At 32.8% G+C, this 69,034-nt stretch overlaps 3 protein-coding genes across 3 annotated transcripts; 1 reads left to right on the top strand and 2 right to left on the bottom strand.

The window, feature by feature from the left end:
• Nucleotides 1–19,440: 19,440 nt before the first annotated feature.
• LOC111375429 lies at nt 19,441–19,989 on the bottom strand. The gene has a single exon (XM_022998248.1). It carries the CDS (start codon nt 19,987–19,989, stop codon nt 19,441–19,443), a length of 549 nt encoding a protein of 182 aa, XP_022854016.1.
• Nucleotides 19,990–37,808: 17,819 nt separating this feature from the next.
• On the top strand, nt 37,809–41,602 carry LOC111375418. The gene is made up of 10 exons (XM_022998237.1): nt 37,809–38,097; nt 38,524–38,606; nt 38,694–38,826; nt 38,937–39,071; nt 39,354–39,896; nt 40,148–40,437; nt 40,611–40,659; nt 40,710–40,876; nt 40,918–40,979; nt 41,065–41,602. Exons 1-10 carry the CDS (start codon nt 37,809–37,811, stop codon nt 41,600–41,602), a joined length of 2,289 nt encoding a protein of 762 aa, XP_022854005.1.
• Nucleotides 41,603–66,043: 24,441 nt separating this feature from the next.
• On the bottom strand, nt 66,044–66,635 carry LOC111375403 (protein ORGAN SIZE RELATED 1-like). Its single transcript, XM_022998224.1, has one exon. The coding sequence runs from the start codon at nt 66,633–66,635 to the stop codon at nt 66,291–66,293; it is 345 nt and encodes a 114-aa protein (XP_022853992.1). The 3' UTR covers nt 66,044–66,290.
• Nucleotides 66,636–69,034: the final 2,399 nt, after the last annotated feature.

Here is a 69,034-nt window from a genome sequence, read left to right as displayed (position 1 = left end):
GGGGAGGGGGGGGGGGGGGGGGGGGGGGAGAGAGAGAGAGAGAGAGAGAGAGAGAGCCTTAAGTTAAGTTTCGCTCCTTATTGTCTAAATAGCTAATCTCAACTTTTTTTTATTACTAGATTGTAGAGAATGTACTTAATTTCAACATTTTTTTCATGTCTTCACATGATCAATATTGCCATAGAACATGCATATAGTAGTCACATCTGAAATGTTGTTGGCTTAAGTTTCATGAAACAAGCTTGGAGGAAAACCAACATGAGATCCAAGCAGACAGACATCGTCTTTTAAATATCTTTAGGTGACATGCCAATGAGTCGATCAAATTGTTCATCAATTTCTTTTCAATCGTTCCTCAAAAGATAGTTGTCTTACTTGACGAGTTGTCAGTTGAGCATTTTGTTTATCAAGTTCTTTTCAATATAATCTCAAAATATGGTTGTCTTACTTGACATCAACACAAATCAAACAGCAATATATTATAGTTTTATCTCAGTGGTTACGTTGAGACATTGATCTTAGAGCAAAAGATTGTCCAGATTAAACTTGCTTTCAGGACATCAAATATTCTTGTGCATGGTCAATTAAAATGTGATAATACTGTAATGTGAAAATTAAGACAAGATGTGTATACATCAATTTCAATGTGAATTTACTCAAGGTTATTTCTGTTTTGAGCCAGGTGAACCTGGCCATTTTGGAATTGTTGTCATGGCCACCCCACCTCAGGCCACCCACACAAGCACTATACGTGTGGCCCATTAATCAAAGGCCCATCTCTAAAATATGGGCCTTTTCTTCATGGGCCTAAATGTCCTACTCCAATCAGTGAAAAATGAGAGAGAAGAATCCCAATCCAACCATACAATGAAGAAGATGTCATTTTTCATTTGGCTACTATTTCTTGTAAGACGTCGATGTCAATCCTCAAGTCTTACGAGTCTAGGCACGACAAAACTTAAGTATACAATTTCTATTTTTTATATAATTTGATCATTATATAATAATAAATAAATAAATAAATAAAATAATGCATACCGTGAAACTTTAAAGGAATACCATATATATTTTTAAAATCATAAATATCCCAAACTAGTAATGATTTGCTCATGAACAGAGATAAACTATGTTTGTGCCTTTATGAGTTGCGTTAGAGTTTGAATTTGGGTTAGGAGTGAATATAGTCTGATTCGATCTAATTCTGAAAGTAACTTGACAAAATCGAGTGCCAATGAAAATTTTAAAAATAGAACCATTGTTTCTATATCTAATTATGGAACCAAATTGAAATTGAACCAACCGGTTGAGATTCGGTCCAGTTTAGTTAGGGTTGGATATGGTTCGATTCGGTTTGATTGTAACGAGAACCGAACTAGACCCGAAATTTTCGGATATTAAGTAAGTGGAACCGTCAAATCCAAATTTATTTATGAAACAACTCGGGTTTGATTCCATTCGGTTCAATTCGATTTGATTTGGCTCCATTCGGTTCCCGAGTTCTTTACTACAATTATATTTTTTCATATTTACAAAGTTACATTAATTCAACTAATGACACATTCAATTTTAGTTCTTAAAAATAATGTAATCCAATCTTATATGTCTTTTACATCTCTCTTTGCTGAGCTTTTAAATTTGATTATTAAATCACAGAGGAAGTTAACAAGCTCACAAATATTCTAGGCAATCCCGACCTCGTTTTCACTCCCGAAGTCAATATGCCAACACAACAAGAAGCCTTGTGCACAAGAGAGGCGTTATCTAGTTTCAATTCAAAATTTTCAGAACGGTAAAAACTTCACTATGGTAGAACAACATATTTTGGTAAAACTTAGATTAATTTGATCAAGTTGGGCTTGAATTGAAAATTAGAAATAGGAAAATCATATTTTTGGGTTTGAGTTAAATTAAACAGTTAGCAAATTTTATTTAGAAAAAAATAAAATAATTTGGCTTGTGTAAAGTAAATAAATTGTAAAAAAATAGGGAGATTTTGTACTTATTTGGTTCTTCGATTCTTAATCTAGAACCGAGAATTGAACCAAATCCATCGATTCTCGATTCGAATACACATTCGAGTATTTAACTTATGAAAAATCGCTGGCTTCGATTCAGTTTGGGTTCGGTCCGGGGTGGTTCGGTTAGGGAATGTTGTCCAACCTTAAGTCTAGTTCTTTATATTAAAAAAATATAAAAATGAAGTATGAAACTATTTATCATATTGAAAATAGATTATTAAACCAATTGTCATTATTATAATCTAATAATAAAAAATTCAATTAACACAAGGAAACATACAAAAATTTAACTCCAAGGCTTAAGATGAACTGATAAAGGCAGAAAAAAATGATAAACTATTAAATGTCATCATAAACAGTAAAATTTGGGTAGAAAATTAATTCTTTAAAAAACACATAACAATATATATTGAAAAGTACCAGTAATATTTATAACTTAATTATCTTCAATAATCTTCAAGGAGAAGATCGTGAATCTTAATGGTTGGCCAGTTTGGATGCAATAAGAAATTTGAGTTTTACGCAAGATTGAACTAGAAATATATTTTTTTTCCTTTTAAAGTTATGAATTTGTGAATTATTTGGATTCAGATTTTAATTATCCATTAGTCTTCGCTATAAAGAAAATAAGAAGGCTTTTCAAATATTTGGTGCGTCTAGGTGCAATGCACCATCACAGAAATTTGGGAAAACCAAATTCAACTATCGTTTTCAAGGCAATATCGAGAATCAAATTAAAATCGATCGATTCTCGATGTACGGTCCCACCATCGATCCATTTAGTAGAGGTATCAAAGTCAGACCAACCAGTTCCCACAAAAATGCCCACTCCTAATTTGGGCTAGGGTGGATTTCTTGTTTGACGATTTCCTGTTAAGTTTTAACAATTGAGCAAGTTGTTGGCTAGACTTCAAGATAAGAAAATATCAATTGACATATAAAAGGCACTCGCTTAGACTTGCCTACATCTACCTTTTAGAACACGGTAATTTCCTAAGCCCACCAATACAATGCTAGACTCTCTTTGTTATTATATATTTGTTTAGAGTGATATTAATAGATCAACGAGCTTGTTTTTCTTATAAAAATATTTTTCTCTATATATACAAGTTAATTGATATATACACTACTATTTTAAAAGACTGTAGTGATGGTAGCTAGGAAAATTCTTAGAAACACTTTGTTTGTCAAGCATTGATATTTCACGACAAATAATTAATAGCGAACGAAAAAAGAATGTCTATGACTCAGTGGAGTGGATCTATTTATTTCCTTCCCACAGGTTTTATTTTTAATCTACCTCATTCAAAATCAAAAGGCCTCTCATAAAAATTTCTTGGCTGTGAGACACATTACCATTTATAAGAACAAATAGAAAAACGGGGTCAAAATGTCCATGACATTGACCCTTTTTTTTTTTTTTTTTTTTTTGGTTTTTTTTAAATATGCTGATTACCATTTATAAAAAAAAAAAGAAAAAAGGGGTCAAAATGTCCATGACATTGACCCTTTTTTTTTTTTTTTTTGTTTGACGTTGATCTTCCTCGACAAGCCTAAAAGGAATACTTTTTGTTTTCTGAAAATTGATTCTTCATGTTTTACTCTTTTTCTTTTTAATAATCAAGTGGAAGATTGAGGATGAACTTTTTTCATATTTAGCATATTTGGCTAGATTTTAGAATAAGTAAAAGTTACAGTCATTTATAAGTAATTTTTTGTTTCTAAATATATTTGAATAACTTTACCTTGAACACATGACCTTCCTAAAATAATTAATACATTAAATCAAGTAACTATTCGTTCTGAATTTATATATATAAAAGAAAGAAAAAATTGATTACTTTTTTCAATATTAAGTGTAAGCAAATTTACATGTAAGTAAACTTTCAATATACACTGTCAATTCACTCTCTCAAATAATAAGAACATAAGCCTTTCCTTTAATATTGGAAGCTCCAATCTAGGGTTCCCTTGCACCGAACAACATGAAAAAAAAATATTTATTAGTAAATTGCAATGATATAAACAAGATGAATTTCTGAAATTAGTCGTAAAAAATTCATGGGATTTGGTTTATATAAAATTCTGATTTATTATGGATTTCCACGACATTATAGGTTTTATGTAAACTATCTATATGGGGGGGGGGAAGAAATATGTGTGGGGGGGGGGGGGGGGGGGAGGTTTGGAGTGGCGACGAAATTACAATAAGGACATGACATTATGATGTAGAACAGATGATCGAGTGGATTGAAGAACAGTTAGATTGAAAAGGATAAAAGGGTAAATTGCAAGTTTGGCGTTCAAACTCAGATTTGGGCACATATAAAACTTCTTGATTTTATCTTTCATTCTCTAGTGGATTCCAAATTTTTGTTTTTAAAGTTTTCACTTGAATTCCTTATTTCGTGTTGCGTCACATTGAGCCCTTGTCTAGTATCAATTTTATCTTTGAATTTTATCGGATTTTGATAGAAACCACTATGCATGTTAAATTTTTTTTATTCCATTATTTCTGTGTAGTTCCCAGAGGCAATGTAAACGAGGTGGTTGAATTCATTAAATTCATGTAAATTGTCATTACTTCCCTTTGAATTAGTTAAAAAAAGAGGTTGAATCAATTGTTACCTTTAATACTAAATTATAAAATCGGATTGAGAGTAAAATCCAAAAAGTGATTTGACTAGACCACATGATAATGCAAAAGGGAAACCACATGATAGTGCAAAAAATAGCATTCCCAGACGGGCTAATTTGAAGGAATAATACCCATGTGCCAGAAAGTGTGTAACAGAGAGAGTGACAAAATATGTGTTGACGTGATTTAATTTGATTAAAAAGTTCATTATGTTTTAAATAATTCAATGATTAGTTGTCATATGGCATTATGTTAAAGATTATGCTAACATTATATTTGTGTAACATGATTAAATTTGAAAATGTATGGTTAATTGGAGAACTAATTATTTTGTTTTTATTCAATCTAGATTCAATAAAAATAAAAAATTAACTAAAGAACTAAATAGTATACACGTGGAAGACTTACAGCATAATTAAGTTGATTTTCATCAATATGGGGGGGAAAATATCCATAAATATTCTAAAATGTCAAGAATATTAAATATAATAGAATCTTAAATGACGATTCTAAATTATCCTTACAAGAAGATTTTCTATTTCATCTTATAAACGATGGCAACCAGCAAATTGGGTCAAGTTGTGGCCAGTTCAACTATCTAATCGCGTTTCTTCCTAGTTATAACGAAGCTTTTAAGTTATAACTGACAATGGCGCCATATTTTACCTTAGGATGAAATATCCCCAGTTTAGACCTCTGTCGGCCTACTTTGAAACAAAGAAAAACTATGAAAGCGAGGACAAATCAAAACAATATTTGACATGACACACAATAATAATATGGCAAGGACACATAAATTTAAAGTGAGAGTTTGCTTTTTCTTTAGCTCCGAATCAATCAAACTAGTTTCTTTTATTGACTAAAGATCACGTATGTCCCGAATACTAGAAATATTCCACCCATGTTGTGCTTAGATTCTTAGGTATCAGATCAAGTATAACATGTTCTCATAAAGTTCACAAAGAAAAAATGAATGACAGCAATCAGATATACACAAATTGTACCTGAAAGTGCATGTAATAAAAGATCATTCCTGCTGACTGAAAAGTAGATGCATTGAGTAAAACCATGCCATTCTCCTCTAGGTCTTTTAAAACCTCTGATACTAAAATCCTTCTAACTTCAGCTGAGGATATCTGTATTAAGATTTCTCCATTACCGACTGGCCTTACAGAAACATTAGATGTAGATGAGCTTTGGCTTGAACCATCTCTCAAGCTTTCTGTTAGTGTTATTGGGTTGCTGTTTTATCTGTGATGGTCCATCCCAACTTACCTGACCCGGTTCAAGCCCAACAGTAAGAAGGATCTGGAATTGGTTGTTAAATGATAAAAGCGTGTTTTATGAATTGAAATAGCAACTTACCCCTGATCTGCGACACGTGGTGCAATATGGACCGTTGGATTTGATTTGCATGGATCAATTATTATTGTTACTAGGGTTTGAGATATTGGGAACACACACTTTTCATTTTTTTTCTCTGGGCAGCAGTTTCCTTTATCCTTCGTGTTCTCTCTGTAATTTGTAGATTCTCTCTTGTGATCTGTTTGTAGATCTTTGGGTGAGAGTTAATTTTTGAACTCTTGTGTGAGTTCGTTTATGTACTGAGAGATTTATGGTGCTGTGATTGGAACTTTGTGTTCCGGTGTGTTTTTGACACTTTTGCTGTATTTGGCCGTTTGATTTAGTGGATTCGAGCTTATTCCCCTGTGGATGCTCAACGGGGACTAGGCGATCTAACCAATCGCTGAACCTCGGGGCTTCGGCCGAAAAATCGCTTTGTGTTCTTACTGCTTTAAGTTCAGATTTACATTTTTGATCTTAGTCCTTTGCGATTTTTTTGTTGTTTCGAAAACGATCCTTGTTTCTACAATGGTATCAGAGCTCTGTTGGAAATTTTTTGTTTGGTTTTCAAACTTTTAGTTACGGGTTTGAAAACCCTAATCGCCGGCCAAAGATAAAACAGCAGATCTTCAAGATCTGCCAACATTTCCTGTTGAGGAATGTTCGACTCAGTGTTCGATCGAAGTTTGGCACTATTTAGTGCACTTCTACACCTTCGAGTTTTGGTGTTGATCCTTTCTGAAAGATTTTTTTTCTTCTGCCTGTTTCTGTTTTAAAATTGTTTTAACAAAAAAAAAAAAAAAAAAAAAAAAAAATATATATATATATATATATATATATATATTTTCTTGTGGTTATTGCTGGTTCAAAAACCGTATAAATCCCTTGGTGCCCCTTCTGAAATCTGCAGTTCTTTGTGTTCCGTAGTCAGGGGTTGTGATCTTGTTGAAAGAAGTACATGTTCTTGATTCTTGGTTACTGCAGTGTATTATAATCCTTGAGTATTGCATAACCTGATTGTTGATACATATAATTTTAAAAAGGGGTGTTGTTTCTGGAAATAAATTTTTTTTTCAAAACCTTGGGTTTCATTGAACCTCCCCTAACTCTACCTCTGTCTAGGGTTTCCTGAGAGAAGCCTAGAAACTTTGGGGACTAGAGCTTCGGTTCAAAAAACCTGTAAATTTTTGAAAAACTGTTTGGTTTTTCTCACTGTGTGTGTGAAAAATAGATCCCTAATTCTATTTCCTTAATCAAATAGTTGTACATTCTGTGTGAATTGTACTAATACTCAAGTTGATTTTCTCAGGTGTTAAATTCCTGAGTTTAATTGCAATCAAGGTACATACATCGCATCTACTATACTTTATAGCTTACTGTGTGTAAGTTTGTACTTCTATATTCCATTGCATGTTTAGTGAATTGTATACTAATTGTGCATTAAATTGTGTGTTATATCTCCTGTACATGTCACACTTATGCACTAACTGAAAATCAGAAATTGGAATATGACAGTGACCTTTTGTGATATACTGTTGACTGAATAAATACCTTGATACACCTCTGTTATCATAAGTTGTAGATATCTTACACTAGTATACATCATGAACTCTAAGGTAGATGTCCAAGTTTGGGATGGCAAAGGAGACTTTAGTCTCTGGCGTCAGAAAATAAAAGCACTTATGTTACAGTTGAAATGTGCTAAAGCTACTGATGAATCTTGGCCAGAAACCATGGCTGAGGCCAGGAAAACTGAACAAGATGAATTAGCTTGGAGCACTTTGTTCCTACACTTATCTGACAATGTGATTAGGAAAGTAAGAGAGACTAAGACAGCTGTAGAATTGTGGACTGCCTTAGAAAAACACTACCTTACTAAAATTGTCCCAAACAAATGTTTTCTTTGGAGACAGTTCTTTAGCTTTAAGTTTGATCCTAACCTTGATATAGGAGACAATATGGATAGGCTTAATAGGATCACACAAAACTTGGCTAATTGTGATGAGAAGATCTCTGATGAACAGAAGGTAGTTGGTCTACTAAATGCTCTAGGAGACAAATATAAAGATATCAGAAATGCTCTAGAGTATGGTAGGAGTGATCTTACTGTTGAAATAATTCACAGTTCACTACTGAATAAAGAACTGGAATTAAAATCTGAACATAAGGATATATACCATGTTGAGGGTGTTTCATCAAATCAAAAACTAAATGCTAAAGGTGTAAGCAACTTCAGTCATTCCAATTTTAATAAGAACAAAAATTTTAACAAAAAACAATGGAATAACACCAAAGGAAAAGGGAAGAAACAAGTTAAAGGAAAAGCGAACAGCAATAACAGAAAATGTTTTTATTGTGGTAAAACAGGCCATTTCATTAAAGACTGTTTTGAAAGGGCTAATGACCAAAAGAATGGGTCTAATACAGAAAATGCTACCTTAGCTGCTGCTAATTATAAAGAAGCAGGAGCTAATATAGGAGTAGCCTATGTGTCTCTATCTGCAAATACTGATCAGGACTGGGTCCTGGATTCAGGATGATCCTTCCACATGACACCAAATATAAGCTGTATTTCAGACTTTAGTAGTCTGGATGGGGGATTTGTAAAACTTGGAAATGATAAGTCATGCCAAGTAAAAGGAATTGGGAATGTGCTGTTGAAATTTAAAAATGGTCATCTTATGTTACTAAAACATACTAGATATGTTCTAGCTCTTAGAAGAAATCTCATATCCCTAGGAGTTATTGATGATGAAAATTACCAAATTGGTATTAAAAATGGGTATACAAGTATAACAAGAAATCAAGAATTCATTGTCAGTTCACCTAAACTTAATGGGATATATATAATAGGTGCTGAAATAATTTCACCAAAAAATTCTGTGAATTCAGTCACAAATTCCGATAAATCAGAACTGTGGCATAAAAGACTTGGCCACTTAAGTGAAAAAGGTTTAAAAACTCTATCATATCAAGGGGCATTTGGGAATGACAGTGTTCAAAAATTAACTTTCTGTGAACACTGCATTATGGGGAAACAAGTCAGACTGCCTTTTAAGGCAGGGCTACACAAAACCCAAGATGTCCTTGAATACATACACTCTGATTTATGGGGACCAGCACCAATTTCTACTGTATCTGGTTACAGATACTATCTTCTTACAACTGATGATTACTCAAGAAAAACATGGATTTTCTTACTAAAATCTAAGTCTGATACTTTTACAATTTTCAAAGAATGGAATGTATTGATTGAAAATCAGACTGGTAAGAAGATAAAAGTCTTAAGAACTGACAATGGCCTTGAATTCTGCAATACTGAATTTGATCAATATTGTAGTAAACAAGGGATAATGAGACATAAAACCGTGAGCTACACTCCACAACAAAATGGGGTTGCTGAGAGGCTAAATAGAACAATACTCGAGAGGACTAGGTGCATGCTAATTAGTTCTGGCCTCCCAAAAATTTTCTGGGGTGAGGCCGTGAAAACTACCTGTTATCTAATCAATAGGTGTCCTTCCAACTCACTAAATAACAGAATTCCTGAACAAATCTGGTCTGGTACAATGCCAGATTATTCCCACCTAAGAACCTTTGGATGTGCTGCTTATGCACATCATATTGAATCAAAATTGGACCCTAGATCATTAAAGGGTGTGTTCTTAGGATATGGGGAAGGTGTAAAAGGTTATAGATTGTGGTTAAGAGATGTGAGGGGTTATAAGGTGATAACAAGCAGATCTGTTATCTTTAATGAAAATGAATTCCCTTGTCTTAGTGACAAATTTGTTGAGAATTAGAACCTGCCTCTTATGAAGAGGCTGTTTCTTCCAAGGAATCCTCTAAGTGGATTGCCGCAATGGAAGATGAAATGAACTCACTCCTTAAGAATGAAACCTGGATTCTAGTAGAAAAACCCAGAGATTGAAAATTAATTGACTGCAAATGGATTTATAAGATTAAAGAGGGTGAGACTAAGGCAAATGATAAAAGATACAAAGCTAGATTAGTAGCCAAAGGTTTTAATCAAAGGGAAGGGATAGATTACAAAGAAATATTTTCACCAGTTGTTAAATATACATCCATTAGAGTCCTACTTGCTATAGTGACACAATTTGACTTGGAATTAGAATAACTTGATGTGAAAACTGCCTTCTTGTGTGGTTCTTTAGATGAAACCATACATATGACTCAACCAAGAGGGTTTGAAGTGTCTGGTAAGGGAAACTTAGTGTGTCTCTTGAAAAAAATCCTTGTATGGCCTGAAACAGGCCCCTAGGCAATGGTATAAAAGATTTGACTACTTTATACAAGGCCTGAACTTCAAGAAGTCTGATTATGATCCCTGTTTCTATTATAAGAAAGAAAATGAGTCTGATTTTTTCTATCTGTTGTTGTATGTTGATGATATGCTCATTGCTGGTCATAATTCTGATGCAATTAACTCTATTAAAGAAAATCTGAAATCTGAATTTGAGATGAAAGATTTAGGATCAGCTAGAAAGATATTGGGCATGGAAATAAAAAGAGATAGGAAAAATGGAAAGTTGTTTCTATCACAAAAATCTTATATTGATAAGGTTGTTAAAAGATTTTCCCTTCATGAATCTAAGCCTGTCACTTTGCCTTTATCTGCTGGAATGAAACTGTCTGTTGATCAATCACCTAAAACTGAAGAGGAACATAAAAGAATGATGAACGTTCCATACTCTAATGCTGTTGGATCTGTGATGTATGTTATGGTTTGCTCTAGACCTGATATTGCTTATGCTGTGAGTGTATTAAGTAGGTTTATGAGTAACCCAGGTGAAATACATTGGCAATGCATGAAAAATCTGATTAAGTATTTAAAAGGAACATGTAACTTAGGTTTAATGTTCAAAACAAATAAAAATGGACTTATACTTAAGGGGTACGTAGATTCAGATTTTGCTGGAAACCCAGACAATAGGAAGTCTACAACTGCATACTTTTATGTCATAAATGACACATGCATTAGCTGGAAATCCCAGTTTCAAAAATTAGTTGCATTGTCCTCAACCGAGGCTGAGTACATAGCTGCAACTGGTGCAATATGGACCGTTGGATCTGATTTGCGTAGATCAATTATTATTGTTACTAGGGTTTGAGATATTGGGAACACACACTTCTCATTTTTTTTCTCTGGGCTGCAGTTTCCTTTATCCTTCGTGTTCTCTCTGTAATTTGTAGATTCTCTCTTGTGATCTGTTTGTAGATCCTTGAGTGAGAGTTAATTTTTGAACTCTTGTGTGAGTTCGTTTATGTACTGAGAGATTTATGGTGCTGTGATTGGAACTTTGTGTTCCGGTGTGTTCTTGACACTTTTGCTGTATTTGGCCGTTTGATTTAGTGGATTCGAGCTTATTCCCTTGTGGATGCTCAATGGGGACTAGGCGATTTAACCAATCGCTGAACCTCAGGGCTTCGGCCGAAAAATCGCTTTGTGTTCTTACTGCTTTAAGTTCAGATTTACGTTTTTGATCTTAGTCCTTTGCGATTTTTTTGTTGTTTCGAAAACGATCCTTGTTTCGACACTTTCATGGTAAATGAAGTCTTCTTTCCTGGATTTGATTGATAAAAGTTCTTCTTTTTTTTTTTTTTTTTTTTTGAATCAGCCTGTCCACTTCCTTTTGTAGCTCTGGTATGTACTTTAGGAGACGAGAAACAGTGGCTGGGATGCTTAATTTTTTCTGTGGTTTATGTCTAAAAAGCCAAGTTTTTCATCAAATTTGATCTAGACTTCTTATGGACATTCTTTGAACTCTTGAAATGAACTGATGAATATGTAAAATTTCAAGGATAAAAGATCCTAAGCAGTAAAATTCTCTCAGAAGAAATTTAAATACATAAAATTTGTCACTTCTTTAATGGGTTCAAATGCGAGTTGGCAAAATACAAAGTTCAAATCTGATGACTGCCGAATTACAAAACAATCCATACGTCCTCACTTCTTTAATGAATAAACTGAATTTAGTTTGTGATGTTATACGTAATAGTTTAATACTTAAAATTTGTCTCCTTTCAACTAATATAAGTTTTTAGATGAAGTGGTTATGGTATCTTTTCAAAATTCTTGAATTTAATTTTCGATTCTACTCATTTATGAAAATTATTCATGTACTTTTGTTAAGAAAAAATAATCGTGAATCGGGATTCCACCTTATGCGCCACATTGAACACAAAATTTAAATAAATAAATTTGTGGTCTCTCGCACAATTTCAACTTTTTATATAAATGGATCTCAACATATGCAACTTAAGTAAGGTCTGTTCAATTACTTACTCAATATGATGACGTACCGTTTGATCTGTAGCTGGAAGCAAAGAACGAAGAGAAGAATATAAGCTGTTCATCTTTTGACGACGATTACGCTCACTGGCATTATGATCAAGTTTTTTTGCCTTTATGAAATTCAAATTTGTACCATTTTCACCAAAACTTGTGGACTCTAAACCTTTTGTTTCTGTGTACATATTGTTGTGTTCATGGCTGGAAATGGGATCTTCTGTAAAACATCCCATGTTTGAAAATATAGGAGGTGATAGTGCTAACATTTTTTGGTTTTTTGAGGTTGTAAGGACAGTGATAAGGAAGTGCTTATATATTGAAAAATACTTAAATTTATAATCAATCTAAAAATAAGGTAATATATATTATAATTCTTGGGAAGTTTAGTGTTGTTTTATCAAAATGAAAGAAAATGACATCATTTTTTATATATAGAATATGTGTCTAGATATTGGGCAATGTATATTATAATTTTTAAAAAGTTTGATGTATATTTTTCATCCAAGGGAAGAAAATGACATCTTATTTCATACAGAGAATATATTATTTTATGGATGAATGGGTGAAGCTTGAAGAAACAAAAGAAAAAAACAAGACAGAATTATTTAAAATGTTTGCAAATTGATACTATTGATTTCCGAAGAAATTGTTATAAAGAAGTGAAAATATTGAATCCTGCTGAAATGAGTTTATAAGAGTAAAATTGTAGAATCCTACATAATTAAGATATGAGTGTCTTTATGGACAATGTTGAATTTTTAAGATAGAACCTCAAGATTGAATATTCTAGTTTAGAGCTAAAAGGCGCAAACGTGTAATTCGATTAATTTAAGGGTAAAATGAATAATAAGTTTCTAAGATTAGTCTTCTCAAAATCATCATGTTGTAAGTGAAATTTAAGGAGAAAATTCTATGTGCATGAGTTAAATATAAAAATAATGAACAACATATAAGGGCTTGGGTTACAAATCACGTTAACATGTTACGAAGAAATTCCAAAATGGTGATTCACTTGATAATATCAATTTTAAAACTCGACTACCCTTTTGTATTCTATAGAGATAAAATTATGCGTTTAAACTTTTTAAAAACATTGACTACTATTTAAAAACATACAATTTTCCAAAATGGCCGTTGACTACTATTTAAAAAAAATTCAAAAAATTTGTAAAAACCTTAAAAACATTGAAAACCCAAAATTTCCCATTACATTTCACTCTCAAACCATCGTCTGGAGAAAGAAGGGGAAAAAACAAGGAAACCGACGAGTTTTTCTTGGAAGGAGACTGACCGGCCACCATTAGAAGCGAAAAAAGTAAGTTTTGTTTATTTTTTCCCCCATTAATCTTTGAACCTGAATGTTAAAGGTTTATTTTGTTGGAAATAATGGTAGAAATATTTGTAGAATATGTAAAATTAGTAAAAAGTAAGTTTTTTAGGGTTTGGTTGCCGGAGATCGCCAAAAATGACGATCTCCGGGCAGAAGAGAGACGGGCTGTGCCGTTTGTTAACAGATGGCCAAGCTGGGCAGTCTGTAGTATTAATTTTTTATTTTAATTTTTTTCCATGAGAATTAAAATAGTTGAAATGTTGCTAAATAATTATTTAAATAATTATTTAATTATTATTTAAATGATAAAAGAAACGTGTAAATAATGAATAAATGTTAATAATCAAAATACGCAATTAAAATTTAATTACAAATTGATTGAAAGAAATTTCTAACATTTGAAATAAATAATTAAATATTTACGTTTACTTATTCAATAAATAATTTAAATAATCGATCTATATAAGTAATTAAATCAAATAATTTAAATGAACAATTGAAATGAAAAACCATTGGAGTAAATAATTAATTGAAACTCACAAAAATAAATAATGAACATTTAAATAGTAATTAAATGATTATTTAAATGATAAATAAATAAATGTTATTAATCAAAATACGCAATTAAAATTTAATTGATACAAATTTCTAACATTTGAATTAAATAATTAAATATTTACGTTTGCTTGTTCAATAAATAATTTAAATAATCTTTCCATATAAGTAATTAAATCAAATAATTTAAATGAACAATTGAAACAAATAATGAAAAACAATTGGAATATATAATTAATTGAAATGTACAAAAATAAATAATGAACATTTAAATAATAATTACATGATTATTTAAATGATAAATGAATAAATGTTAATATTGAAAATATTAATTAAAGTTTGATTGAAATAAATTTCTAATATTTGAAATGAATAATTAAATATTTACCTTTGCTTGTTCAATAAATAATTTAAATAATTGATTCATATAAGTAATTAAATCAAATAATTTAAATGAACAGTTGAAACAAATAAATGAAAAACAATTGGGAATAAATAATTAATTGGAACACACAAAAATAAATAATGAACATTTAAATAATAATGAAATGATTATTTAAATGATAAATGAATAAATGTTAATAATCAAAATATTAATTAATATTTAATTGAAATAAATTTCTAACATTTGAAATAAATAATGAAATATTTGTGTTTGCTCTTGTTCAACAAATAATGTAAATAATCGATCAATATAAATAATTAAATCAAATAATTTAAATGAACAATTGAAACAATTAAATGAAAAATAATTTGATAAAAATAATCAAAGTAAGTAATTAAAATGTAGATAAACAATTGAAATAAATATCTAACATTTAAAATAAATAATTAAATATTCGCTTAATAATTAAAATAATTATTGAATAAACAACTAAAGAAAAATATAACAAATAATTACTTATTTACGTTTAAATGTTCAATAAATAATTTAAAGAAAATAATTAAATATACAATTATAATAAATAATTAAAATTAAGCATTCAATAAACAATTAAAATAAATGTTAATAAACAAATAAACAATCGAAATAAATAATTTAGATAAACAATTGAAATAAATAATGAACATTTAAATAAAAATAAACAATTTAAATAAGTAAGAAATATAAATTTTCAAAATAATTTATTTAAATATGTAATTAAATATAAATAATCAAATTTAATTAAATAAAGAATTGAAATAAATTTCTAACATGGATTAAAATAAACTATGAAATAAATAATTTTATAAAAATTAGTTTTTCCCTTTTTTATAAGTTGTTGTGTAATTTTTAATTCATTTTCTTTATTATCTGCTATTTCGTGCGTATATTACTTACAGTTCGGTTAGTTGAATTTTGTGACATTATGTTTCAAATGTTCTAACATTTGAAATTTTATAGGATGGATTACTATTTGAACGCAGCCTTAAGACGGGTTCCTAGCAAAGTTTCGTCGAACTGTAACTTTGCTAATTTCACAGCATTGTTAGATTCACTGGATGAGGAGCACGCAAAAATATTACGTCGATCCTGTCTATGGCCCCTGTATTCACTACGATCGAAACAGTTCTTTGGACAGTTGATCGATTCATTATTGTGTCGGCTGCTTAAGCCAGTTGATGGAGATGCCCTCCACTTTGATCTTAGGGGCAAGGTTGCTACATTTTCTATATTCGAGTTTGCCCTCATCACTGGATTGAGATGTACGGGCGAAGAGGTAGCGAGGGCCAATATTTCGACAGACAAGAGGCTGCTAAATGATTATTTTAATGGGCACACGACAGTGACACTGACATAGTTAGGAGATGCATTCAGGGGATTCAACCAGATGTTCGACAAGTTGAAGTTGGAGATGGTGTTTATACTAGAGACATACTGAGATGTCATCATAAGAAGACGTCGATTGACATCTTTCATTTGCAAGTTGTTGATGACATCGATACGTTCAACAACTATTCGTGGGGGGAGAGATGTTTTTCGATACTTTACACGTCTTCAGGAGGGGGCATTCAATGTCTAAGGGAGATAGGTCCTAGCGTAAGTACGATGTATATGGCCTGCCATTAGCTTTGCAGGTAAATGTTTAACATAACAGGTAAATGTTTAACATAATTAGTTATCCATTTTTTTATTAAATTGTACATTTAATAATCGTAATTGTTGCAGATATGGGTTTACGAGACTGTTCCCATCCTGGATGGTCGGTATGCGAAGAGAGGGGATACATGCATCCCTCGGATGCACCGCTGGCGAGCACAAGACAAACCCCTTGCAAAACAGCTATCAGTTATCCCAGACGATCCTGAGGTACGTATTATATATTTGCGCTTTCTGTTGTATGTCATTTTCGAAACTGGATACGTGGTCAGTAATTCGATGAAATGTCAATATGTCAGCTTGAAGTCCTCATTGAGCTGACACCATCGATCGAAGAGGAGGATCAGACTTATATTCGTGAGTTGTTGACAGATCGTGCTGCTCGAGAGAGACCTGAGTCCATCGTCGATCGGGACACGGTATGTTAATTGAATATAATATGTTGATTGTCGTTATAATTTTTTAATTAAATTATTGATTTGTAATGTTTCTTTTTTTAGGAGCGTCGTCGACTATCACCTCTGCCGAGGGTGTACCATTCCTCGAGGATGTCGCCTCCGCCTAGGGTGTCACATTCCTCGAGGATGTCGCCTTCGTCGAGAGTGTCCCCTCCCTACATGCGATCACCTCCGCCGAGAGTGTCACCTCCCTGCATGAGATCACCGTCTCCTGCGTCCGGACATCTCCCACGTGGATCAACTGCACGTAGTCGGAGTGCTTCCATCGATGATATGTTCCAACTTATGATGGAGATCAGAGGCGACGTAGCTGGCTTACGAGGCAAAGTAGCTGACTTACGACGTGATGTCGAGATGGTACAGGTCGATTTAGGAGACCTTTATGCTGAGGTCGTAGCGATACAGGGCGACATAGTAGGCTTGCGTGGGACTGGCGAGTATCGGGATAGAGGGGTGGCGGAGGGACAGGCAGCTATCAGGACGGAGGGGGTGACAGAGAGACAGGTGGCTATCGGGACAAAGGGGCAGGCGGCTATCAGGATGGAGGGGGTGACGGAGAGGCCGGTGGTTATCAGGGTCGAGGAGGTCAGACGGGGTATGTTGACTCGTTGTGGGCATCGGATGATGCATTAGATTCATATCTCGATGGCCTGATAGATATGGAGATGGAGATGAGATGGAGGATCAGGCCCCGATAGAGACGGAGGAAGAGGTCGGGAGGGTACCAGTCGGGAGGGTACAGGAGGAGGAGGAGGTACTCGAGACGGTGGTCGGGAGGGTGTCGGAGGTAGAAGTCGTCAGGGTGTCGGAGGAGGAGGGGGTCGGGAGGGTGTCGGAGGAGGAGGTCGTCAGGGTGTTGGAGGTGGAGAGGGTACCCAAGGTGTTGGAGGAGGAGGTCGTGAGGGTACCAGAGAAGGAGGGGGTATCTGAGGCAGAGAGGGTACCATATCAGACGCTAGACTCGTCGGACGTAGTTTTTGTGTCGGAGGGGACGAAAGAAATGGTCCCGATGGTAGGCGAGGGAGTGTCAGATATTGGGAGGGTTTCACGTACTGTTGATGTGCCGAAGCTAGCGGTCGGCAAGAGGCCGAGGGAACCATCATAATACATCGTTTCTCCGTTTACCGCGGAGGTGAAAAAGAGATGGTTCGTCGACGGCACGCACTCGAATTTATTCAAGAAGGTGGACCACACCAAGTGGAAAGCGTTCGAGGCGGAGTGAAGAGCACTTATGCCCGGGTAAGTATTGTATTATTCGTTAAGGATTAGTACATTACGCAGATACTGACACATCTATAGTTTTACTTAACAATTTCTTTTCTTAATTTTTAGAGTCAATCGCAGGATTGCTCATAAGATGATCTCGGACGCTTACAGGTGGTTTCACGACATCACAACTTCGAGGGCTTGGCTCGCCGATGATGTAAGTGAAGTAATAATCTTGTTATTTATTACGTATACATATTTTTTAGTTTTACATTTATGAAATTAAATATCTCCTTTTTTAATTGGTGCTTCCTAGTGCAATATATTGATTTCGCCATGGATTTGCTACGAGATCGAGCTGAATGACATCCAAGATCATTCAACATTCCTGACGGACTCATATTGAACACTGAGTTCATACGTGTCATTGATATTAAGTACCAGACGTTGTAAGCTATGGGTAGCGAATACATGGTGCCTACATACATGGTGGAGTGGGTCGTAGGGATGTGGCCGAGTGTCGGGGGAAAGTCATGGGAGGGTTGTACGCATTTGTACATTTCGATGTGTGTCAATCATCACTACATTACAGTGGAGATTGTATTCGCCGACTTGACTATGTATGTGTATGATCCCGATCATTCATGCCTGACACAAGGTCAACTCGAGCAAATTCCGGATTCGATGTCTGTGATCGTCCTCATGCTGGCTAGACGAGCGAACATTACTGTGCAGGATAGACTAGCCACCGTGCAGGACACGATGACGGCGAGACAACAAATATCGTAAGTGTTCATTATTTTATTTTTGTAATTTACAGCTTACGTTCTAATTAGAAAGTGATGTGCTAATACAATATTTTGTAATTGTAGGGATGATTGCGGCATATTCGCTATCAAGTACATAGAATTTTTTAGTGTAGTACAGAAGGTTAATGCAATCAACCAGGTGTGGATACAAAATTGAAGAAATAAATTAGCTTATGATTTATTTGAATTTAATGGTGATTCGTAGATATTGAGCCGTGTTTCTTTAAAATAATTGTACATATTGTAACGTTTAAATATTGTATATTTCATTCATTCATTTATTTATTTGTAATTACGAAATAATTGTAAAACATATTTTATTTTTTAATATTTAATATTTAATTTTTAGTTTATGTGTTTATTTAAATATTTCATGACTTATTTATAATGTTTGGGTATATTATGGAGAACGCACTGAGTTTTAAAAAAAGGATTAACTTCAAATATTACGAAACTAATTAATGAAATATTAAAATAAAAAACTAAATCTAATAATTAACATAAATAATTAACATTAAGAATATGCGTGAATAATTAATATCAATATTATAAATAATGTTACATATACTTCAATTATACATCTGTTACGTTGTTATGCAGAGGGATCTGACTTGTACAAAATCTTTTAGTATGTCCTGTTGCACCGCACCTGCCGCACTTACGAGGTCGGGAAAATTCTCTGATCGATGTTATTCTAGACTACGTGTACATCCAGGAGTACGTAGGCCGACTGCTGGTGACAACAAGTTATTCAATGAGAGAATGTGATCGGAAACTTCCCACTTGGCTTCATTTGGTACAGGAAATATGGTTTCGGCAAATGCTACTCTCCAAGAACCAATCGTGTAATAAGCACTGCATAAGGTGTGTGGTGGAATTCCTCTATATATAGCCACCGCCAATGTATGTGTACAGGGAAAACTCTCCAACTTAAACTGTCTACACGTGCACGTGTTATCATTCAAGTCGACGATGTATCCGAAATCGCGTGCACATCTCGTGGAGAAGCGAAACTTATTTAGTGGATCTACATATACCTTCCTTGACACCTCTAGAGTCTTGAAGAGTTTATCTTCCTGAGGCGGGTTTAGCACACTTGTGCAACTTTGTGATTCCTCACAACGATCATGAAACCACTGTTGCAGCTTGTCACGAATGTTATCAAGCATTGCGAGAATTAGTAACTCTCGATCCTTCTTAAATAAGGCATTGAGTGACTCTACATTGTTCGACGTCATCATGTTGTATCGATATCCTGGAAAATGTGATCGTGCCCAATGTTCGATCCCCATCTGTGTCAGATACTCCCATGCATCATAGGATTTACTTTCAATTTCAACCATAAACTTTTCAAATTCTTAAAAACTGTAAGTCTCTGCAGCTCTCCTAAACAACGTAATGATGCCTTTGCCTCGATACTTGGTCTTCAGATTTCCTTGTATATGGTACATACAATAACCATGATGTGCCTCGAGGAATACTTCGGCGATACCCTTAATTATTGACTGCCCTTGGTCGGTTACGAATGCAAGGTTCTCGACATCCCCAATTACTTCCATCAACTTCGTAAAAAACCAACGCATTTTCAAATCATTTTCTCCATCAACTATGCCGAATGCAAGAGGGTAAATTTGGATGTTAGCATCTTAACATATTGCAATAATCAACTTGCCCCCGTATCTTGCCTTGAGGGTTGTACCGTCGACTAGGATTAAGGATCGCATTGCGTTTCGAAATCCTTGAACGCATTGTCCAAGAGCCATAAAGAAATACTTGAAGCGATTCTCATCATCCTTCTCAATAAAAAATGCCGATTCAGTATTAATTCTTCCCATGTTATAGCAAAACTTGACCAATTAAATAAACAATAATCATAATTTAAATAATTAAATAAACAATACTAAAAAACTGAAAAATTAACAATTGAATTAAATAATTAATTACATATAAGATAAAGAATTGATAAATAATTAAATAAACAATTGAAATTGATGATTGAATTAATTAGATAACTATTAAATAAACATCTAAAAAAAGAAATACTTGGCCAATTTAGCATAACTTTCCTCGATCGAACCCATCAAGTCCTCCAATGCGCATTCTTTGGCCTTCCAAGCCTTCTGATAGCTTATGACCACCCCGTACTCTCGAGGAATGTCATTAATAATATTCGAAGGTCTGTAGATTCTTCGTGGGTCCTAAAACTTGTATATTACTTCTTAACCAATTAACCATGATCGGGCTTGCCTGTGATCATTTCGACAAATACCCATTTCGCAAATATGTTCTCGTGCATACTTACGAACCACAAAGAGCTCATTCGTGTCCATTTTCGTTGCTCGCAAACACCAAAGGCAACTATCGTCAACGCAGATAATTGTGTAAGTCGACTTGTTTGATTTCTTCAATTTAAACTCAAAATTGGGTTTCAAAGTAATCCGGTGAACAGCTTCCTGCAAATCTTTCTTCGTGTCAAACAGTTGCTCGACATACAAATCTTCATCATCGGGGACTATACGCGAATAACTAGAGGACCGTGCACTCAGTCCAGCCTGTGAGCTCCCACTCAACGCATGTCTCAAACGGGATAAAGCAATCAAATTCTCATTTGTAAAGTCATTATCTCTTTCGTTGTCTTGAACTACCGAGCAAATTCTATGTGTAACAATGAGATCATGGTGAGAAGCAACTATCTCTAGAACAGCTACAACATCATCACGCATTATTTCCACTGTGTCCCAAAACTCATTCACATTACGATCCCCTCCATCGAGATCTTCGTCTTCACTCTCGGGGACATTCTTCTTCATCAAAGTTAAGCAAATAAGAATCACACGTTTCTGGTTTATTTCAATTAAAACCTTCATTTCAATTTCAGAAGTAACCATTATAGGTGGAATTGAAATAAATGTATTCTCGCCGATTAGAAATCCTAATTCTATGGCATATTCAGAGGGATCAACTTTTAGCAAGTTATGTATCTCATTGTACATTTCTACATATGATGTACTTGATGTTATTACAATTGCAGTACAACCATGTCTTTCACTCATCCATTTTCACACCCATCGATCATTGTCATTATTTTCAAATTCACCAAAGTAACAAATCGGGATAGCAGCTGATCTCATATCTGCATTAGGAAATATCATTTATTAAAAAAATTGTAATTACGAGAATAAAAGGACGAAAAAAAATATGACACAAGGAAAAAAAAACGACGTGTCCGGGCCGGCTGTAGCATCCAGGCAGGCTGTTAAACATCCTGCCCGAACACTTTTTGGTCGGCTGTCTTCTACATTTTGCATCTAAACAGATGAATTTTTTCCTCGTTTTTGCTAAAAAAATATACATCCATTTAAGACTGTAATATTTCATTTTTCTAAAATCATATGTTGAAATAAAATTTAATTATTCAAACAATGTACTAATTTAACTAAAATGAAATTAAACATACGTATTTATACTTACCAATTTCAATTGCCGACTGTGAGTAATATTTTTTTGTTGAGTCTTTGATAATTTTTTGAGATTTCAATGTTCAAGCAGCTGGAAGAGGAAATTTCTTTTTAACTGTGTTGAAAAATCTGATAAGGAAAGTGATTTCGTTTTGAAATTTAAGTGAGATTGTTTGGATTTATTAATTTTTTAAAGAGGGTATTATTGTCTTTTGGGTAAATGATATGTTTTTGTAATTACAACACATAATAAGGGCAAAAATGACGTTTACTCTTCAAAAGGCTCTTTTGGTGAATGGCGAAAAAAATTTGGTCAATGTAAAAATTTAGTATTTTGACTGGGTGCTTTTTAAAAGTACCCCTCTCACTCAAGTGCACAATGAATCTATTTCTTTATCGAAAGTTGACATGTCAACCCAAAAAGAAAACAATTAATGGTACTCAATTCAATTATTTATTTTTTGATCTTCAGTTATCAGAGTAGGCTTCAAGGGCAAGGTGTGTACAGTGTGTGTGCCTATGCATGGACTGCACGAGTTGCCTATAAGCCCGGTTTCATAAGCACGAGCACTCTTTGTCATTTCCATGGGGAAAGCGTACTTCAATTTTTAATTCTTTATGCTCCAAAGTTTATGGTAACAATCAATTAAATTTATACCTCAAATTGCTTCGAGAATCGTGCTTGTCATCAACTAACAACCATATAAAGAAATCTATTATAGTTAATAGTCTATCCACAATGATTTCGTGTATAGAAACTGATGTGATCCAGGAAGCACAAGTACCAAAGTCAAGACCAGAGTCGAGCCCGAGGAAAGTTTTGTTGATAGTCGAGGGGTCGATGACGCGATCGAGGGCCAACCGCGTGAAAGAGGCGATGGGATTGCTCATCAAATCAACGGTTGATGAAACAATGTTCGGGATGCAAAATGGAGCAAATTTCGTGTTGGGGACGAAGGCCGAAGAGTATTGTATCAATGTGTTTAAAGTTGAAAAAAACAGAGCTAGAGCATTAAGCCATGCGGCCGCACAGGTCTAAAGTCCTGTGGTCGCATACACCCAACAGAAATCCCAAAGTCGCAGACCAATTGCACTATGCAACCGCATGCTCTAAAGCTATGCGGCCGCATAGGCCAAGTCCGAGACGAGTTTTTCCAAATTTCGCATTTTATTCCTTATTTTAATAGAATTTCATTATTAGTAGATTTTTACCATAATTAGGCTATTGTGGACGAATTTTGTATTATTCTTAGATATTTTTCCTAGTTTACTTAGATTATCTAGAATAGTATAAATAATTTATTCCTTATTGTAAAATATTACAACTCTCATATTATTGAATATTGTTCGTGAGGCATTAATTGCTTTCTCTCGTTTTTCGTTGAACAACTTGTGAATTTATCAAGATTAATCTTGTGGCGTTCAAATCAACAGGGTGAGATTCATTTAAATTGCGTAATCAAGAGGTCCGCATATTGTCGGCGATTCGGGTTGCTTGATTCCAGTTTATTGGTTTTAATCCAAAACCTTGTCTTTGGCTTTCTTGGGTTTGATTCTCAATTTGTTGTGGGTTTGATAGTGATTGCGCTACGCGGGTTCGAATTAGTTGGTATCAGAGCTTAGGCTCCAATTCAAGGTTATATCCCTTTTAAATTCTTGTTGAGTCTTTGTTTCTAGTTTTTCTTCGTTCTTCGCGTTCTTCTGTCCAGTAAAATTCTTGAGTCTTTGATCCGAATTCTTTTCGTCTAAAACTTTAGAAGTTGTTTTTGGGTTCATTTAGAATCTAAAACAACTTTCGTTTCTTTCGTTGGTGTTGTAGTTAAAGTCCGGGTCTTAAAAAATCGTACTGTTCATCGTACAGTAGCAGAAAAAGAAAAAAGTCAAAAAAAGTACTGTTCCCATCCGTACTGTTCAAGTCTACTATTCAAAAAAATTATTTATTTGCAAATTAGTCCCTTGTTTTCTTAAATTGTCTTTCTTAGTCCAAATCAATTCAAGAACCACTTTCTTGAATTTCAAAACTTCCAAATTCGAGTCCTTCTTTGTTTTGTAATCTCACTCGCATCCAGTTTGGATTTCACGAGACTAATTCTTTGGTTGAGTTCCAATTTGTTTTTTGAAGCACGTAGTGAAAGCAACGAGCGGTAAAAGGCAGAGTGGTAAGATCAATTGAGGGTAAAAGCCAAATTGAGTGAATTCCGAGTGAACTTGGTGAGGCAAAAAAAGTTAGAATATAGGATGTCTGACATGGAAGGAACACATTCTGGCAGGGACAATGATCAACTTAACATGAGGCAGAATTGATACTGCGGATGGAAAGGATGATGGGGGACGTGAGGGATCAGTTGGATCGACAGGATGTGCGGTTAGACAAGCTTAATCCAATGCCTGCTAATCCTCGACTGGGAGCCAATAATGCACGGGGGAAAGTTAGGATAGATGATCAGGATGACTTTGAGGCTGATAGTGGATTTGATGAGGACGCACTTGTGGATGCGAAGGTTGGAAGGGTTAGGAATAGAGGCGTTAGGCAAGATGTGAGAGGTATGAATCTTGGTGGAGACGAGTTGGATGGTAATTTGGGAAATATTAAAATGACCATTCTTTCAAAGGGAGGAGTGATCCGGAGGCATACTTAGAGTGGGAGAAGAAGATTGAGTTGATATTCGATTACCACAATTACTCAGGGGAGAAAAAGGTGAAAATTGCGATTCTTGAGTTCTTCGACAAAACAATAACTTGGTGGGATCAAGTGGTGACGATGAGGTGGAGGATTGGGGCATACCTATAAGTACTTGGGAGGAGTTGAAGATGTTAATGCGGAAACGGTTTGTACCTAATCACTATTACCGGGAGCTTCATCAACGGTTACAAAATCTATATCAAGGCATTAGGAGCATAGAGGATTACCATAAAGAGATGGAGATGCTTATGATTAGGGCGAACGTGGAAGAGGTAGGGAAGCCACTATGGCTCGATTTTGGGTTGAATAGGGACATTGCCAATGTAGTGAAATTGTAACATTATGTGGAAATTGAAGACATGCCATATGTAGCCATGAAGGTGGAAAAGTAATTGAAGCGAAAGGGGACAGCAAGGTATCAAGGTGGATCTTCGATTTCTAATCTTTCTTGGAAGTCAAGGTGGGAAAATAATAAAGGAGATGGAGCTAATGCAAGAGCAAGACTGGAGGTATCGAGAGGAAAGGAGGAAGGAGCTAGCAAGACTACACCAAAGGTAGAATCCCAGCCATCAAGGAATCGGGACGTCAAGTGTTTTCGTTGCTTGGGAGTTGGACACATTGCTTCACAATGTCCAAATAAAAGAACCATGATTTTGCGAGACAGCGGGAAAGTGGAGATCGAAAGTGAAGGTGATTATGAAGAAATGCCGGAGTTGGAGGACATTGACGAGGAAAACACCACGGTGTATGTAGTTGGGGAGTTGTTGGTTACGAGGCGAGCACTTAGCGCTCAAATCAAGGCGGATGACTTGGAATAGCAGCGGGAAAATATATTCCACACACGATGTCACGTCAACGGGAAAGTATGCAGTGTAATAATTGATGGTAGAAGTTGTACAAATGTAGCTAGCACTAATGTAGTGGAAAAATTGGGATTGACACTATTAAAACATCCTAGACATTATAGGTTGCAATGGTTAAATTAATGTGGGGAGACTACGTTGACTACAAAACCCAAAACGAGATTGACGAACCCAAGAAAGTCAAATTAATCCAAGAGTTTAGAATTAACCCAAAAGAAAGTCGAACCAAAAAATCCAACAAGAACGGCACTTGAAAGACCCCTTGATCATGCAATCCAAGAATTAAATCTGGTTGTTTGAACGCTACAAGTTAACACTTGATAAGTTCTAAATTGTTTAATGAAGAACGATGAAGAGAAGACAATATGCCTCACTTTTAATTCGATATCAATAATGTCAAAAGTTTTTAACAATTAAATGGAAACTCCTATTTATACTAAACCTAAAAACTAGGTAAAAATCGTGCAAAAGTCGATCATAATCCCCAAAATATGGAAAGGAATCAAAAACTAACAAATTATGGAAAATTGCCAAAATTAGAAAATTCGCCTAATTTTTGGCCTATGCGACCGTATAGTGTATTTCCATGTGGTCGCATGGTTCAACTAAAAATCCCATCTTGAGTTTCGGTATGCCTCCATGCGATTGCAAGCCTCATAAGCCTATGCGGTCGCATAGGCTTATTATTTTCTTCCGTCTTCGACCTTCGATATTAAATTGATCCAAGTTGATTCGGCCATCAACCCGAACATGAAAGTTGCTCCATTTTGAGTCCCGAACATGGTTCCATCAATGGTTTCTTAAACAAGTAATCTCATCGCTTGTTTCACTTACTTTGCCCTTGATCGTGTCATTGGTCCGCCATCGACTATCAACGGATCTCGTCTCGCACTAGCCTTCGTCGAGCTCGACTCCTGGATTATATCATCCCCTTCCTCTTCAAAAGGATTCGTCTTCAAATCTAAACCTGCATCAAACAAAGAGAGATCAGATACATTAAAAGTAGTCGAAACATTGTACTCACCCAGAAGGTCCAACTTGTAAGTATTGTCGTTTATCTTTTCAATAACTTGAAATGGACCATCGCCCCTCGGTTGCAACTTGGACTTCCTTTGCTCCGGAAAACGCTCCTTCCTAAGGTGCACCCAAACCCAATCTCCTGGCTCGAATGTCACGCGCTTCCTACCTTTATTTGCCTGCGACGCAACCAACTTACTTTTGTTTTCTAGCTTCTTTTTGCCATCTAAACTACCACGTTCATTCACAGGTAATGGAATTAAATCCAAAGAAGTTAGTGGATTAAAACCATATACGATTTCAAATGGAGAATATGACGTAGTAGAGTGAACAGCTCGATTGTATGCAAATTCAACAAATGATAGACACTCTTCCCAACTCTTCAAATTTTTATTGATTACTGTGCGTAACAATTGTGTCATAGTCCTATTCACTACCTCGGTTTGCCCATCCGTTTGTGGGTGACAAGTTTTGGAAAATAGTAACTTAGTGCCTAACTTACCCCACAAAACTCTCCAAAAGTAACCCAAAAATTTGACGTCTCGATCCGACACTATGCTTCTAGGAACCCCATATAAACGTATGATCTCTTTAAAGAATAAGTCAGCAATGCTTGTGGCATCGTCAGTTTTGTGACATGGTATAAAATGTGTCATTTTGCTGAACCTATCTACAACTACAAAAATAGAATCCCGACCTTTCTTAGTCCTAGGTAAACCCAAAACAAAGTCCATCGAGATATCAACCCAAGGCTCATTAGGTGTAGGTAAAGGTGTGTTCAAACCTTGAGGTAAAACCTTAGACTTAGCCCTTTTACAACCTATGCATCGACTACAAATTCGCTCGACATCACTTTTTATCTTAGGCCAGTAAAAATGCTCCTTCAATACATCTAAAATCTTTTGAACCCCAAAGTGTCCCATCAATCCACCACTATGTGCCTCCCTTACTAGCAAATCCAGAATAGAACAATTAGGAATACATAACCTATTTTCCCAAAATAAATACCCTCATATCTAAAGAACCTATCAACCTCCCCTTTTATGCATGACAAATAAATATCCAAAAATTTTTAGCATCTTTTTCATACAATTCCTTAATATGTTTAAACCCAAGTAGCCTAGAATCAAGAGTAATTAGCAATATGTACCTTCGCGACAACGCATCCGCCACCACATTTTTCTTACCTTGTTTATACCGAATGATGTATGGAAATGTCTCAATAAATTCCATCCACCGTGCATGCCTCTTGTTCAATTTACCTTGTCCCCGCAAGTGCTTTAGTGACTCATGATCGGTGTGTATTACGAACTCCTTTGACCATAGATAATGTTGCCAAGTCTGCAAAGTTCGAACAAGTGTATAAAGTTCTTTGTCATATGTAGGATAATTTAAAGCAGCTCCACTCAATTTCTCGCTAAAGTATACAATAGGCCTCCGATCCTGCATTAAAACTGCTCCAATCCCTATTCCTGATGCATCACACTCAATATCGAATATTTTATCAAAGTTAGATAATGCCAAAATAGATGCTTAACACAATCTACCTTTAATAGTATTAAATGCAAGTTTCTGTTCATCACCCCAATGAAAACCTACACTCTTTTTAACTACTTTCGTGAGTGAAGCGGTGATAGTGCTAAAATCCCTTACAAAATGCCTATAAAAACTAGCTAAACTATGAAAACTCCTAACTTCCGTTATGCTTTTAGGTGTCGGCCAATCTCTAATAGTTTTTATCTTTTCATCGTCTAACTCTACCCCATTAGCACTAACCACAAAATCAAGAAAAATAACTCTATCCATACAAAACGTGCATTTCTTAAGATTAACATAGAGTTGTTCTTTCCTTAAAACAATTAACACACACTTTAAATGTTCCAAATGCTCTCCTAGGCCTTTTCTATAGATTAAGATGCCGTCAAAATAAACCAAACAAAATTTCCTATAAAAGCACGCAAAACATGATTTACTAAACGCATAAATGTGCTAGGTGCATTTGTGAGTCCAAACGGCATAACCAACCATTCATATAAACCATATTTAGTTTTAAAAGTCGTTTTCCATTCATCACCCTCCCGCATATGAATTTGATGATACCCGCTTTTTAAATCAATTTTAGAAAATATGCAAGCACCATGTAATTCATCAAGCATGTCATCTAATCTAGGTATAGGGTGACGATATTTACCATTATGTTGTTGATAGCCCTACAATCCACGCACATTTGTCATGTTCCATCCTTTTTTGGCACAAGCAAAATCGGTACCGCACAAGGACTCATGCTTTTCCCATGTATCCTTTGCTCATTAACTCCTCCACTTGTCTTTGAAGCTCCTTAGTCTCCTCGGAATTACTTCGATAAGCCGATATATTTGGAATGACAGCTCCGGGTATGAAGTCAATTTGATGTTCATTGCCTCGAATAGGCGGCAATCCACTTGGTACATCCTCCAGAAATACATCATCGAATTCCTGCAACAAAAACTTAGCCAAACTAGGGAGGGATAGGTTAGTATCCTCAAAATTGAGGAGTGATTCCTTATAAACGAACAAGATCATCTCTTTTCTCTCAACTATCGCCCTTCTCAAATCACTCTCTTTTGCAAAGAAATTTGCTCGTGTTTTCTCTCTTCTCTCGGGGCACTCTCTTTCTTTTCTCTCTTGTGATTGCTCTCTCTTTTTCTCTCTAATGGCTATCTCAACATTTTGTTTCTTTTTCTCCAACTCACTATTTGTTCTCATTTTTTCTAACTCTTTTACTCTCCTCTCTATCTCACTTCTCAATTTTAACTGGTCCTCATAGGCTTGCGCCGGTGTTAATGGTACAAGAGTAATTGTCCTTCCATCCTTAATGAAACTATATCGATTTTTGTACCCATCATGTATAGCCTTCCTATCGTATTACCATGGTGGCCCCAATAAAATATGCCCCGCTTACATTGGCACCACATCACACACTAACTCGTCCTTATAAATCCTAATTGACAAATTAAGTAACACCCTTCGATTCACCCTCACCTCATCACTCTCATTCAACCATTGCAATTTATAAGGTCTCGGGTGTCTCAACAATGTTAAACCCAATTTTTCTACAAGAGATACGCTAGCTACATTAGTGCAACTACCACCATCAATTATAACACTACATACCATAATGTTGACGTGGCATTGAGTGTGGAAAATATTCTCCCATTGCAACTCCAAGTCATCCGCTTTGATGTGAATAGTGAGAGCTCGCCTTGTGACTAGTAGATCCCCAATGGCCCTTCAATTTTTTCTTCTTCACTAACATCCTCCAACGCCGGCGTGTCATCAAACTCACCATCACTATAGCTCACAATCTCTCCATTATCCCACAACACCATCGTCCATTTGTTTGGGCATTGAGAAGCAATATGCCCCGTTCCCAAACACCTAAAACATTTGATGTCCCGATTGCGTGACGGTTGTGCCTCCGATTTTAATATTGGTTTGCTAGCATTTTCATCCTTGCCTTTTTGCTAATCATTTTTACCTCTAGGTGCAGCCCCATTTTTGTTGTTGTCATCCCACTTCGATTTTCATGTTGGATTAGGAGTCGAAGTACCTAACGGTTGCCTAGACGTCCCTTTCTTCTTTAATTACCTCTCGACCTTCATTGCCACATGTAACATGTCCTCGATTTCCACCTAGTGTTACAACTCTACAACATTTGCAATATCTAGATTTAACCCATTCAAGAACCGTGCCATGGTAGCTTCCCGATCTTCCTCCACATTAGCCCGAATCATAAGAATTTCCATCTTCTTGTGATAATCCTCTACGCTTTTCGATCCTTTGTACAAACCTTGCAATTTTTGATGGATTTCCCTATAATAGTGACTTGGAACAAACCTCCTCCTCATCAACACCTTCAATTCATCCCAAGTGCTAATTGGTCTTTCCCGACCCCTACGCTATGATGTAAATACTTGATCCCACCAAGATATCGCGTAATCCACAAATTCAAGTACCACCAATTTGACCTTTTTCTCCTCCGAATAATTATAGCACCCAAAAATCATCTCAACCTTCCTTTCCTACTCTAAATATGCTTCTAGATCGCTTCTCCCCTTAAATTGTGGAATAGTCATTTTAATACTCCCCAAATTTCCATTTACTTCATCTCCCAAGTTATTTCTACCCCGTCTTTCCATCCTATAGCCCCTATGCCTCGCTCGACCCATATCAATGTCATTTCATCAAAATCATCCTCATCACTACGATACTCATCCCGCCTTCGTTTCCTAGATTCATGCCTACCCGGGACCCTAGCATTAGACATCTCCACTTGTCCCCGGCTGAGATTAGAGATTGTGGTACCTATTTGCACCATCCATTCCCCTTGTCTATCCACCTTCTCCCTAACATCACGAAGTACCCGTTCAAACCTCCGTATCATGTCCTCCGAAGCATTGTTTTCATTACCGTTTCGACTTAAGTTGGAACCTTCTCTTTCCAACATCATATCACACAATTTTTTTTATGCCTCACAAAGATTTCACTTGGAAAACACTCACTATGGCTTTTTCCCTCTATTAAACTCACCACTCAGCCTTTTACCACTCAAAGTCTCTCTTCAAGCACTTCAAAGAACCATGTGAACTAAATCAATTGTTTTACTGAAAATTCAAACAAACTAAATATTAATCGAAGACCACGAGACTCAAAGACTTGAATAAGTGGAATAGATGAATTGTTTTGACAAGAATATGTGAATAGACTCAATAGAAGATTGAAAGAATCAAACCGAATTGAATATCCCGAAGTCAAACACAATGTAGGAATTGTTGTTGGTAGAAAAACAAAATCAAACAATAATAATATCATTTTTTTGTACTTTTTTTTTGTACTCCTTGATGAAAGAAGATGATTAAACTACCAACAACTCAACAAAATGACGAAAAGAAAAACAAGAACGAAGAAGAACTAAGAAAGAACAATTAAAATTGAAGAAGAAACTAAGAAAACAAAATTAACGACTCAAACAAATAAAGAAAAGATATAACCTTCAATTAATTTGGAGTCAAAGCTCTGATACCAACTGATGCGAATTCCGTAGCAATGTTGACTACAAAACCCACAATGAGATTGATGAACCCAAGAAAATCAAATTAATCCAAGAGTTTAGGATTAACCCAAAAGAAAGTCGAATAAAAAAACCCAACAAGAGCGACTCTTGAAAGACCCCTTGATCACGCAATCCAAGAATTAAATCCGGTTGTTTGAACGCCACAAGTTAACACTTGATAAGTTCAAAGTTGTTCAATGAAGAATGATGAAGAGAAGACAATACGCCTCACTTTTAATTCGATATCAATAATGTCAAAGGTTTTTAACAATTGAATGGAAACTCCTATTTATACTAAACTTAAAAACTAGGTAAAAATCATGTAAAAGTCAATCATAATCCCCAAAATATGGAAAAGAATCAAAAACTAACAAAATATGGAAAATTACCAAAATTAGAAAATTCACCAAATTTTTGGCCTATGCGACCGCATAGTATATTTCCATGGGGTCGTATGGTTCAACTAAAAATCCCATCTTGAGTTTCGGTATGCCTCCATGCAATCGCAAACCTCATAAGCATATGCGGTCGCATAGGCTTATTATTTTCCTCCGTCTTCGGCCTTCGATATTAAATTGATCCAAGTTGATTCAGCCTTCAACCCAAACATGAAAGTTGCTCCATTTTGAGTCTCGAACATGGTTCCATCAATGATTTTTGAACGAGCAATCACATCGCTTGTTTCACTTGCTTTGCCCTTGATTGTGTCATTGATCTGTCATCGACTATCAACGGATCTCATTTCACACTAGCCTTCGTCGGGCTCGACTCCTGGATCATATCAGGTTAAGGTGACAAAATGGGTGTTGATTAATTTTTTGATTGGGAAGTATGATGATGAGGTGTTATGTGATGTTGTACCTATGCATGCGGGGCATATTTTGTTGGGCCGACTTTGGCAATAAGATAGGAAAACAATGCATGATGGGTATAAAAATAAATATAGTTTTGTGAAAGAGGAAAAGACTATCACTCTTGCGCCATTAACACCAGCACAAGTGTATGAGGACCAAATCAAATTGAAAAATTAGGAAGATTAGAGAGCTAGAGAAAAAGAGAGAAAATAGTGAGGTGGCTGGTGAAGAAGAAAAAAGAGTGGGGCCACATGAGAGAAAAGAAAGAGAGTCTTCCAAGAGGAGAGAAAAGCCGAAAGTAAATTTCTTTGCAAAAGGGAGTGAATTGAAAAAGGCAATAGCGGAGATGCAACGAATGATTCTTTTGGTATATAAGGAATGACTCCTCAATTTTGAGGAGTCTAACACATCCCTCCCTAGTTTGGCTACTTCTTTATTGCAGAAATTTGACGATGTGTTTCCAGAAGACGTGCCTAGTGGATTGCCATCCATTAAGGGGATCGAACATCAAATTAATTTCATATCTGGAGCTGTCATTCCAAACCGACCAGCTTATCGAAGTAATCTGGAGGAGACAAAGGAGCTTCAAAAGCAAGTGGAGGAGTTGATGAGCAAGGGTTATGCAAGGGAGAGCATGAGTCCATGTGCTGCACCCGTATTGTTGGTGACAAAAAAAGATGAAACTTGGAGGATGTGCGTGGATTGCCGAGCTATCAACAACATTACGATAAAGTAACGTCACCCAATTCCTAGGTTAGATGACATGTTAGATGAATTATATGATGCTTGCATCTTTTCTAAAATTGACCTTAAGAGTAGGTATCATCAAATTCATATGTGGGAGGGTGATGAATGGAAAACGGCATTTAAAACGAAATATGGGCTATATGACTGGCTAGTTGTGCCATTTGGACTCACAAATGCACCAAGCACGTTTATGCAATTAATGAACAATGTTTTGCGAGCTTTCATTGGAAAATTTGTTGTGGTTTACTTTGATGATATTCTAATCTATAGCAAGGACCTAGGACAGAATTTAGAACATCTTAAATGTGTGCTTGTGATTTTAAGAAATGAACGACTTTATGCTAATTTCAAGAAGTGCACATTTTGCATGGATAGAATCATATTTCTAGGATTTGTGGTGAGTGCTAATGGGGTTGAAGTTGATGAGGAAAAGGTAAAAGCTGTTAAAGATTGGCCAACACCTAAAAACATAACCGAGGTTAGGAGTTTTCATAAGTTAGCTAGTTTTTATAGGTGATTTGTTAGGGATTTTAGCACACTTGCCACACCACTTACTGAAATTGTCAAAAAGAGCGTTGGGTTTCAATGGGGTGTAGAACAAGAACATGCATTTAACACCATCAAAGAATGTTTATGTAAAGCAACTATTTTAGCACTTCCTAATTTTGACAAAACTTTCGAGATTGAGTGTGAAGCATCAGGAATAGGTATTGGAGCAGTTTTAATGCAGGAAAAGAGGCTAATAGCATACTTTAAGCGAGAAACTAAGTGGGGGCAGCTCTTAACCATCCTACTTATGACAAGGAGCTTTATTCTCTAGTTTGAGCCTTAGAGACATGGCAACACTACCTATGGCCAAAGGAGTTTGTTATTCACACCGACCATGAATCATTGAAACATTTGCGGGGTCAAGGTAAGTTGAACAAACTACATGCACGTTGGATGGAATTCATAGAGACTTTTCCATATGTCATTCGATACAAACAAGGTAAGAAAAACATAGTAGCTGATGCATTGTCACGAAGCTTGGATGGGAAAAAGAAAGTCGAATTGGTGAATACACTCCATGAAAAGGTAAGGGAGCAAATAGAGAGGAAGAACAATCAATGCACAACACAAGCAAACAAAGGCTAAAAATATGTCACTTTTGAATCGGGAGATTGGGTTTGGGTGCATTTTAGGAAAGAGCGATTCCCAGAGCAAAGAAAATCAAAGTTATTATCACGAGGAGATGGATCGTCTCAAGTGATTGAGAAGATCAACGACAATGCTTATAAGATAGATCTTCCAAGTGAGTATAGTATTTCTGCAACTTTTAATGTTTCTTACTTATCTCTTTTCGATGCAGGTGCAGATTCTAGGTCAAATCATTTCGAAGAGGGAGGGGATGATGTGATCCAGGAAGCACAAGTACCAAAGTCAAGTCCAGAGTCGAGCTCGAGGAAAGATCCGTTGATAGTTGAGGGGCCAATGATACGATCGAGGGCCAAGCTCGTGAAAGAGGTGATGGGATTACTCGTTAAAGCAATGGTTGATGAAACAATGTTCGGGATGCAAAATGGAGCAAGTTTCGTGTTGATCTAGAAAGCACAAGTACCAAAATCAAGTCCAGAGTCGAGCTTGAGGAAAGATCCATTGATAGTCAAGGGGCCGATGACGCGATCGAGGGCCAAGCACGTGAAAGAGGCGATGGGATTGTTCATCAAAGCAATGTTTGATGAAACAATGTTTGGGATGCAAAATGGAGCAAGTTTCGTGTTGGGACGAAGGTCGAAGAGTATTGGATCAACGTGTTTAAAGCTGAAGAAAACGGAGCTGGAGCAATAAACCATGCGGTCACACAGGTCTAAAGTCTTGCTATCGCATACACCTAGCAGAAGTCCCATAGTCGCAGACTAATTGCACTATACGACCGAATGCTCTAAAGCTATGCGGCTACATAGGCCAAGTCCAAGGTGAATTTTTCCAAATTTTGAATTTTTTTCCTTATTTTAATAGAATTTCATTATTAGTAGATTTTTACCATAATTAGGCTATTGTGGACGAATTTTGCATTATTCTTAGATATTTTTCCTAGTTTGCTTAGGTTATCTAGAATAGTATAAATACTTTATTCCTTATTGTAAAAAATTACAACTCTCATATTATGGAATATTATTCGTGAGGCATTAATTGATTTCTCTTGTTTTTCGTTGAACAACTTGTGAACTTATCAAGATTAATCTTGTGACGTAAAAATCAATCGGGTGAAATTCATTTAAATTGCGTAATCAAGAGGTCTGCATATTGTCGGCGATTCGGATTGCTTGGTTCCAGTTTATTGGGTTTAATCCAAAACCTTGCCTTTGTCTTGGGTTTGATTCTCAATTTGTTGTGGGTTTGGTAGTGATCGCGCTATGCGGGTTCGCATGAGAAACACTTCAATGACTTTTAAATAAATAGATGATGTTAATCTATAAATTTTTTAAAAGGGCCCATTAAGACAATATCAAAAGTCATACAAAAGGTCTAGATTTAAATCTCACCATCACATGCTTATGATTCATGTATCAAGCCTATAAGAATGTGAAGATGATGTACGTTGAAAATAATATTTAGATAAATATGCATGTTATCTTTTTAATAGTTTTAAATTTTAAAATAACTGATCAAAATGATGTCAAAATCATCAAACGAATGAAATAAGTTCAAGTTTCATAGTCACTTTTATAATTTGTGTCAATGCGTTGAAGATAAAGTTGAAATAAATATATGTATCCTTTTATAAACAGGTTAAGCAATTAAACGAGAGGTTATTCAATTCATTTTAAGAGTTATGTTAAATAGTATTTTGTTCAAAGTTTTCAGAAGACTTGCGTAAAAATCTAGTACAAAATCTAATGTTTAATCAGTTAGTTAAATCTATTGACTAGAAAGTTAATAATATAATTTCTATTTTAAGTATCCATATTGAATTGAGTATATTAATGGATGATGAAGTTTAACGGATCTATTGACTTGACATATATTTGAATAAAACCAAATTTGGGGAGAAATTATTCTTTTCCTACCTAATGGTCAAATTGAAGATCAAACATTTTGAATCAAAGGTTTATTCATGAGTCAAGAAAGTTTGGAGAAATGATTCTGTTTGTATCTAAGGATAATAAAACCAAGGTGGCGTGCTTTGCAAATTCAATGAACAAAGATTGTGATATACTACTCAAAGGTCTATTCATGGAAGAACTTCTTAGTCATTTGATTGAGATTAGAGAAGTAATTGATCGTTGTATATATAGTTAGAAGCGGAAGCAAATTGTGATTTTACTTCTTAGAGATAAGAGGTTGGGTGGAAGCAACGTTGAATTTTACCTCCTTAAAGGACAAGTTGTAGTTATCAAATTATTTTTTTCCACTAAGAAGAAAATTCAAACAAGTAAATCTACCAAATCAATTAAGGAAAGAAAGCTTATTAGTAGACCAAGTTCATGTTTGATTTTTCTATTTCTAAAGGAGGAATTCAAGTTGTATTTATCAAATGATAAACTGCCTTACAAAATATATAAATAGGCCTTAGAATGGATTCATTTTATGAGCGTGTTCAATAAGCATGTGTCAAAACCAATTGAGCACTAAGTGAGGATTTAAGAAAATAGAGTTTGTTATTTGATGCAGAAGGATTCGAGTCGAGTGACGCTGATCTATTAGATAGTTTGTTGATGGCACTGAGATACCATGAGATGACGGACAGGCGCAAAGATGGAAAATAAATGCAATCTTTCCTTAATTGGGGTAATTTTGACATGTTCTTGGTAATTTGGCCATAATTTTGGTTACGATTATCAGAATGGCTATTATGACCCCAATCCAGAAAGCTCTCTTAGCACGCACGTTGTGGCCATCTAGCTATACTTGGTGGGCATCAATTTCAAGCCCAAAATCCGTCTATTTTCCTTTTCGAAATTCAATTTTTAGTTATTTTTTACTATTTATGGTAATATTTCATTTCCCTTTTTCTAGACGTTAGAGAATCCGAATCGAGCCAAATTTTTGGCCACTTACTTCTTTTATTTCATATTTTATTTTGGTGTAATCGTTAGGATTTTACTATTTTTGGTAATTTTCGATAATTCCATATTTTGCAGCTATTTAACCCAGCTTGCGAGTTAATTTTCATCATTCTTGATTATTAATAATATTGAGTGAAGTTTTTAGAGAATTCTCTCTGTTTTTAACATTTCTTTCTTCTTCTTTCTTGCCAATCATCTGTTGCAACTAGCCTATAGGATAATCGCTATCCTACCCGGCGTCAGTTGGTATTAGAGAGTTAGTATTTTCCTGCAATGAAATTTCCATCAGTTACAATGGTTGGTGGACGTTCTCGTGGTCGTCGAGGGCAGGTTCCGATTGAGGAAGTCCCACATCGTGATCGCAATGTTCAAGATGTGGCGATTGAAGATTTGCAAAGACAAGTTGTAGAGTTAACCCAACAATTGGGGGAACAGGAGTTCGACAATCATGACGTAGAGAGTCACGAATTCGATACCAGTTTTGAAAACCCGTATCACAATCGTGCTCAAGTCTGGGAGCATCATGGATGGGAGGATCGCCATGTAGACCTGAGTTTCAGAGTGGATCTGCTGGAGTTTGCTGGTACGTTATAAGCTAAAGGTTTTATTGATTGGCTGAATGAAGAGGAGTGAATTTTTCAGTATAAGGAGGTTCCACATCATGTTAAGGTAAAATTGGTTGCCATCAAACTTAAGGGAATAGCTTCAGCATGGTGGGAACAATTGAGGTGTTCGCGAGAACGGCAAGGCAAGTCTAAGATCACTGATTGGGAGAAAATGAAGAAAAAGATGAAAGGGCACTTTCTTCCTTTCAGCTACAAGTCTTTATTTCAGCGGCTCCATTCACTGAGGTAAAATACGAGAACTATTGATGATTATACGGAGGAGTTCTATCAATTGGTAGCTCGAAACAATTTATCTGAAATGGAAAAATAGATGGTTGCAGGGTATATGGGAGGATTAAGGCAGCCCTTGTAGGATGTTCTAAGCCTTCATTCATTGTGGACAGTGCCTGAAGCATACCAGTGTGCACTTGTCATGGAAAGGCAACAAAACAGGAAGCCGGTGGTCAGAAGTGAAAGTAGTCAGCCAGTTCGACCTCAAGCATCTCATCCTACCTATCAGCCCCTACGGGATAATCCTAATTGAGGCATTAAGTGCTTTAGATGTGATGAATAGGAACATAGGGCTACTGATTGCAGGAAGCCGACTGGTCAGAAGAATAAAAATCTTCTGATTGAAGAGAATGTGATAGAGGATATCGAGGAGGTTGGAGAGCCTTATATGACGAAGGTGAAGATGAGGATGTGCTGTATGGAGATGGCCAGGAGACTCTAGTCGTTCGCAAGAGTTTGTTGACTCCCAAGGGCAATTCAGGGGACGATTGGTTGAGGACCAATGTTTTCTACACAACCTGTACAGTTGCCGATAAAGTTTGCAAGTTAATCATTGATAGTGGCAGTTGTAAGAATGTAGTGTCTGAAGAGGCTATCCAGAAACTGCAGCTTAAGACAGATCGTCATCCCAAGCCATACAAATTATCGTGGTTGAATAAAGGTAGTGAGGAAATAGTAGAGAAACGGTGTCTAGTGTCTTTTTCGATTGGAAAAAAATATTTTAATAATGCTTGATGTGATGTGGTATCTATGGATGCGTGTCATGTATTGTTGGGACGACCTTGGCAATTTGATCACAGCGCTATCCATGATGGAAGGAAAAATACTTATTCACTTAGTATCAAAGGGAAGAAAATTGTTTTGGCACCTCGCAAGGAAAAAACCACCCCTGCCCCAGTAATTAATAACAACAACCTACTTTCTATGTCCAAATTCTTAGTAGATATTGGGAGTGGAGAAATGATATATCCTCTACTACCCTGTGAGAAAAGTGAAGTGAAGGAGGACTCGAATTTACCAGGAGAAGTGCAGCAACTGCTAATGGAGTTTTCTGACTTGATGCCAGAGGATCTTCCTCTAGGGTTACCACCTATTAGGAATATTCAACATCAGATCGATCTTATTTCAGGGTTGAGTCTGCCAAATGGACCAGCATATCGTCTCAGTCCCAAGGAAGCTAAAGAGTTGCAGCGACAAGTTGTAGAATTATTGGAGAGGGAACATATTCGTGAAAGTATGAGTCCATGTGCAGTTCTTGCTCTACTAGTACCGAAGAAGGATAGGTCGTGGCAGATGTGTGTTGACAGCAGAGCAATTAACAAGATTACAGTGAAGTACAAGTTTCCAATTCCTCGTCTGGATGACATGTTAGATCAGTTGTCCGGTTCTAAGTTCTTCTCAAAAATTGACCTTAAAAGCGGATACCATCAAATCAGATCAGACCTAGAGATGAGTGGAAGAAGGAGTTTAAGACATAGCATGGATTGTATGAGCAGATGGTCATGCCCTTTAGACTGTCCAACGCGCCCAGTACTTTTATTTGGTTTATGCATCAGCTTTTACCACCTTTCATGGGGAAGTTTGTGGTAGTCTACTTTGGCGACATACTTATTTATAGTCCGACGTGGGAGTCATATTTTGATCATCTTCGTGCTATTTTTGATGTAATGAGGACGAAGCACTTATTTATCAATTAGAATAAGTGTTCTTTCTTCACAACTTCTGTAACTTTTTTAGGTTTTGTTCTATCTACTGATGGTGTTCATGCAGATCAATCCAAAATTGAAGCAGTCTTGAATTGGCTCAAGCCAAAAAGTTTGCACGATGTTCGAAGTTTCCATGGATTGGCATCCTTCTATCGCCGATTCATCAAAAATTTCAACATTCTGATAGCTCCTATCACAGAGTGCCTTAAAGGGCGTGATTTTCAATGGATTGAGGAGGCAAAGGCCAGCTTTCAATTGGTTAAGCAAAAGATGACAGAGGCCCCAATTTTCGCACTCCCAGATTTTGAGAAAGTGTTCGAGGTAAACTGTGATGCGTATGGAGTTGGCATTGGTGGTGTTTTAAGTTAGGAAGGGCATCCAGTAGAATTTTTCATTGAGAAGTTGTCGGGAACAAAAAAAATTATTCGGCCTATGATCTGGAGTTCTATGCCATAGTTCAGACTTTGAAGTATTGGCGTTATTACCTGGTATAGAGGGAGTTCATCCTTGTTACTAATCATGAGGCCTTGAAGTACATCAATGGTCAGCACAAGCTGAGTAGGTGACATGCAAAGTGGGTGGTGTACTTGCAGGAGTTTACATTTACGCTAGGCATCAAGCAAGGAATTTGAATCGAGTAGCAGATGCATTGAGCCATCGCACATTACTCCTCACTACCATGAGCACCAGAGTTGTTGGCTTTGAAGCATTTTCTGATATGTATGTTGGAGATCCTTCTGTCGGGAAGATAATTCAGAAGGTAACTGATAATCACCGACATGATTTTATTTTGCATAATAGTTATCTGTTTCGTGGAATGCAGTTGTGCATTCTAGACTGTTCACTAAGGTAGCAGATCATTAGTGAACTTTATAATGAGGGACATTTTGGGCGAGATAAGACATTGGCGTTGGTTTCTTCTGATTATTATTGCCCCAAATTGAGCAGTGACATAGCGCATTATGTGGAACGGTGTTATATATGTCAGAAGTCCAAAGGAGCTCTTACTAATGCTAGACTGCACACGCCATTACTTGTACCTGAGGCTCCTTGGTTTGATGTGAGCATGGATTTTATATTGGGCTTACCTCGTACACAACGGGCAATGGATTCCATTTTTGCTGTGGTTGATAGGTTTTCAAAGATGGCTCATTTTGTGACTTGCCGGAAGACGATGGATGCTACTCGGATTGCCCATCTTTATTTCAAGGAAATTGTACGTCTACATGGTGTTCCCCATTCAATCACTTATGACTGTGACACCAAGTTCATGAGTCATTTCTGGAGGAGCTTGTGGAAGAAATTGGGGACGAAGTTGAATTTTAGTAGTGCCTACCACTCCCAAATAGATGGTCAGACAGAGGTGTTAAATCAGAGTTTGGGAAATCTTCTGAGAAGTTTAGCAAAGACTAAACTGAAACAGTGGGAATTGGCATTGCTTCAGGCAGAATTTGCCTATAACCGATCGAAGAACAGAACCACATGATTGAGACCATTTGAGATTGTCTATGATCATAAACCATCCAGAGTACTTAACTTAGCTCCTATCCCACGTGTAGGGCGTTTCAATCACAAAGCTGATGAGATGGCAGAACACCTTTGGGGTATCCATAAACAAGTGAAGTTGTCCATTTAGGAGAGTAATTCCAGGTACAAGACTCAGGCAGATAGTCATCACCGTCAGGTAGTCTTTGATGTTGGTGATCTTGTATAGGCAGTATTAACACGTGATCGTTTTCCAGCTGTGGAGTATAATAAGCTTAAGAAGCGAAAGATTAGACCGTGTAAAGTGCTCCAGAAGATCAATGATAACACTTACAGGTTGCGTCTTCCCAGCCATTTGAAGACTTCCGATGTCTTCAATGTGAAACATCTAAGTCCATGTTTTGTGGAGTTTGATGAAGCTAATGTGAACTCGAGGGCGAGTTCTTTCCAACCCAGGGCGACTAATGCAGGAGGATTCGAGTCGAGTGACACTGATTTGTCAGATAGCTCGTTGATGGTGCTGATATACCATGAGATGGCGTGCAAATATGGAAAATAAATGCAATCTTTCCTTAATTGGGGTAATTTTGACACGTCCTTAGTAATTTGGCCATACTTTGACTACGGTTATCAAAATCGCTATTATGACCCCAATCCGAAAAGCTCTCTTCGACGCGCACATCATGGCCACGTAGCTAAGCTTGGTGGGCATCAATTTTGAGCCCAAAATCCATTGTTTTCCTTTCCGAAATTCAATCTTTAGTTATTTTTTACTATTTATGGTAATGTTTCGTTTCCCTTTTTCTAGACATTAGAGAATCTGGATTGAGCCAAATTTTTGGCAACTTACTTCTTTTATTTCATATTTTATTTTGGTGTGATCGTTAGGATTTTTCTATTTTTAGTAATTTTTCGATAATTCCATATTTTGTAGTTATTTAACCTGACTTGTGGGTCAATTTTCGTCATTCATGATTATTAATAATATTGAATGAAGTTTTCAAAGAATTCTCTCTATTTTTGGCGTTTTTTTCTTCTTCTTTCTTGTGAATCGTCTGTTGCAACTAGCCTATAGGATAATCGATATCCTACCCAGCGTCATTATTAAAAGAGATAGAGAGTTTGAAATACTTCACAACTCCTATTTGAAACTTATCTTGTAATCTCCTGTTCCTCTTTTATAGTAAAGTCGCATTATTTCTTGAGTGAAATCTTGGTCCAAGTTTTGCTATTTTTCATCTTAATGGTGATAAAATTGAGTAGACATGTGAAAAGGTGAACGCCAAATTTAATAATCGGATATTTTTTATTGAACACGTGAGAAATTCTACCCATTTAATTGAGAAATTTTTAGAGGATAGCATATGTTGTTTTATTATGTAATGACAGAGTCAAGAGTACTACTTGTTTGGGTAGGCGTGGGGGTGGGGGTGCTAGGACTAGAGATGAATCGAAGGTAGTAATTATTGAGTACTAGGATTTTATTTTATAATATCAACCTTGTCAAGAGAAGTAATTACATCTTTATATGCTAATTATTGTTTTTATATTTAAGCAACGTGAAATTTTACACTTAACATGCTCCTAAAAGATGACTTGCTCGTTTGAAGATTTAGATGAATCGAATTACTTATTTAAACTTATTATGGAGTGCTTAAGGAATTATTATTTTCAATATCTAATCAATATTAAGGTGATAACGAACAATATGCCTTAGTTAAATACAAAGATTTAGTACTGTTTCCAGCTTGTATCTGAGATGAAGGACAATGAAGAATATCTATGGAGTCTGACGTTTCTGTTCTTTCTCTATACAAAATTTCTTGTTCATGGCTCATTAGGTCCTCCAAAAGCGACCTGAAATTTGATAAGTAAGGGCACATTTTCAGCAGTTTTGAGTCACAAATTTGGATTGGAACTTGGGATTTTGTTTGATAATTAAATGAAGTTTATTAGTTGATCATAATTCATAAGAAGTATTTATATATACTAACTGGATAATTGATCTCATCGTGTACATCAGCATACATATAAAACATAAATTGTATATTATTTATTTATTTATTTCTTTGACAAGAGACCATCAGCATCAACTAAATGCAATATGTTAGGACAAGACCACACGATATTAAAATTGAGAAACAAGAAAATCTCAATCGAACAGAAATAAATTGCAGAAAATTAAAAGAACATAGAGAAATTATTTCGTCCTAAGCCCCAGAGGTTCAGCGACCACATCTAACACCTACATCCCCCGTTGAGCATCCAAAGATTTGGATTGTGCTCGATTGCACTAAACAGCCAAAACTGGTAAAAGATTTCCAGAACATTCAGAGAGATGAAAATGAGACTTATCTCTCAAGTACAGCAACAGATCTACAAAGATTCACTCAGATCTCAGCCCACAAAACCTTCAAACACCACCAAATGATACAATAGAGAAATCACTCAGATTTCTTCACCTTTCACACAGAATACAAAAATCGAAGGAAAATCTTACTATACTTAGTGTAAAATCAGAGATTTTACACAAGAATCACTCAAAGAAAATCAACCTCTCTCAAATCGCCAATCCTTTTCTCTCTGAAAATCCTAGAGTCGAGAGCAAAAATGAAGGGTTCATTTTTTACGTTCCAGAAGGCTCCAGCCATTTAACAAAAGGCAGATGAAACAGTTTAATCCAACGCCAGAAATAGTCCACATGTTGGCCATCCAGTAAAGTGTCAAAACTTACTAAGTCGTGTTTAATAAAACACGGTTTCATCATAAATCAAATTATGGAAGCATTAAATAGGCGAACAAGGTTCGACTCCAACAATCTCCACCTTGCTGCTAGAATTTGAGCTATTAGTGCAGCCAGGAGCATAATCTTACGCCTGTATAAGAATCACAAAGAATTAACAGATAAAAGTTTTAAGGAGGTTAAGAATTTGTTTAAAGGAATTACTTTTGTACCCATATCAGATGGATTAAATTGAGTAGAAACTTTTTCAATCTTAATTTCACCTTTCGAGATTATATCTCTTATAAAATGATATTTAACATCAATATGTTTAGATCTATCATGGAACATGGGATTTTTACTTGGGTGAATAGCACTTTGGTTATCAGAAAACAGTACAATGTGGTTATCATTAAAACCCATTTCAGACAATAAACCATTTAACCATATTCCTTCTTTAACACCATCAGTTGCAGCTATATATTTTGCCTCAGTAGAGGACAAAGCCACAACTTTTTGAAGTTGAGATTTCCAACTGATAGCAGTACCACACAGTGTATAAAAGTAAGATGAGGTTGATTTTCTGTTATTTCTATTTCCAGCAAAATCAGAATCAGTATACCCTTTTAAACTTATTCCATTTTTATCTGATTTAAACATTAAGCCTAAATTTAATGATCCCTTAAGATATTTCAATAACCATTTTAAGGCATACCAATATTCTTCACCAGGGTTACTCATAAATCTACTTAAAATGCTAATACTATATGCAAGATCAGGTCTGGTAAATATCATCAAATACATCACAGAACCAATTACATTAGCATACGAAATTTTTGACATTCTAGCATATTCATCTTCAGATTTAGGACAAAATTCAGAAGACAATCTAAAATGACTAGTAAGAGGCAGTGTTACAGGCTTACAATCATGCACGTTGAGTTTTTTCAATATTTTAGACACATAGTCACATTGATTTAAAAATAACATATTTTTATCCTTGTTTCTCCAAATCTGCATGCTCAATATTCTTTTAGCAGCACCAAGGTCTTCCATATCAAACTTAGAACTTAACTTTGATTTAATATCATCAATTTTTGATATATCAGAACTAGCCAACAACATATCATCCACATACAGGATCAGATATAATGAGTTTTCAACTCTACTACCTTTGCAATACAAGCAAGTATCATATTGGCTTCTTTTAAATCCAAGTTTCAAGACAAAAGTGTCAAATCTTTTGTACCACTGCCTAGGTGCCTGCTTTAGGCCATACAAGCATTTTTTTAACAAACAAACAGTGTTTTCAGGATCACCTTCCTCAAAACCAATTGGTTGTCTCATGTATATTATTTCATCTAATTTTCCATAAAGGAAAGCAGTTTTAACATCTAGTTGATCAAGTTCCTGTTTAAATTGTGTAACAAGTGCAAGTAAGCATCTGATAGTAACATACTTAGCAACAGGAGAAAAAATTTCAGTATAATCCACACCTTCTTTTTGTGTGAAACCCTTTGCTACAAGTCTAGCTTTATATCTAATGTTTTTATCATCACCTTCTCCAAATTTTATTTTATAAATATACTTGCAATCAATTAATTTCTGTCCTTTGGGCTTATCAACTAGTATCCATGTCTTATTTTTAAGGAGTGAAGACATTTCATCTTCGATGGCCATCTTCTAATTTTTTCTTTCTTTACATTTCATGGCTTCTTCAAAAGTGTTTGACTCATTTTCAGTGAGGTCTTGGTAGGTAAATAAGGATACAAAGGTGTCACTATCAAATCTAGTGGAGGGTCTGATTTGCCTTCTCTCCCTATCTCTTGTGAGTTGATACTCATCAAAGGGAAGAGTTGTAGAATCAGCCTCTTCAATATGTTCAGTTTCATCTTCAGTTTCAAGTAAAATAACATGTTCTTCATTTTCATTTTCTTCTGCAGTAGTTACATAAATATTCTGGTTACTGCAGGAAGGCTCCACCTCAATTTGAACATTTTTTTCAGTCAAAATATTTTCTTTTCCTTCAAGACATGAGGATTCATTGAAGACTACATCCTTTCTAATTATTACTCTCTAACCTTTTTCAAATTTAACCCATAATCTGTACCTTTTAACATGTTCATCATAACCCAAGAAGACACACTTAATGATCTTGGTTCTAGTTTACCAACATTTTGATGAGCATAGGCAGCACAACCAAATATTTTTAGATAAGAGTAATTTACAGGACTATTTGACCACACATTTTCAGGAATAGCAAAGTTTAGTGCACTAGTAGGATTTCTATTAATCAGATAAGCTACAGTTTTAACTGCTTCACCCTAAAACATTTTAGGCAGTCCAGAGCTTAATAGCATGCATCTAACTTTATTTAACATAGTTCTATTCATTCTTTCAGCCATTCCATTTTGTTATGGTGTGTGTGGAACAGTTTTGTATCTCATGATGCCATATTCTGTACAAAGATTATCAAATTGAGAATTGCAAAATTCCAAGCCATTATCAGTTCTTAAATATTTTATTTTAAGATCAATCTGATTTTCAACTTGAATTTTCCAGTCCTTAAAAGCAAAAAATGTCTCATCTTTAGACTTTAGTAGATGAACCCAAATTTTTCTTGAGAAATCATCAACTATTAGTAAAAAAATATTTAAAACCAGTTAAAGTAAAGACAAAAGCAGGACCCCACAGATCAGCATGCAATATTCAAGTCTTTGTTTGGACTTATGAATTCCACTTTGAAAAGGAAGTTTGGCTTTCTTTCCCAAAATACAATGTTCACAGGAGCCAAAATCACCAAGATTATGTTTTCCAAAAACACCTTTTGATTGCAAAATATTTAAACCCTTTTTACCAATATGACCAAGCCTTTCATGCCACAGTTTTGCCAAGGTAAATTTTTCAGATACAACAGAAGCAGTTAATCCAAGCAAAGGTTTTGCATTCAGACAATAAAGGCCATGTTTCTTAGGGCTGAAGTGACCAAGTCATTTTCCCTAAAAAATTTTATATGTCATTGACCCATAATTATGTTAAACTCCTTGTCATCTAACATTCCCAAGGACACTAATTTTCTTTCCAAATCTGGGACATGTCTTGTGTTTTCTAGAAACAAAACATTACCATTTTCTAGTGATAATTTGACAATCCCAATTTCACTCACTTTACATGCAAAGTTGTTTCCCATTATAACCTATCCCCCTTTGGTTCTTTCTAAATTTATAAAACAGTTTTTGTTGGGGCACATATGAAAAGAACATCCTGAGTCAAGTATCCATTCATTACTTAGGCATTTTTCAGCACTTACTAACACAAAAACATTTTATGTTTTAGTTTTATCATAGGCCAGTGCATTGCTTCCATCAAGGCTTTTTTCTTTTGAATCATTTTTCTTTTTAAAACAATCTTTTCCAAAGTGACCAAGTTTACCACAATAATAGCATTTTTTACCTTTTGCATTATTCTTGGTATTATTTCTGTCAACCCATCTCCTATTAGTTTTTGAAAACTTAAAATCTTGTGTGGGTTTTTCAAAATATTTTCCTTTGGTTAGGAAACTAGTTCCAATATGACTGTTACTTGACTCAGCCTTAATTTTTAAAGCTTTATTCCTTAAAGCATTGGCATATTCAAGGGCAACTTTAATGTCCTTGTACTTGTCACTTATGGAGTTTAACAAAACTACAGCTAATTGATCTTTTGAAAGTTTTTCATTACAATTAGCCAAGTCTTGGGTAAGTTTTGTGAACTTACATAGGTTCTCTTCTATGTCAATTGCAGGATCCATTTTAAAGGAGAAAAACTGTTTTAGAAGAAAACATTTATTTGTAGTGGTTTTGGTCTCATACTTAGCCTTAAGTTTTACCCAAAGATCAGAGGCAGTAGTAGTTTCACCTACCTCTCTAATCACATTATCAGACAAATACAGAAATATGGTACTCCAAGCAATTTCCTCAAGTTCAGATTTCTTATTAGGAGCTATGCCCTCAGGCCACGAATCATCTAAAGACTTGGCACATTTCTTTTGCATTAAAATTGCTCTCATTTTCTGACTCCACATATCAAAATCAATTTTTCCATCAAACTAACTAACTTCAAATTTAGCAGTAGCCATAGTGCAGAAAATTTTTTATGCAAGATCAATTTGGACTTATAGTAGTTTATCCAGGAAGTCAAGAAATGCCAATTTGTATCAAGTTTGAAATACAATAGAACACACAGTAATACAAAGTTTCACAATTCTCGCAATATTAGAAGAAAAAATAGGCAAGATCAATTAACAGACAACAATCACAAAGACTGAATTCAAGGTTTCACAGTTCTCTCCAATAAGATTCTCCAAGTGCACACCCGTGCTTGATTTATCTCAGATTCCAGGGGCCTCGCAGGAGCCACTGGACAAAGATTAGTCTCCAGGGGATTTCAACGGTGCACCAAAAGAATCAAGGGAAATTTAGGAAACTCAAGTTTTTGAAAATTAATTTACAGAAAATTAAAAAAGATCTCACCGAGCGAGTTGAATAACTCGTATTGTTCTCAATCTGCCTTTTTGGCAGTTCAAAAAATTCAGGATTGTTGCAGGTCCACCAATTTCTCTAAGATCCAAGTATCTTGTTCCTTTGGCCGTAGCTCTGATACCACTGTTAGGACAGGACCACATGATATTAAAATTGAGAAACAAGAAAACCTCAATCGAACAGAAATAAATTGCAGAAAATTAAAAGAACACAAAGGAATTATTTCGACCTAAGCCCCGGATGTTCGGTGACCACATCTAACGCCTACATCCCCTGTTGAGCATCCAAAGATTTGGATTGTGTTCGGTTGCACTAAATAGCCAAAAATGGCAACAGATTTACAGAACGTTCATAGAGATGAAAATGAGACTTATCTCTCAAGTACAGCAACAGGTCTACAGAGATTCACTCAGATCTTAACCCACAAAACCTTCAAACACCACCAAATGATACAATAGAGAAATCACTCAGATTTCTTCACCAATCACACAGAATACAACAATCGAAGGAAGATCTTACTATACTTAGTGTAAAATCAGAGATTTTACACAAGAATCACTCAAAGAAAATCAGCCTCTCTCAAATCGCCAATCCTTTTCTCTCTGAAAACCCTAGAGTCGAGAGCAAAAATAAAGGGTTCATTTTTTACGTTTCAGAAGGCTCCAGCCATTTAACAAAAGGCACATGAAACGGTTTAATCCAACGTCCAGAAATAATCCACGTGTTGGCCATCCAGTAAAGTGTCAAAACTTACTAAGTCGTGTTTAATAAAACACGGTTTCATCACAAATCAAATTATGGAAGCATTAAATAGGCGAACAGGGTTTGACTCCAACACAATATAAATGGATTTTTAATTGTTTTTGTTCTATAAATAAAAAAATATTTCCTGGTTATTGGTTAGTATAAGAATAAGGAATTTAGAATCAAACAAATTTTTTTTTTTAATTGAAAGTTTTATTTTCTCTTTTGTTATAGAAATATTTGTCGTTTGCTTTGCTAAAAATATTTTTTTTAAATGAACAAGACAATATGTGCATGGCTATTGAATACTAATTCTGTAATTTCTGCAGCCCTAAAATTGTTAAAAACATAGTTCATATGCTATTATTCTCAATTGAGAAATAAAGAGAAGTTAAAATCTTATTTCTAAAGTTTATCTTGTTGATCCTGAGTTGAGAAAAACCTAGATTTCGATAAGTGAAAGTCTTATTTATTTATATAGCATGATTAAAATTGAACATCTTAGAATACTGAAAACTTACTTAATGTATTAGAATCAACACAACTCGATTAAACATATTATATTATAAAAGTAAACTATCACAAACCAGGAGAAATTTAAAAGGAAAAAAGTCTGACCATCTCATTAATTAACATTTAACTTAATTAGAAAATTCAAATCCGCCATATATCATCAATTGTAACACCATATAGATTCAGCTATTTTTTAATAAATTATTCTTGAAATAAAAGATATTAATGACAGTTGAGGTTAGTCTATTTTCCTATCAGGAGATAAATAATCAGTTTTTTTTTTTTTTTTGAAGAACACACACAGACTGCAAGGCGACCACGTGCTAAGTATAATTTATTGAGGAAATAATTTAATAATAATATATTAATTCAAGGCATGCCCGAGCTCAAGTTAGTTTTGTCACACATTTGCTCGAGCAAAGTGTTACCAGGTCACGTGAAAACACGCATTTTTTAACTTAGAAGCAAGCTAGTCATTCGAATAGATATTTTATAATATAAAATTGAATGATTTTTTCCCCCTCTTCATTTGACAAAATTTATAAAATATCAAATTTTATTTTTAATCATACATTTTAATGGACTCACACTAACTATCCATTTATCCTTCTTCCATTTTTATTTATTTATAAATTCTTCTCAAACCAAAATGTGTGCATATACAGTATGATAATAATATGATATTAGATATTAGCGCAGTTTTCATCAAACAGTCATACTTAAAAAAGTTATTCACTTATTCACCACTAAAGTTATTAACTTAGGTAACTCCATTCAAGTCCATAACATAAACTAATGCCAAATACTAACGTTAAGGTCATATAACATGGCTGTAAAAAATGACCTAGAATAAGTAATTTGATCCAAAAATCTATAATTTAATTTATTTTTGGTCAACAAGTTTAATGTGCAAAACAAAGAACAGGGGTGGAAAGGATTTAGCTGAATGTTATCGATGGGAAATGAAAGTAAAAGTAAATGTATTACTTGAAATTGCTTAATGACGAATATCGTGATGAAAATTTTCATCAAAAACTTCTTCAACGACTCAGAATTTTGGCCAAGTCAATCACCAGATTGGGTCCGATAACTATTACATTAACCCTATCTCATGGCACTTTAGAATTTGATTATTTTCCTATAATAAATTTTCTGTTATAGAATTGGAAGTACATTATAGTGGACTTTACATATATAACCTTAAAATTTGGACCATTTTGAAATCACTACTACCTTAAAAGAGTGAATCCTCCGAATCCTGTTCATTTGAGACGTATTTTCCCTTTTCATCTTACCCTTAAATGGACTGTTCAATAAAGAGGCCCACTGTGGAAAAAAAAAAAAACAATATGAATATTTCAATCATCTTTTCCCTTTTTTGGTCTCTGTGTGAGAGAGTTTTCAGACGAAATTTTTGACCGACCCCTCTCACTAGTGGGTCTCAAGTGACTGAAAGAGTGTAGACGTACTTTAAATACTTTCTCCGTGACACGTACAAGAGAAGATAGAGCAAATATGTAGCCAAATAATCCAAAAAGGTTGGCTCAAAAATTTAAAAAAAAAATTATAAAAAAGGATGGAGAGTCTTGCTTCGTGACATGTACAAGAGAAGATAGAGCAAATATATAGTCAAATAGTCAAAAAAGGTGGACTCAAAAGTTACTAATTTTTTTGATCGAATACAAATTTAGCACCTGTTTGGCCCCCATTTTTCCAAATTAAAATGGGTGAAATAGTTTTTTTTTTTTTTTTTAATGAGTGGTTGAAAACTAAAGAAAAAGTTTTCAATTTATGTGTAATATGTATTATTTTACGAAAGATAGTGTGATTGAAAATAGGAAAGAGAAAAATAAAATTTAATTTAATGGGGGTCAAACGGGGACTTATTTATCGGATAAAAAAAATGAATGTATGCTGAACTGATTTAATACCGCAGTTACTTTATCTGTGTGTGGTAAGAAAGCCATCTTTTAATACTGTAGCAATTTTATGGTAAGAAAACTAACAGCACACAAGCATTTGGCTTTTTTTGGTCTTGACGTGGGCCCTATTTATTGATGTTATTTTGCCTGATTTGAATTTTTACGTCCAAAAAAAAAGTAGTTGAGTCATACCACATAATATTTTCGTATAAGAATTGTCGCAAAAAAATAATAAACATAAATAAATAATTGATTTTTTTTAAAGAAGAAAGACAAGTTATACGCATTTTTTAACACATATGTTTGATGTACATTTAACTATTTTCGATATTCATTTAGATCATTCAATGTGTCTATGACATAGTTCTCGAGTTTCGAGAGAATATAGAAGATATATGCATTCGACTACCGTACAATCATCGATAAATTTATAGTTAGCTTATTATTGAAATTCTTAATTTTTTAAATGATGTTTCTTTTGACATTAAAAAAATTTAAAAATTCATTAGGAAATTTTCTAAATGATGTTAAAAATTATTGTTGCAAAAAAATAATAAACATTAATAAAATAATTGACTTTTTTAAAGAAAAATGGACGAGTTATACGCATTTTTTAACACACACGTTTGATGTACGTTTAACTATATTTCAATATTCATTTAGATCATTCGATGTATCTATTATATAGTTCTCGAAATCAATCTCGAGAGAATATAGAAGATTTATGGTATATTTTTATAAAAAAATTAAATAAATCACCTAATGAAAAAAAATTTGACCAAAAAAAAAAAAAAAAAAACCAATAGAGTAACTCTGCGCATCACGGAGCAATTTTGCTCCTGGCTCCTACATCACGGAACAAATGCTCCGTGATGCACGGAGTTGCTCCGTCAGGCGTTTATTTTATTTTATTTTTTTGAGATGATACTCAGTGTCAAATTTTTTTTTATAAGGTGATTGATATTTTTTGTTTCAATTTTTTTCTTTTTCTTTTCACTAGGAGATTTATTATTATTTTTTTTTAATAAAAATCTATCATAAATCTTTATAAATCTTCTAAATTCTCTCAAAATTGATTTCGAGAACTATATAATAAATACATCAAATGATCTAAATGAATATTGAAAATAGTTAAACTTCCATCAAATGTGAGTATTAAAAAATGCGTATAACTCGTCCTTTTTTTTAAAAAAAAATCAATTATTTTATTAATATTTATTATTTTTTCACGACAATTTTCTCAATATAATTTCCTTTTTTCCTTGGTGATTGATATATTATTTTATACAAATCTATTTTACCCTTATATAATGGGACACAGAATATATTGGATTATGTATACTGTTTATTTCCTAAAGGTAGTTGCAATAAATCAAAGTAAAACTTCACACAATGTTGAAAATATATAATACTTAGTCAAAAAGATGTCGATTAATTTATTTGACGATATTGAATATTTTAGATGTATATAAAATTTGGAGGATTAAATTCAAATATATCAAAATTTGGTGATTAAATAAAAATATCAATCCCATTTAGTGACAAAATATTATACTGTGGCTCAACTTGTGTTTGACTCCATTAAAATTTTTTCTCATTTTTTTTCTTTTATTTTCAATCGCAGAATCTTCTATAAAATAATATTACATGTAAATTAAAAAAAATCATTAAATCGATTGGATATTGAACAATAATAAAAAAAAGATTCGACTAATTACACGATTTAATTATATTGAATATAGTTATCATCAAATAATTCCTTTATATGTAAAATAACCACTCATGTTAAAATAATATTTGATATATAAATTATGAGCTCCAATAATTTGAGTTTTTAATACATGCATCAAGAGAACATTTATCATATTCCCAGAAAATACATTTCAATTATAGCAACACAAAATTGAGTCCAACTAATTTTTTATTTTGATTATTTTAACATCTGAAAATTTGTTATATATAATAGAAATTCGATCATTTTAAGGAATTTTTTTCTTATTGTTACTTTTTCCTCTCTTAATTGCCAACATGCCATTTACTATTCATTTCTGAAGTATTTTCATTTCTCATTTTGTCCTCAAACAATTAACAAATCACTACTTATCTTAATTATTAATTAAAATCACTACCATCTTAAAAAGAGGGAATCGACCGTTTACTGTTCATTCATGATGTATTTAGATGTTCCCGTTTTACCCTCAACCCCCTCGCATATTAACTATTACACTAAGGGTCTAATGGCCTTTTTGATTTTAGGCAAAATATCTCTCATGACAAAAAATAAAAAATTGTGTGCTAGATAAAGGGTTTGATTCATTCTCCTTCCAAAAGAAAACAAAACTCTCCTTTACCTAATTTTACCCTTGAATATTCCATAATATCTCACTTCACTCCTGAAATCACTACTAATGGTCTTCCAACACGTGTGTGGTGTTGCTGTTTTGTCTGATTTGAATTTTTACGTTCTGAAGTCATACCACATTATATATATATTTTTTAAAAATGATGTAAATTATATTGAGAAAATTGTCGCGAAAATATAATAAACATTAATAAAATAATTGATTTTTTTAAAGAAAAAACTCTTACACTAAGGGTTCAATGGCCTTTTTGTATGTAGACAAAATATCTCTCCACCTTGACAAAAAGTCAAAAACAGCGTGCTACCTAATTGCGTCGATTCATTTTCTTTCCAAAACAAAACAAATTAATAGTGATGGTAGCATTCATGAATAGAGTATCAAATTAGATAATTACAAAGATTATTATAATAAAAAATTATATAATAATTAAAATTAAATACGTTGCCTCCATATAAACATTTTTTAATTAAAATTGAAAAAGTTAAGTTTTATTATAAAGATAAAAGAACTAAAAAGAATTTTAAATTGAGAAAAATATATTTATATGATGAACAAAACAAATTAAAAAAAAAACATAATTACGAAAGCTAAATAAAGAATATATAAATATTATTTAATTAAATTTGAAAATATTAAATATTGGGCGACATTACAACCCGACCCAAAGTGGAAGAGATGAGAGAAATATCCATATTGCCCTTTTTTTTCCCACTAATGGATTCTTTAATCAATTTAAAATTCTTTTTAAAAAGAAATCTTATAACAATTTTAAAAAATATAAAAAAAATTAAACAAAATAAAGTTTACGAAAATAAATAAAGAACATATAAATATTAATTAATTAAAATCGAAAAAATTAAGTTTTGTTATAAAGAGAAAAGAACTAAAAAGAATTATACATAAAAAAATATTTATATGATGAAAAAAATAAAAAAAAATTGAGAAACTCTCTTTAACATGATGGAGAGATCTCTCTGTGTTATGGAGTTATGGAGAGAATTTTCTTCGTGTTAAGGAGAGATTTTTTTCATAACACGGAGATAATTGGAGAGATTTTTTTTTTTTGGCTCATCATACAAATTTTTTTCTATTTAATATTTTTTTCTCTTTATAATAAAACTTAATGTTTTCAATTTTAATTAAATAATATCTATATATTCCTTATTTGATTTTTGTAATTTTCTTTTGTTTAATGTTTTTTTGTTTTTATTATATTTGTTTTTCCAAAATTTGTACTCCGCGACATGGTCCAATTTTTTTTTTCTTTTGTTCCTTTTTTATTTATTTGTTTTGTTCATAATTTAAATATTTTTGTAGAATTAAAATTTCTTTTATTTTTTCTTTATGATAAAATTTTATTTTTTCAATTTTAATTAAATAATATTTATATATTCTTTATTTATTTTTCGTAACTTTCATTTTGTCTAGTTTGATTTTTTTTTTTTATAATTTTTTAAATTTCGTTGTCTTCATATTACAAATAATTACGTTTTCCTTTTTAAAATTACGTTTTATCATATTTTTAAATTTCTTTTTTTTTTCAAAATTACGTTTTATCATAAAACAAAAAGAATTTTGAATCGAAAAAAATTATTTATAATATGAATAAAAAGAAAATTTTAAAAAAAATATAATAAAAACTAAATAAAGAATATAAAAATATTATTTAATTAAAAATAATTTAAAATCAAAAAAATATTTATATAATGAAAAAAACAAATCTTAAAAAAAATGGAGCTCCGTGTTACTCTGCATGTCGTGGAGAAAAACTCTCCATAACACGGAGAGATTAATAATAATAAAATAAAAAATATATAAAATAATTATGATGATGATGATGATGTAATGCAAGTGAAAAATATGTTGTAATTGAGTATATAACGTAGAAAATATATCATGATAATTAATTGAGATTTGTCTTTGTTATTACTTGATGAATTTTAAGGTTGGGATATTAATTATGGACATTGATAAAGCTTAAATTAAAAAAAGAATTATTTTATATCATAAAGCGAAAACAATTGAAAAGAATTATAAATCGGAAAAAAATTATTTATAATATGAAGGAAAAAGAAATTTTAAAAATATGTATAATAAATTAAACAAAAGAAAGATACCAAAATCAGATAAATAATATTTGGTTGAAATTGAAAAAAATAAGTTTTATCAACAAAATTTTTCTAAAAATTATTAGTAATATAAATAAAACAAAAATAAATAAATAATGGAAACAAATGGAAAAATTCCTCTCATTAACAAGGAGCTCTCCATGTTATGGAGAGGAGTTCCCCAAAAAAATTTTATTTTTTTTAAATTTGTTTACATTTTTTTTTAATTTAAAATTATTTTTAATTCTTTTATTTTTGCGAAAAAAGTTAATATTTTTAATCTTAATTAATTAAATAATATTTATATATTCTTCATTTAATTTTCATAACTTTCTTCCATTTAATTTTTTTATTATATATTTTTTAAAATTATTTTAAAAAATATCTTTTTCTTCATCAATTTTTTTGTTCAATTTTAACTAAAAAAACACTTCACAATGATTTTTCCCCTTTTTTAAGTCAGAATAAAGTAATATAACATTTTAAAAAAAAAACAAAATGGCAAACAGTAACCGAGCACGACTCCATAGAGAACAATGCCACAACAAGTAACAATATTCATATATTCTTCTTTTGATTTTCTTAACTATTTACTTTTTCTCCTAATTTTGTTTAAAACTTTTTACTTCTTTCTTCAATAAGTTGGAGGCAAGGATTAAATAATATTTATATGGAGGCAAGATATTTAACTTATAAAAATTAAATGATTTAACTAATTAAAGAGCAAAAAAGAATTATAGGCAAAAATTAAAAAGAAATTTATTATAATTTTTTTAATTAAATTGGAATAATTAAAATTAAAATAAATATTATTTAATTAGAATTGAAAAAATTACGTTTTATCATAAAATAAAAAGAATTTTAAATTGAACAAAAACTTATATATAATATGAAGAAAAAAGAAAATTGAAAAAAAAGAATTTTAAATTGAACAAAAACTTATATATAATATGAAGAAAAAAGAAAATTGAAAACTATTTTCAAAAAATATATAATAAAAACAAAACAAAGTAAACAAAAGAAATTTATGAAAATTAAATAACAAATATATATAAAAATTATTTAAATAAAATTGAAAAAATAAAGTTTTATCATAAGGAAAAAGAATTAAAAAGAATTTTAATTAAAAAAAGTATTTATTTAATGAGCAAAACAAATTTAAAAAAAATGAAATGAGTCTCTCTATAACACAGAGAGAATCTTCGTGTTATGGAGAGAAACAATGGAGAGATTTCTCTCCATAATACTAAGAGTTTTCTCCAAAACTCTCCGTGTCATGGAGAGATACTCTCCATGTTTTTTGTTTTTTATTATTTTTAATTTGTTTCGTTTATCGTATAAATTTTTTTTTCGGTTTTAAATTTCTTTTTAATTCTTTTCTCTTTATGATAAAACATAATTTTTTTCAATTTTTCATTAAATAATATTTATATATTTTTATTTAGTTTTCGTAACTTTCTTTTGTTTAAATTTTTTTTGTTTTTATTATTTTTTTTTTGAAATTTGTTTTAAAATATATTTTTCTTTGTAAAATACTTTTTGTTCAATTTTAATTAAAAAACTTTATAATAACCTTTTTTTTTTTTTTTGCTCATCATACAAATTTTATTCTATTTAAAATTCTTTTCATTTTATAATAAAACTTAATATTTTCAATTATAATTAAATAATATTTATATATTCTTTATTTAATTTTTATAAATTTCTTTTGTTTAATTTTTTTGTTTTTATTATATTTTTTTTTCGAAATTTGTTCTCCATAACCTGGTCCAATTTTTTTTCCTTTTTTTTATTTGTTTTGTTCATCATTTAAATATTTTCTGTCAAATTAAAATTTCTTTTATTTTTTTCTTTATGATAAAATTTTATTTTTCAATTTTAATTAAATAATATTTTATTTCTAGTTTTATTACGTTTTCCTTTTTAAAATTACATTTTCTCATTTTTTTAAATTTCTTTTCCTTTTTAAAATTACCTTTTATCATAAAACAAAAAGAACATTGAATCGAAACAAATTATTTATAATATGAATAAAAAGAAATTTTAAAAAATATATAATAAAAACTAAATAAAGAATATATAAATATTATTTAATTAAAAAGAATTTAAAATCATAAAAAATTTATATAATGAACAAAACAAATTTTAAAAAAATGGAGCTCTGTGTCACCTTCAATGTTGTGGAGAAAAACTCTCCATAACACCGAGAGATTAATAATAATAAAATAAAAAAAATATATAAAATAATAATGATGATGATGATGTAGTGCAGGTGAAAATATGATGTAATTGAGTATATAACATAGAAAAGATATTAAGATAATTAATTGAGCTTTGTCTTTGTTGTTACTTGATAAATTTTAAAGTTGGGATATTAATTATGAACATTGATAAAGCTTAAATTAAAAAAAGAATTATTTTATATCATAAAATGAAAAAAATCAAAAAGAATTCTAAATTGGAAAAAAATTATTTATAATATGAAGGAAAAAGAAATTTTAAAACAATTTTAAAAATATGTATAATGAATTAAACAAAGGAAAGATACCAAAATTAATTAAATAATATTTGGTTGAAATAGAAAAAAATAATTTTATCGACAAAAAAATTAAAAAATTATAAGCAATATAAATAAAACAAAATAAATAAATAAATAAATAATGGAAACAAAAGGAAAAATTCCTCTCCATAACAAGGAGCTCTCCAAAAAAAATTTTATTTGTTTACATTTTTTCAATTTAAAATTATTTTTAATTCTTTTATTTTTATGAAAAAAGTTAATATTTTTAATTTTAATTAATTAAATAATATTTATATATTCTTCATTTAATTTTCATAACTTTATTCTATTTACTTTTTTATTATGTTTTTTTAAAATTATTTTAAAAAATATCTTTTTCTTCATAAACTTTGTTTGTTCAATTTTAACTAAAAAAAACTTTACAATGATTTTTTACCCTTTTTTAAGTCAAAATAAAGTAATATAACATTTAAAAAAAAGAACAAAATGGCAAACAGTAACCAGGCACGACTCCCTAAAGAACAATGTCATAACAAGTAATAATATTTATATATTCTTCTTTTGATTTTCTTACCTATTTACTTTTCCCTTAATTTTGTTTGAAACTTTTTGCTTCTTTCTTCAGTAAGTTGGAGACAAGGATTAAATAATATTTATATGGAGGCAAGATATTTAATTAATAAAAATTATATGATTTAACTAATTAAAGAACAAAAAAAGAATTACGCACAAAAATTAAAAAGAAAGTCATTATAATGTTTTTTTAATTAAATTGAAATAATTAAAATTAAAATAAATATTATTTAATTAGAATCGAAAAAATTACATTTTATCATAAAACAAAAAGAATTTTAAATTGAACAAAAAATTATTTATAATATGAAGAAAAAATAAATTTGAAAATAATTTTCAAAAAATATATAATAAAAACAAAACAAAGTAAATAAAAGAAATTTACGAAAATTAAATAAAAAAATATATAAAAATCATTTAATTAAAATTGAAAAATAGAGTTTTATCATAAGGAAAAAGAATTAAAAAGAATTTTAATTAAAAAAGTATTTATTTAATTAACAAAAAAAATTAAAAAAAATGGAATGAGTCTCTCCATAACACGGAGAGAATAGAGAAATTTCTCTCCATAATAGTAAGAGTTTTCTCCAAAACTCTCCAATTTTTTTATTTTTTTCATTTGTTTAGTTTGTCATATAAATTTTTTTTCGATTTTAAATTTCTTTTTATGATAAAACTTAATTTTTTCAATTTTAAATAAATAATATTTGTATATTTTTTTATTTAGTTTTCATAACTTTCTTTTGTTTAATTTTTTTTGTTTTTATTATATTTTTTTTGAAATTTGTTTGAAAATATATTTTACTTTGTAAAATATTTTTTATTCAATTTAATTAAAAAAATTTATAATAACTTTTTTTTTTAATTTTTGTCTGCAATTCTTTTTTTAGTCAAAATAAAGTAGTATAACGTTTAAAAAAGAGGAAAAATGCAAATAGTACAAAACCGGTTTGGGATTTTAAATTTCTTTTCAAAATGAATTTTAAATTGAACAAAAAATTATCTAAAATATGAAGAAAAAGAAATTTTAAAACAATTTAAAGAAAATATATAATAAAAACAAAAAAAATTAAACAAAAGAAAGTTACGAAAATTAAATAAAGAATATATAAATAATATTTAATTAAAATTGCAAAAATTAAGTTTTATCATAAAGAGAAAAGAATTAATTTTTTTTTTTAAATTGAGTATTTTCGATGTATATAGATTTTGGAGGTTTAAATTCAAATATATCAAAATTGGGTGATTAAATAAAAATCTCAACACCATTTAAATGACAAAATATTATACCGTGACTCAGTTTTGTTGGACTCCATTAATTTTTTTTTCATTTTTCTCTCTTTTATTTTTAATCGCAGAATCTTCCATAAAATAAATATTACACGCAAATAAAAACTTTTCATTAAATCGATTAGTTATTGAACACAAAAAAAAAAAGATTCAATTAATTACACGATTTAATTATATTGAATATATTTATCATCAAATACATCCTTTATATGTAAAATAACCACTCAGACTAAAATAATATTTGATATATAAATTATGAGCTCCAGTAATTTGGATTTGTAATCCATTTATCAAGAGAACGTTTATCATATCTCCAGAAAATACATTTCAATTATAGAAACGCAAAATTGAGGCCAACCAATTTTTTATCTTGATTATTTTAACATCTGAAAAATTTTATATATAAAAAAAATTCGATCATTTTTAGGAATTTTTTTCTTATTGTTACTTTTTCCTCTCGATCAATTAATTTTTTAAATAATCTAATAAAAATTTTGATGCCATTTAGAAAATTTCCTAATAAACTTAAAAAAAATTTTAATGCCAAAATTGTGTCATATATGAAAATTACATTTCCATTTATCATTTTAAACAATTAATCAAATTTGTACATTTATTGAGAGAAATGAATATATATTTTGACACTTTGATATTACTTAAAAAATGAAATAGCCAGTGCATTACACGGGTGGAAAACTAGTGTCTATATAAAAAGGTAAGGCAGATAATTAATCATGCTTTAATTACTGGTAAAATCGTATTAATCAATGTTAAAGGAAAGTTGAATAAGAATCATGCCATAAAAATGGGGAGTTAAGGATATAAGATATAATGGGTATATTGGAAAAATAGTACTAGTAGAAATAGAACATCTTAATTTCAGATCGAGCCCATAAAATCATTTTGGAAAGAGAATGACAAGAGGAATAATACTCACCTCTACGTCGTGGTGTACGATGAATATCAGTCATTCAAGTTCGTTTAGAACTCGAAAACTGATTTTTAAAATTTTAGCGCTATTTTTGTCAATTCATTTATTTGGGTGTTTTTTTTTTTTTTTGCAATTCTAGCTTATTTAAACTTTATTTTCATTACTTTTAATTGTTTTAAACTATGTTTCCATGTAAATCCTTATAAATAAGGGGTTAGTTCTTCTTTTTTATTTTATTTTATTTTATTTTATCATTCATTTAACAAAATTCGTGAAATTTATTTTCTCTTTAATTTGGCGAATTCCAAATTTCGTGATTTTAAGGTTTTCGTTTGAATTCATTTCTTTTGCTGCGTCAAGTGGTATCAGAGTCAGCTTTTCTATCTCTATATCATTGATTCATAAATATGGGTGACGTACCATTTACTAGAGTAGATTTAGATGCAACAAGTCGACGACTTAACGAACGAATTGACAATCTCATTATTCAGATTGAAGAAATTCGTCAATTACTTCTACAGGGTGTTGGAAACAATAGGATGAATGAACAGGGGGCAATCAACAATGAACGAATAGCTGAACTTGTAGTTCGGAGATAAAATAATAGGAGGCATGTAGTAGAAGACAATGAATCAGAGTCGGGGGAGGAGTTCAAAACACCGCTGCATCATCCTAATCGTCAAAATTGAAATAACTTTGATGATTATCGGATTAAAGCAGACATTCCTCCGTTCTTTGGAAACATGAAGATCAAGGTCTTTTTGGATTGGTTGGTAGAAGTTGGGAGATTCTTTGAAATTATGAATGTTTCAAAGGACAAGATGGTTAAAATGTTGGCATTCCGTTTGAAATCTACAACAACAGTACGGTGAGATCAATTACAGAATACTCGAAGGAGACAGGGAAAGAGTCAGAATCAAATTTGAAGAAAGATGAAGCAGTCTTTGATGGATCGATTTTTACTTGCAGATTATGAACATATTTTATATCGTATGTACCTGGATGCACATTGGGGAATCGTACAGTGTTGGACTACACCAATGAATTTAAGCAATTGGCGGAATGGACTAATCGGTTAGAATCTAAAATCAAAAGGTAGCCAGGTATACCAGTGATTTGAAGGTGGTCATTCAAGATACAATTGGGATGAAGAATATTTGAACATTGCAGGAAGCCATTAACATGGTAATTAAAGCGGAGATGATAGAAGCTAATAAGATGATGGTTTTTTATAAGTAATCATTACCTGTCAAATCATCATCATCCATCCCTTTAGACAAAGGAAAGGCCCCATAACAAGCCCCAGTCAATTTTAACAGGAGTAAGGTTGACAACAGTAGTCAGTTTGGGAATGGAAGTCAGACTCAAGACACACCTCATAATGCAAATCCGTATGCTAAGCCCACGGGAGAAATTTGCTATAGATGCCAAAAGCCTGGGTATCGTTCCTATAACTGTCCTGAGACGAAGCAGGCAATTTGGTGGAATCAGAGGCAATGGATGAGGAAAAAGATACTGAAGTAGAAGATGAGTACACGGAAGTAGAGTTTGCTGTGGAGGAAGGAGTAGAAAGACTCACTTTGGTACTGCAACGAATTCTTTTATCACCTAAGGAGGAGGGACAACATCATGGCATCTTCCATTCACTTTGTTCTATCAAGAATAAAGTGTGTGAAGTGATTTTGGACAATGGAAGTTGTAAAAACTTTGTGTCAAAGAAGTTGGTGAATTTGTTGAAACTACCATTTGAGAGCCATCCTAAATCATATTCATTTGGTTGGGTAAAGACAGGTCCTTCTGTTCAAGTTGCTGAAATTTGCAAAGTACCTGTTTCCATTGGTAAGCATTATAAGGGTGAAATTATATGTGATGTCATAGATATGGATGCTTGCCATATCCTATTAGGTCGTCCATGGCAGTTTGACGTGGATTCAACTCTCAAAGTACGTGATAATATAGTACTCTTTTCATGGGGTAGTCATAAGATTGCTATGGTTCCTCTCCCACAGGCGGAGATGTCTATTCATCAACGAACTGAGAGTTTCCTTACCCTTACCAATAATGAGAAGGAAATTACAGAGTCTGTAAGAGAATCTGATTACTTCTATCCAGTTGTAGTTAAGGGGCTTTTTGCGGTAAATAAAGAAGATGAGGGTGTTCCTCCTAAGATACAATAAATATTGATGGAATTTGAAGACTTGGTTTTCGATGATTTGCCGAATGAGTTACCTCCTATGAGGAATATTCAACACCAGATTGATTTGGTACTTGGAGCTAGCCTTTCAAATTTGCCTCATTATAGAATGAGTCCAAAGAAGAATGAGATTCTAAGGGAGCAAATTGAGAAGCTGTTGAGAAAAGGGTTCATAAGAGAAAGTATGAGATCGTGTGTAGTACATGTTCTTCTAGTGCTAAAGAAGGATAGAATGTAGCGTATGTGTGTTGATAGCCGTGCAATCAACAAGATAACAGTGAAGTACAGGTTTTCCATTCCACGATTGGAGGATATGATAGATATGCTTGAGGGTTCTAAGGTCTTCTCAAAAATAGATCTTAGCAGTGGTTATCCCTAGATCCGTATTAAGCCTGGGGATGAATGGAAGACTACTTTCAAGAGTAAGGATGGACTTTATGATTGGTTGGTGATGCTATTTGGACTTTCAAATGCTCCAAGTACCTTCATGAGGATGATAAACTAGATTCTCCATCCTTTTATTGGGTCGTTTTTTGTGGTGTACTTCGATGATACTTCTAATTATCAACGGAATATCCGTATGTGAAAGATCCAAATGTTAAACGATTATATGAGGCACGGGATATTCGTTAGTAAAGATATATCATCATTACCAATGGAAATTTCGTTGCTTATTATCGTAATTGAACATGAATTACTTTTACCAACTGATAATCTGTTTCTAATTACCAACGGATGCAATCCGTTGGTATATTCGATATGTCACCTACATATAAAGATTCAAATGTTAAACGGTTACATAATGCACGAAATATTCGTTGGTAAAAAAATATCATTGTTATCAACGAAAAATTCGTTGCTGATTATCGTAATTGAAAGTGAATAAATTTTACTAACAGATAATTCGTTTCTAATTACCAACGAATTCGTAAGTGAAGAGCTCTTTTTTAGTACCGAACTCTTTAATTTTTTTCACGTCTCTCTCACTTGAGTAGAAACCTAAATACACATTAGATTATGTACCCGTACGTCGTACATGCATGTGACAACCATAATATGTGCCAACTCCAAAGCGGACATACCAGTTGGAATCTAATGGTTGTCAAAATACTATCTATATAGGACATTTATAATAGTAGAGGGAGTAAAAACTTGCGGTGGCTGGTGCTGACCCTCCACCGTATAAAGGCGGTGGGCGGTGGTCCAAATACAGATGAATCTGCAACCCACAGATAAACCCTAATTTCTTTTCTTGGAGAAAAAAAAAGAAAAAAAACACTGCAAACCTCAAGTTCCCGAAAAAGAAAAGAAAACACTAATACAAATCTGTTTTCTTTTATATGAACCTACATTTTTTTTTTTGAAATTTTGTTTACCGAAAATTCTAAAAAAGGGACCATGCGTCATTAATTTATAGGAGCAGAAAGTTTTTGAAGAATTGAAGTCCTGTCTTTGGACTAATTTGAAAAAGTATTTTCATCAAATTTTCCTTATTAGATCATTGGGTGAAATTTAAGCATTCTTGACTTCTTGTTAGTAAACTTCATCTTAGCATTACAATTTTGTTAAGGATATATTAGTGATTATTTGATACTTTACTAAAATATTATCAAAATGTTGAACTTGTCAAAACTTTAATTATAACTATACATTTTATGAATCCCACAACTTTTCAATTACATATTTCATGAATTTTAATCAAAATTTGTTGATACTTTTATCAAATCTTTGTAAAACAACCCCTTAATTCACGCAACAAAATGATAATTTCAATGTGAAAATAATAAGATAATACCCCTATAACTTCCAAGAAAATTCAAATATCAAATTTCAATTGCTTTACCGTTCAAATCATTTTATTTACTTCACAAAAAAAGAAAACGTTTTGAGTTCAAATAGTGTTTCCAATATTTTGCGCAAGAAAAAAAAAAGTAGTAATATGACGTAATATAGTCTAACCAAACTCACAATCTCAATCAATTAAATCATACTGCAATAAACTATAACAAACAATGATGAAGAAAATTACAATATAATATCATACACAATGCATCAAAATAAATTGATCAAAGCGGTGTAGTTAGAAGCATCACTTGCATGATTTGCAGACAAATCGACCTGAAAACATAAGAATCGAGAAAATAGATTTCATTCTTCCACAGTATATTAGTTGAAATGTCTCACTGATAACGGTGATAGAAGTAGAACGAAGCGTGGGATTAGATAAGAGACCGTGACTCGATCTAGACTCCTACGTGAATTTTCCGCTGGGATTTTCTCAGATTTTATCACACAGGATGGACATGAATATTGGGCAATTTTGAAGGTGAAAAGGCCAATAAAATCAGCAAAACCATGATCAAAACTGGGACAAGAAGAAGAATTGGCGGTGGCGGAGGAAGTGGCGGCAGAACCAGTGGCAACACCAAGAGTGATACTGTCAACAAAACCATTAAAACAATCCGTCTTAAACTATAATTCCTGAACATCAAATTCTCCAATGGTTTTTGATTTTCAATACTTTTCACCTCAAAAATGCTACCCTTTGCTTTGTCCTGTACATCTTCATCTTCATCCATCAACTGAACTGAAACAACCTCAGGGCATGTGAATGCGTAGTGAATTGATTTCATAAATGGGGGGGGGGGGGGGGGGGGGGGAATGACTTGGCGTTACGAGTCTTCTGACACGTCATCTTACAAAGCTCAACCGTAATGTCAAAGTTTGGCTAGATTCATAGTACCAGTGTCCCAGTGTGTTTCTGTGCGTGTTTTATATTGATTTCCCCCACTCTTCTTGTTGGCTAAATTCATTGGCGACTTGGATAAAACAAAGCGAGAGAGAGAAAAAGTTTTGCTAGTTTTGGTTTTACTTTTTGTGATTATCCTTTGGGATGAATAATCAGCAAAGTTAGGCCAAACATTTTTATAATGAAAAAATAACTAATTACACTTCATTCACATGGTCATCTTTATCATCATCATACGTCGAGTTTCCGACTTGCTTCTTGAAGGATTCCATAGCACACCCTTAAGCTAGTTTTAAGGTATACGTGATTGGTATACATGTAGATGACCAGAAGGGATAAATACAAGTTAACATGAGTATACCATATGTTGACTAAACTCATGTTTGTCTATTATTTATAAATGTTATATTCTGTCAACTTATATTTTATTTACATATTTCGTGGGATCTACAAATATTATTCACTAATTCACAACTATTTCTAGCTATTTATAAAATTGTTCACTTTAGTTATATTGGCTTCATTTTGGTGCCGAACATTCATGTATTTCAAACTCGATGATCTAACCACAAGTAACCCTTAAGTACGATCGAGCAAACATTTACCTCGAACAATCATATAAACTTCTGAAAAATCTTATATCTCCCTCAGTGATGCATATTTGAAATTATATATGCAATTAGTATTAATCTCATTTATAATCAACAAAATAAGTTGAGAAATATTTATTTGGTAATGAATTTTCTAATTAATTATCCACCATTCAATTTTCAATTGATTAATAAAGTTAATGTTAATTTAATATAATTGGTTTGAATTACGAAATGGGTATAATTGTTTGACCTAGTTAAGAAAATTAAAGATAAAATATAAATAAATAACTTCTTTTTATTCAAAAAATTTTATACTTCAAAAATAAGATAATCTAATCTTGATTCAAATCAAACAAAATTATTGGGTTTAAGTTTAATATCACCGATTTATAAAGTTTGCCCGTGTATAACAAAAGTTTAACTAACTTATAATCTCAAATAAATAAATAAACACTTTATCCAACAGGGACTTCAAGTATGATGTTTAATGGTAGTCCGATAAACTGAATAAAATCGTATTAAAAAAAAAAAGAAAAAGTTATCTATTGTATTATTCACTACTTATTGTATATCAAATACAAAGATGGAGTCATCATTTTTTCTTTTGTTTATTTTATTTTTTTGCGAAACTATAGACCTATATGTAGCAATTAGTTTCCTTTGATTTTCAATCTTTTTATATATGTCATTTCACCATATTCCAACTGTTTTCATAATCAACTACTATACATTCATGCATTTAGACAAGTTCTACTCTACTTTGATTAATTTACTTGGAAATTAATATATGTAAAGTATCTTTCATGACCTATGCAGGAGAGAGAATGGATAGAGATATATATATGAGAATGATCATCAAATATACCATTTTTTCCCAAAATACTGAGAGTGAAGGAATCACATGAGTCTAATAATTCTAGAACAAGATAATTGTTAAAGCATGTTTTCCTGAGCATAAATTATGTTAAAACTTATTACTCTTTCGTATATTTACCTTTTTATTACCTATAAATAAAAGAATTACTTATATTGTCAGGATTAATTAAAAATTACCTTCAAAATAAATAATTTATTAATTTTCAACTTTAACTAACAAGATAAATTATCTACTTACAAGTGATTTTAAAGCTAATCATGCGCGCACACAAATATAAATGGGTTATTCTTGCGCTCCAATTGGGGGGGGGGGGTGAGTGTCTATTTTGACACCCTTATGTCCCTCCCAATGTACCCTAAGAATTATTCAATATAAATACATACATCATGTTCGATATCTATGATAGGTTAAACTAAATTGTACACGATTATGCATGAGTTTAGTCTTAACTTATAAAATACTAGTTAAAATTAATTTGTTATGCACCTTAATTACTTTTTATTTTAAAAAAGATTTTTTTTTTAAAATATTAGTTTTCCTTATTGAAAGAATGAAGAACGTTTCAATATTTGTAAATTTAGTGTTCCTAATAAACCATAAACATTTCTTTTAATAGTTAAAAAAAGACATTGGATAAACCATTATATAGGCAAAAACATTAAATATATCTGCAATCCAATTTTGATACTCACTTGAAATTGGAAAATTGGAAAAGCATATATAGAAAATAATCGTTATATTGTCACCACAAATTTTATTTGATATATTATATTTTAATTGCAGTTAAGTTCCTTAATAATTGATCGTGGTAGC

This window comes from Olea europaea, chromosome 2 (assembly GCF_002742605.1).
Source record: "Olea europaea var. sylvestris chromosome 2, O_europaea_v1, whole genome shotgun sequence".
Lineage (NCBI taxonomy): Eukaryota > Viridiplantae > Streptophyta > Magnoliopsida > Lamiales > Oleaceae > Olea > Olea europaea.
This window is presented reverse-complemented; position numbering and strand designations above follow the sequence as displayed.

Coding starts and splice junctions, on each gene's coding strand:
- LOC111375429 (XM_022998248.1), bottom strand. CDS start 19,989: ATGACGTCGAACAATGTAGAGTCACTCAATGCCTTATTTAAGAAGGAT.
- LOC111375418 (XM_022998237.1), top strand. CDS start 37,809: ATGGTTGGTGGACGTTCTCGTGGTCGTCGAGGGCAGGTTCCGATTGAG. Junction 40,438..40,610: donor ATTTTGAGAAAGTGTTCGAG/GTAAACTGTGAT, acceptor TACCTGGTATAG/AGGGAGTTCATCCTTGTTAC. Junction 40,980..41,064: donor ACTAAGGTAGCAGATCATTA/GTGAACTTTATA, acceptor CAAATTGAGCAG/TGACATAGCGCATTATGTGG.
- LOC111375403 (XM_022998224.1), bottom strand. CDS start 66,635: ATGAAATCAATTCACTACGCATTCACATGCCCTGAGGTTGTTTCAGTT.